We start from the raw sequence: 72,089 nt of genomic DNA on the forward strand, positions 1-72,089 counted from the left end.
CGCTCAGATATGCCAGAACCACGTGCCAATGACCCCGGAAGCTCGTGCCGAGCACGCCGGAACCACCTGCTCGACTCGCCAGAACCACCTGCCGGACACGCAAAAATCACCTGCCGGCTACGCCACAACCAGTTGGGGAACACTTCGGAATCACCTGCCGGGCTTGCTGGAACCACCTGCCGGTCATGCCAAAATCACCTGCCAACTACGCCAGTACCACTTGGCGGACACTGTGGAAACACCTGTCGGGCCGGCCGGAACCACATCTCAGACGTGCCAGAACCATGTGCATGAGATGGTGGAACCACAACGCGAACAGACGGAAAACACCTGCCAGACCCGTCTGAACAACCTGCCGAGCACGCCGGAGTCACCTGCTCGACTCGCCGGAACCACCTACCTGACATGCCAAAATCACCAGCCGGGTATGCCAGAACCACTTGGCGGACACTCCGGAATCATCTGCCGGACATGCCGGAACCAGCTCTCAGACACACCAGAACCACGTGCCGGAGACGCCGGAAGCACCTGCCGAGCATGCCGGAGCCACCTGCTCGACTCGCCAGAAACACCTGCCGGACACGCCAAAATCACCTGCCGGGTACGCCAGAACCACCTGGCGGACACTCCGAAATCACCTGTCGCGCATGCCGGAGCCACCACTCAGACGTGCCGGAAGCACGTGCCGGACACGCCGGAATCACCTACCGGACAGACCGGAACCACCTGCTGAGCACGCCGGAGCCACCTGTTCGACTCGCTGGAACCACCTGCCGGACAGGCCAATATCAACTGCTGGCTATGCCAGAACCACCTGGGGGACGGTCCGGAATCACCTGCCAGCCATGGCGGAACCACCTCTCAGACGTACCAGAACCACCTGCCAGAGACGCCGGAAACACGTCCTGGACAGTCTGGAACCACCCGCCGGCCAAACCTGAACCACCTGCCAAGCACAACGGAACAACCTGCCAGACACGCCAAAATCACCTGCGTGTTAGGCCAGAACCACTTGGAGGACTCTCTGGGATGACCTGCCGGGCATGCCGGAACCACCTCTCAGACGTGCCAGAACCATGTGGCGGACAGTCCGGAATCACCTGTTGGGCATGCGCAACCACCTCTGAGACGTACCAGAACCACATGCCGTGCAGGCTGGAACCACCTACCGGACAGACCGGAATCACCATTCGGGCATGCCGGAACCACCTGTCAGATGTGCCAGAAACACGTGCCGGAGACGCCGGAAGCACCTGCAAAGCACGTTGGAACCACCTGCTCAACTCGCCTGAACCACCTGCCGGACACGCCAAAATCACCTGCCCGCTACACCAGCAGCACTTCGGGGACAAGCCTGAATCACGTGAGGGGCATGCCGACACAGCCTCTCAGACTGAACCTCGTGCCGGACACCACAGAACCACCTGCCGGACAGACCGGAACCACCTGCCGGACACGCCGGAACCACCGGCTCGACCCACCGGAACGACCGCTGGACATGCAAAATCACCTGCCGGCTACGCCGGAAACACTTGGCGAACACTCCGGAATCACCTGCCGGGCATGCCGGAACCACCTCTCAGATATGCCAGAGCCACGTGCCACTGACCCCGGAAGCACCTGCCGAGCACGCCGGAACCACCTGCTCGACTCGCCAGAACCACCTGCCGATCACGCAAAAAACACCTGCCGGCTACGCCACAACCAGTTGGTGAACTCTTTGGAATCACCTGCCAGGCTTGCTGGAACCACCTGCCGGTCATGCCAAAATCACCTGCCAACTACACCAGAACCGCTTGGCGGACCCTGCGGAAACACCTGTCGGGCCGGCCGGAACCACATCTCAGACGTGCCAGAACCATGTGCATGAGATGCTGGAACCACACCCCGAACAGACGGAAAACACCTGCCAGACCCGTCTGAACAACCTGCCGAGCACGCCGGAGCCACCTGCTCGACTCGCCGGAACCACCTACCTGACATGCCAAAATCAGAAGCCGTGTATGCCAGAACCACTTGGCGGACACTCCGGAATCATCTGCCGGACATGCCGGAATCAGCTCTAAGACACACCAGAACCACGTGACGGAGACGCCGGAATCACCTGCCGAGCATGCCGGAGCCACCTGCTCGACTCGCCAGAAACACCTGCCGGACACGCCAAAATAACCTGCCAGGTACGCCAGAACCACCCGGCGGACACTCCGAAATCACCTGTCGCACATGCCGGAACCACCTCTCAGTCGTGCCGGAAGCACGTGCCGGACACCCCGGAATCACCTACCGGACAGACCGGAACCACCTGCCGAGGACGCCGGAGCCACCTGTTCAACTCGCTGGAACCACCTGCCGGACAGGCCAAAATTAACTGCTGGCTATGCCAGAACCACCTGGGGGACGGTCCAGAATCACCTGCCAGCCATGGCGGAACCACCTCTCAGACGTACCAGAACCACCTGCCGGAGAAGCTGGAAACACGTCCTGGACAGTCTGGAACCACCTGCCGGCCAAGCCTGAACCACCTGCCAAGCACAACGGAACAACCTGCCAGACACGCCAAAATCACCTGCGTGTTATGCCAGAACCACTTGGAGGACTCTCTGGGATGACCTGCCGGGCATGCCGGAACCACCTCTCAGACGTGCCAGAACCATGTGGCGGACAGTCCGGAATCACCTGTTGGGCATGCGCAACCACCTCTGAGACGTACCAGAACCACATGCCGTGCAGGCTGGAACCACCTACCGGACAGACCGGAATCACCTTTCGGGCATGCCGGAACCACCTGTCAGATGTGCCAGAAACACGTGCCGGAGACGCCGGAAGCACCTGCCAAGCACGTTGCAACCACCTGCTCAACTCGCCTGAACCACCTGCCGGACATGCCAAAATCACCTGCCGACTATGCCAGAACCACTTGGCGAACACTCCGGAATCACTTGCCGGGCATGCAGGAACCACCTCTCAGACATGCCAGAACCCCGTGCCAATGACCCCGGAAGCACCAGCCGAGCACGCCGGAACCACCTGCTCGACTCGCCAGAACCACCTGCCGATCACGCAAAAATCACCTGCCGCCTACGCCACAACCAGTTGGTGAACACTTTGGAATCACCTGCCAGGCTTGCTGGAACCACCTGCCGGTCATGCCAAAATCACCTGCCAACTACGCCAGAACCACTTGGCGGACCCTCGGAAACACCTGTCGGGCCGGCCGGAACCACATCTCAGACGTGCCAGAAACGTGTTCATGAGATGCTGGAACCACACCCCGAACAAACGGATACCACCTGCCAGAACCGCCTGAACCACCTGCTGAGCACGCCGGAACCTCCTGCTCGACTCACCGGTACCACCTCCCTGACACGCCAAAATCACCTGCTGGGTATGCCAGAACCACTTGGGGGACACTCCGGAATCATCTGCCGTGCATGCCGGAACCAGCTCTCAGACACACCAGAACCAAGTGCCGGAGACGCCGGAAGCACCTGCCGAGCATGCCGGAGCCACCTGCTCGACTCGCCAGAAACACCTGCCGGACACGCCAAAATCAGCTGCCGGGTATGCCAGAACCACCTGGCGGACACTACGGAATCACCTGCCGCGCATGCCGGAACCACCTCTCAGACGTGCCGGAAGCACGTGCCAGACACGCCAGAAACACCTACTGGACAGACCGGAACCACCTGCCAAGAACGCCGGAGCCACCTGTTCGACTCGCTGGAATCACCTGCCGAACAGGCCAATATCAACTGCTGGCTATGCCAGAACCACCTGGGGGACAGTCCGGGATCACCTGCCAGCCATGGCGGAACCACCTCTCAGACGTACCAGAACCACCTGCCAGAGAAGCTGGAAACACGTCCTGGACAGACTGGAACCACGTGACGGCCATGCCTGAACCACCTGCCGAGCACGGCAGAACCACCTGCCGGACACGCCAAAATCACCTGCGGGCTACGCCAGAACCACTTGGACGACTCTCCGAAATGACCTGCCGGGCAAGTTGGAACCACCTCTCAGACGTGCCAGAAGCACGTGGCGGACAGTCCGGAATCACCTGTTGGGCATGCGCAACCACCTCTGAGACGTACCAGAACCACGTGCCGTACACGCCGGAACCACCTACCGGAAAGACCGGAATCAACTTTTGGGCATGCCGGAACCACCAGTCAGATGTGCCAGAAACCCGTGCCGGAGACGCCGGAAGCACCTGCCGAGCACGTCGCAACCACCTGCTCAACTCCCCGGAACCACCTGCCGGACACGCCAAAATCACCTGCCCGCAACACCAGCACCAATTCGGGGACAAGCCGGAATCACGTGAGGGGCATGCCGGCACAGCCTCTCAGACTGAACCTCGTGCCGGACACCACAGAACCACCTGCCGGACAGACCGGAACCACCTGCCGGACACGCCGGAACCACCGGCTCGACCCGCCGGAACGACCGCTGGACATGCAAAATCACCTGCCGGCTACGCCGGAAACACTTGGCGAACACTCCGGAATCACCTGCCGGGCATGCCGGAACCACCGCTCAGATATGCCAGAACCACGTGCCAATGACCCCGGAAGCACGTGCCGAGCACGCCGGAACCACCTGCTCGACTCGCCAGAACCACCTGCCGGACACGCAAAAATCACCTGCCGGCTACGCCACAACCAGTTGGGGAACACTTCGGAATCACCTGCCGGGCTTGCTGGAACCACCTGCCGGTCATGCCAAAATCACCTGCCAACTACGCCAGTACCACTTGGCGGACACTCTGGAAACACCTGTCGGGCCGGCCGGAACCACATCTCAGACGTGCCAGAACCATGTGCATGAGATGGTGGAACCACAACGCGAACAGACGGAAAACACCTGCCAGACCCGTCTGAACAACCTGCCGAGCACGCCGGAGTCACCTGCTCGACTCGCCGGAACCACCTACCTGACATGCCAAAATCACCAGCCGGGTATGCCAGAACCACTTGGCGGACACTCCGGAATCATCTGCCGGACATGCCGGAACCAGCTCTCAGACACACCAGAACCACGTGCCGGAGACGCCGGAAGCACCTGCCGAGCATGCCGGAGCCACCTGCTCGACTCGCCAGAAACACCTGCCGGACACGCCAAAATCACCTGCCGGGTACGCCAGAACCACCTGGCGGACACTCCGAAATCACCTGTCGCGCATGCCGGAACCACATCTCAGACGTGCCGGAAGCACGTGCCGGACACGCCGGAATCACCTACCGGACAGACCGGAACCACCTGCTGAGCACGCCGGAGCCACCTGTTCGACTCGCTGGAACCACCTGCCGGACAGGCCAATATAAACTGCTGGCTATGCCAGAACCACCTGGGGGACGGTCCGGAATCACCTGCCAGCCATGGCGGAACCACCTCTCAGACGTACCAGAACCACCTGCCAGAGACGCCGGAAACACGTCCTGGACAGTCTGGAACCACCTGCCGGCCAAGCCTGAACCACCTGCCAAGCACAACGGAACAACCTGCCAGACACGCCAAAATCACCTGCGTGTTATGCCAGAACCACTTGGAGGACTCTCTGGGATGACCTGCCGGGCATGCCGGAACCACCTCTCAGACGTGCCAGAACCATGTGGCGGACAGTCCGGAATCACCTGTTGGGCATGCGCAACCACCTCTGAGACGTACCAGAACCACATGCCGTGCAGGCTGGAACCACCTACCGGACAGACCGGAATCACCTTTCGGGCATGCCGGAACCACCTGTCAGATGTGCCAGAAACACGTGCCGGAGACGCCGGAAGCACCTGCCAAGCACGTTGCAACCACCTGCTCAACTCGCCTGAACCACCTGCCGGACATGCCAAAATCACCTGCCGACTATGCCAGAACCACTTGGCGAACACTCCGGAATCACTTGCCGGGCATGCAGGAACCACCTCTCAGACATGCCAGAACCCCGTGCCAATGACCCCGGAAGCACCAGCCGAGCACGCCGGAACCACCTGCTCGACTCGCCAGAACCACCTGCCGATCACGCAAAAATCACCTGCCGGCTACGCCACAACCAGTTGGTGAACACTTTGGAATCACCTGCCAGGCTTGCTGGAACCACCTGCCGGTCATGCCAAAATCACCTGCCAACTACGCCAGAACCACTTGGCGGACCCTCGGAAACACCTGTCGGGCCGGCCGGAACCACATCTCAGACGTGCCAGAAACGTGTTCATGAGATGCTGGAACCACACCCCGAGCAAACGGATACCACCTGCCAGAACCGCCTGAACCACCTGCTGAGCACGCCGGAACCACCTGCTCGACTCACCGGTACCACCTCCCTGACACGCCAAAATCACCTGCTGGGTATGCCAGAACCACTTGGCGGACACTCCGGAATCATCTGCCGTGCATGCCGGAACCAGCTCTCAGACACACCAGAACCAAGTGCCGGAGACGCCGGAAGCACCTGCCGAGCATGCCGGAGCCACCTGCTCGACTCGCCAGAAACACCTGCCGGACACGCCAAAATCAGCTGCCGGGTATGCCAGAACCACCTGGCGGACACTACGGAATCACCTGCCGCGCATGCCGGAACCACCTCTCAGACGTGCCGGAAGCACGTGCCAGACACGCCAGAAACACCTACTGGACAGACCGGAACCACCTGCCAAGAACGCCGGAGCCACCTGTACGACTCGCTGGAATCACCTGCCGAACAGGCCAATATCAACTGCTGGCTATGCCAGAACCACCTGGGGGACAGTCCGGGATCACCTGCCAGCCATGGCGGAACCACCTCTCAGACGTACCAGAACCACCTGCCGGAGAAGCTGGAAACACGTCCTGGACAGACTGGAACCACGTGACGGCCATGCCTGAACCACCTGCCGAGCACGGAGGAACCACCTGCCGGACACGCCAAAATCACCTGCGGGCTACGCCAGAACCACTTGGACGACTCTCCGAAATGACCTGCCGGGCAAGTTGGAACCACCTCTCAGACGTGCCAGAAGCACGTGGCGGACAGTCCGGAATCACCTGTTGGGCATACGCAACCACCTCTGAGACGTACCAGAACCACGTGCCGTACACGCCGGAACCACCTACCGGAAAGACCGGAATCAACTTTTGGGCATGCCGGAACCACCAGTCAGATGTGCCAGAAACACGTGCCGGAGACGCCGGAAGCACCTGCCGAGCACGTCGCAACCACCTGCTCAACTCGCCGGAACCACCTGCCGGACAGGCCAAAATCACCTGCCCGCAACACCAGCACCAATTCGGGGACAAGCCGGAATCACGTGAGGGGCATGCCGGCACAGCCTCTCAGACTGAACCTCGTGCCGGACACCACAGAACCACCTGCCGGACAGACCGGAACCACCTGCCGGACACGCCGGAACCACCGGCTCGACCCGCCGGAACGACCGCTGGACATGCAAAATCACCTGCCGGCTACGCCGGAAACACTTGGCGAACACTCCGGAATCACCTGCCGGGCATGCCGGAACCACCTCTCAGACATGCCAGAACCACGTGCCAATGACCCCGGAAGCACCTGCCGAGCACGCCAGAACCACCTGCTTGACTCGCCAGAACCACCTGTCGGACACGCAAAAATCACCTGCCGGCTACGCCACAACCAGTTGGGGAACACTTCGGAATCACCTGCCGGGCTTGCTGGAACCACCTGCCGGTCATGCCAAAATCACCTGCCAACTACGCGAGTACCACTTGGCGGACACTCTGGAAACACCTGTCGGGCCGGCCGGAACCACATCTCAGACGTGCCAGAACCATGTGCATGAGATGCTGGAACCACACCCCGAACAGACGGAAAACACCTGCCAGACCCGTCTGAACAACCTGCCGAGCACGCCGGAGCCACCTGCTCGACTCGCCGGAACCACCTACCTGACATGCCAAAATCACCAGCCGGGTATGCCAGAACCACTTGGCGGACACTCCGGAATCATCTGCCGGACATGCCGGAACCAGCTCTCAGACACACCAGAACCACGTGCCGGAGACGCCGGAAGCACCTGCCGAGCATGCCGGAGCCACCTGCTCGACTCGCCAGAAACACCTGCCGGACACGCCAAAATCACCTGCTGGGTACGCCAGAACCCCTTGGCGGACACTCCGAAATCACCTGTCGCGCATGCCGGAACCACATCTCAGACGTGCCGGAAGCACGTGCCGGACACGCCGGAATCACCTACCGGACAGACCGGAACCACCTGCTGAGCACGCCGGAGCCACCTGTTCGACTCGCTGGAACCACCTGCCGGACAGGCCAATATAAACTGCTGGCTATGCCAGAACCACCTGGGGGACGGTCCGGAATCACCTGCCAGCCATGGCGGAACCACCTCTCAGACGTACCAGAACCACCTGCCAGAGACGCCGGAAACACGTCCTGGACAGTCTGGAACCACCTGCCGGCCAAACCTGAACCACCTGCCAAGCACAACGGAACAACCTGCCAGACACGCCAAAATCACCTGCGTGTTAGGCCAGAACCACTTGGAGGACTCTCTGGGATGACCTGCCGGGCATGCCGGAACCACCTCTCAGACGTGCCAGAACCATGTGGCGGACAGTCCGGAATCACCTGTTGGGCATGCGCAACCACCTCTGAGACGTACCAGAACCACATGCCGTGCAGGCTGGAACCACCTACCGGACAGACCGGAATCACCTTTCGGGCATGCCGGAACCACCTGTCAGATGTGCCAGAAACACGTGCCGGAGACGCCGGAAGCACCTGCAAAGCACGTTGGAACCACCAGCTCAACTCGCCTGAACCACCTGCCGGACACGCCAAAATCACCTGCCCGCTACACCAGCACCACTTCGGGGACAAGCCAGAATCACGTGAGGGGCATGCCGGCACAGCCTCTCAGACTGAACCTCGTGCCGGACACCACAGAACCACCTGCCGGACAGACCGGAACCACCTGCCGGACACGCCGGAACCACCGGCTCGACCCACCGGAACGACCGCTGGACATGCAAAATCACCTGCCGGCTACGCCAGAAACACTTGGCGAACACTCCGGAATCACCTGCCGGGCATGCCGGAACCACCTCTCAGATATGCCAGAGCCACGTGCCACTGACCCCGGAAGCACCTGCCGAGCACGCCGGAACCACCTGCTCGACTCGCCAGAACCACCTGCCGATCACGCAAAAAACACCTGCCGGCTACGCCACAACCAGTTGGTGAACACTTTGGAATCACCTGCCAGGCTTGCTGGAACCACCTGCCGGTCATGCCAAAATCACCTGCCAACTACACCAGAACCGCTTGGCGGACCCTGCGGAAACACCTGTCGGGCCGGCCGGAACCACATCTCAGACGTGCCAGAACCATGTGCATGAGATGCTGGAACCACACCACGAACAGACGGAAAACACCTGCCAGACCCGTCTGAACAACCTGCCGAGCACGCCGGAGCCACCTGCTCGACTCGCCGGAACCACCTACCTGACATGCCAAAATCACCAGCCGGGTATGCCAGAACCACTTGGCGGACACTCCGGAATCATCTGCCGGACATGCCGGAACCAGCTCTCAGACACACCAGAACCACGTGCCGGAGACGCCGGAAGCACCTGCCGAGCATGCCGGAGCCACCTGCTCGACTCGCCAGAAACACCTGCCGGACACGCCAAAATCACCTGCCGGGTACGCCAGAACCACCTGGCGGACACTCCGAAATCACCTGTCGCGCATGCCGGAACCACCTCTCAGACGTGCCGGAAGCACGTGCCGGACACGCCGGAATCACCTACCGGACAGACCGGAACCACCTGCCGAGCACGCCGGAGCCACCTGTTCGACTCGCTGGAACCACCTGCCGGACAGGCCAATATCAACTGCTGGCTATGCCAGAACCACCTGGGGGACGGCCCGGAATCACCTGCCAGCCATGGCGGAACCACCTCTCAGACGTACCAGAACCACCTGCCGGAGAAGCTGGAAACACGTCCTGGACAGACTGGAACCACGTGACGGCCATGCCTGAACCACCTTCCGAGCACTGCGGAACCACCTGCCGGACACGCCAAAATCACCTGCGGGCTACGCCAGAACCACTTGGACGACTCTCCGAAATGACCTGCAGGGCATGTTGGAACCACCTCTCAGACGTGCCAGAAGCACCTGCCGGACAAGCTGGAAACACGTCCTGGACAGTCTGGAACCACCTGCCGGCCAAGCCTGAACCACCTGCCAAGCACAACGGAACAACCTGCCAGACACGCCAAAATCACCTGCGTGTTATGCCAGAACCACTTGGAGGACTCTCTGGGATGACCTGCCGGGCATGCCGGAACCACCTCTCAGACGTGCCAGAACCATGTGGCGGACAGTCCGGAATCACCTGTTGGGCATGCGCAACCACCTCTGAGACGTACCAGAACCACATGCCGTGCAGGCTGGAACCACCTACCGGACAGACGGGAATCACCTTTCGGGCATGCCGGAACCACCTGTCAGATGTGCCAGAAACACGTGCCGGAGACGCCGGAAGCACCTGCCAAGCACGTTGGAACCACCTGCTCACTCGCCTGAACCACCTGCCGGACATGCCAAAATCACCTGCCGACTATGCCAGAACCACTTGGCGAACACTCCGGAATCACTTGCCGGGCATGCAGGAACCACCTCTCAGACATGCCAGAACCCCGTGCCAATGACCCCGGAAGCACCAGCCGAGCACGCCGGAACCACCTGCTCGACTCGCCAGAACCACCTGCCGATCACGCAAAAATCACCTGCCGGCTACGCCACAACCAGTTAGTGAACACTTTGGAATCACCTGCCAGGCTTGCTGGAACCACCTGCCGGTCATGCCAAAATCACCTGACAACTACGCCAGAACCGCTTGGCGGACACTGCGGAAACACCTGTCGGGCCGGCCGGAACCACATCTCAGACGTGCCAGAAACGTGTTCATGAGATGCTGGAACCACACCCCGAACAGACGGATACCACCTGCCAGAACCGCCTGAACCACCTGCTGAGCACGCCGGAACCACCTGCTCGACTCACCGGTACCAGCTCCCTGAAACGCCAAACTCACCTGCTGGGTATGCCAGAACCACTTGGCGGACACTGCGGAATCATCTGCCGGACATGCCGGAACCAGCTCTCAGACACACCAGAATCAAGTGCCGGAGACGCCGGAAGCACCTGCCGAGCATGCCGGAGCCACCTGCTCGACTCGCCAGAAACACCTGCCGGACACGCAAAAATCAGCTGCCGGGTATGCCAGAACCACCTGGCGGACACTACGGAATCACCTGCCGCGCATGCCGGAACCACCTCTCAGACGTGCCGGAAGCACGTGCCAGACACGCCAGAAACACCTACTGGACAGACCGGAACCACCTGCCAAGAACGCCGGAGCCACCTGTTCGACTCGCTGGAATCACCTGCCGAACAGGCCAATATCAACTGCTGGCTATGCCAGAACCACCTGGGGGACAGTCCGGGATCACCTGCCAGCCATGGCGGAACCACCTCTCAGACGTACCAGAACCACCTGCCGGAGAAGCTGGAAACACGTCCTGGACAGACTGGAACCACGTGACGGCCATGCCTGAACCACCTGCCGAGCACGGAGGAACCACCTGACGGACACACCAAAATCACCTGCGGGCTACGCCAGAACCACTTGGACGACTCTCCGAAATGACCTGCCGGGCAAGTTGGAACCACCTCTCAGACGTGCCAGAAGCACGTGGCGGACAGTCCGGAATCACCTGTTGGGCATACGCAACCACCTCTGAGACGTCCCAGAACCACGTGCCGTACACGCCGGAACCACCTACCGGAAAGACCGGAATCAACTTTTGGGCATGCCGGAACCACCAGTCAGATGTGCCAGAAACACGTGCCGGAGACGCCGGAAGCACCTGCCGAGCACGTCGCAACCACCTGCTCAACTCGCCGGAACCACCTGCCGGACACGCCAAAATCACCTGCCCGCAACACCAGCACCAATTCGGGGACAAGCCAGAATCACGTGAGGGGCATGCCGGCACAGCCTCTCAGACTGAACCTCGTGCCGGACACCACAGAACCACCTGCCGGACAGACCGGAACCACCTGCCGGACACGCCGGAACCACCGGCTCGACCCGCCGGAACGACCGCTGGACATGCAAAATCACCTGCCGGCTACGCCGGAAACACTTGGCGAACACTCCGGAATCACCTGCCGGGCATGCCGGAACCACCTCTCAGATATGCCAGAACCACGTGCCAATGACCCCGGAAGCACCTGCCGAGCACGCCGGAACCACCTGCTCGACTCGCCAGAACCACCTGCCGGACACGCAAAAATCACCTGCCGGCTACGCCACAACCAGTTGGGGAACACTTCGGAATCACCTGCCGGGCTTGCTGGAACCACCTGCCGGTCATGCCAAAATCACCTGCCAACTACGCCAGTACCACTTGGCGGACACTGTGGAAACACCTGTCGGGCCGGCCGGAACCACATCTCAGACGTGCCAGAACCATGTGCATGAGATGCTGGAACCACACCCCGAACAGACGGAAAACACCTGCCAGACCCGTCTGAACAACCTGCCGAGCACGCCGGAGCCACCTGCTCGACTCGCCGGAACCACCTACCTGACATGCCAAAATCACCAGCCGGGTATGCCAGAACCACTTGGCGGACACTCCGGAATCATCTGCCGGACATGCCGGAACCAGCTCTCAGACACACCAGAACCACGTGCCGGAGACGCCGGAAGCACCTGCCGAGCATGCCGGAGCCACCTGCTCGACTCGCCAGAAACACCTGCCGGACACGCCAAAATCACCTGCCGGGTACGCCAGAACCACCTGGCGGACACTCCGAAATCACCTGTCGCGCATGCCGGAACCACATCTCAGACGTGCCGGAAGCACGTGCCGGACACGCCGGAATCACCTACCGGACAGACCGGAACCACCTGCTGAGCACGCCAGAGCCACCTGTTCGACTCGCTGGAACCACCTGCCGGACAGGCCAATATAAACTGCTGGCTATGGAGAACCACCTGGGGGACGGTCCGGAATCACCTGCCAGCCATGGCGGAACCACCTCTCAGACGTACCAGAACCACCTGCCGGAGAAGCTGGAAACACGTCCTGGACAGACTGGAACCACGTGACGGCCATGCCTGAACCACCTTCCGAGCACTGCGGAACCACCTGCCGGACACGCCAAAATCACCTGCGGGCTACGCCAGAACCACTTGGACGACTCTCCGAAATGACCTGCAGGGCATGTTGGAACCACCTCTCAGACGTGCCAGAAGCACCTGCCGGACAAGCTGGAAACACGTCCTGGACAGTCTGGAACCACCTGCCGGCCAAGCCTGAACCACCTGCCAAGCACAACGGAACAACCTGCCAGACACGCCAAAATCACCTGCGTGTTATGCCAGAACCACTTGGAGGACTCTCTGGGATGACCTGCCGGGCATGCCGGAACCACCTCTCAGACGTGCCAGAACCATGTGGCGGACAGTCCGGAATCACCTGTTGGGCATGCGCAACCACCTCTGAGACGTACCAGAACCACATGCCGTGCAGGCTGGAACCACCTACCGGACAGACGGGAATCACCTTTCGGGCATGCCGGAACCACCTGTCAGATGTGCCAGAAACACGTGCCGGAGACGCCGGAAGCACCTGCCAAGCACGTTGGAACCACCTGCTCACTCGCCTGAACCACCTGCCGGACATGCCAAAATCACCTGCCGACTATGCCAGAACCACTTGGCGAACACTCCGGAATCACTTGCCGGGCATGCAGGAACCACCTCTCAGACATGCCAGAACCCCGTGCCAATGACCCCGGAAGCACCAGCCGAGCACGCCGGAACCACCTGCTCGACTCGCCAGAACCACCTGCCGATCACGCAAAAATCACCTGCCGGCTACGCCACAACCAGTTAGTGAACACTTTGGAATCACCTGCCAGGCTTGCTGGAACCACCTGCCGGTCATGCCAAAATCACCTGACAACTACGCCAGAACCGCTTGGCGGACACTGCGGAAACACCTGTCGGGCCGGCCGGAACCACATCTCAGACGTGCCAGAAACGTGTTCATGAGATGCTGGAACCACACCCCGAACAGACGGATACCACCTGCCAGAACCGCCTGAACCACCTGCTGAGCACGCCGGAACCACCTGCTCGACTCACCGGTACCAGCTCCCTGAAACGCCAAACTCACCTGCTGGGTATGCCAGAACCACTTGGCGGACACTGCGGAATCATCTGCCGGACATGCCGGAACCAGCTCTCAGACACACCAGAATCAAGTGCCGGAGACGCCGGAAGCACCTGCCGAGCATGCCGGAGCCACCTGCTCGACTCGCCAGAAACACCTGCCGGACACGCCAAAATCACCTGCCGGCTATGCCAGAACCACCTGGCGGACACTACGGAATCACCTGCCCCGCATGCCGGAACCACCTCTCAGACGTGCCGGAAGCACGTGCCAGACACGCCGGAAACACCTACCGGACAGACCGGAATCACCTGCCAAGAACGCCGGAAACACCTGTTCGACTCGCTGGAACCACCTGCCGGACAGGCCAATATCAACTGCTGGCTATGCCAGAACCACCTGGGGGACAGTCCGGGATCACCTGCCAGCCATGGCGGAACCACCTCTCAGACGTACCAGAACCACCTGCCGGAGAAGCTGGAAACACGTCCTGGACAGACTGGAACCACGTGACGGCCATGCCTGAACCACCTGCCGAGCACGGCGGAACCACCTGCCGGACACACCAAAATCACCTGCGGGCTACGCCAGAACCACTTGGACGACTCTCCGAAATGACCTGCAGGGCATGTTGGAACCACCTCTCAGACGTGCCAGAACCACGTGGCGGACACTCCGGAATCACTTGCCGGGCATGCAGGAACCACCTCTCAGACATGCCAGAACCCCGTGCCAATGACCCCGGAAGCACCAGCCGAGCACGCCGGAACCACCTGCTCGACTCGCCAGAACCACCTGCCGATCACGCAAAAATCACCTGCCGGCTACGCCACAACCAGTTGGTGAACACTTTGGAATCACCTGCCAGGCTTGCTGGAACCACCTGCCGGTCATGCCAAAATCACCTGCCAACTACGCCAGAACCACTTGGCGGACCCTCGGAAACACCTGTCGGGCCGGCCGGAACCACATCTCAGACGTGCCAGAAACGTGTTCATGAGATGCTGGAACCACACCCCGAACAAACGGATACCACCTGCCAGAACCGCCTGAACCACCTGCTGAGCACGCCGGAACCACCTGCTCGACTCACCGGTACCACCTCCCTGACACGCCAAAATCACCTGCTGGGTATGCCAGAACCACTTGGGGGACACTCCGGAATCATCTGCCGTGCATGCCGGAACCAGCTCTCAGACACACCAGAACCAAGTGCCGGAGACGCCGGAAGCACCTGCCGAGCATGCCGGAGCCACCTGCTCGACTCGCCAGAAACACCTGCCAAACACGCCAAAATCAGCTGCCGGGTATGCCAGAACCACCTGGCGGACACTACGGAATCACCTGCCGCGCATGACGGAACCACCTCTCAGACGTGCCGGAAGCACGTGCCAGACACGCCAGAAACACCTACTGGACAGACCGGAACCACCTGCCAAGAACGCCGGAGCCACCTGTTCGACTCGCTGGAATCACCTGCCGAACAGGCCAATATCAACTGCTGGCTATGCCAGAACCACCTGGGGGACAGTCCGGGATCACCTGCCAGCCATGGCGGAACCACCTCTCAGACGTACCAGAACCACCTGCCAAAGAAGCTGGAAACACGTCCTGGACAGACTGGAACCACGTGACGGCCATGCCTGAACCACCTGCCGAGCACGGCGGAACCACCTGCCGGACACGCCAAAATCACCTGCGGGCTACGCCAGAACCACTTGGACGACTCTCCGAATTGACCTGCCCCGCAAGTTGGAACCACCTCTCAGACGTGCCAGAAGCACGTGGCGGACATTCCGGAATCACCTGTTGGGCATACGCAACCACCTCTGAGACGTACCAGAACCACGTGCCGTACACGCCGGAACCACCTACCGGACAGACCGGAATCCACTTTTGGGCATGCCGGAACCACCAGTCAGATGTGCCAGAAACACGTGCCGGAGACGCCGGAAGCACCTGCCGAGCACGTCGAAACCACCTGCTCAACTCGCCGGAACCACCTGCCGGACACGCCAAAATCACCTGCCCGCAACACCAGCACCAATTCGGGGACAAGCCGGAATCACGTGAGGGGCATGCCGGCACAGCCTCTCAGACTGAACCTCGTGCCGGACACCACAGAACCACCTGCCGGACAGACCGGAACCACCTGCCGGACACGCCGGAACCACCGGCTCGACCCGCCGGAACGACCGCTGGACATGCAAAATCACCTGCCGGCTACGCCGGAAACACTTGGCGAACACTCCGGAATCACCTGCCGGGCATGCCGGAACCACCTCTCAGATATGCCAGAACCACGTGCCAATGACCCCGGAAGCACCTGCCGAGCACGCCGGAACCACCTGCTCGACTCGCCAGAACCACCTGCCGATCACGCAAAAATCACCTGCCGGCTACGCCACAACCAGTTAGTGAACACTTTGGAATCACCTGCCAGGCTTGCTGGAACCACCTGCCGGTCATGCCAAAATCACCTGACAACTACGCCAGAACCGCTTGGCGGACACTGCGGAAACACCTGTCGGGCCGGCCGGAACCACATCTCAGACGTGCCAGAAACGTGTTCATGAGATGCTGGAACCACACCCCGAACAGACGGATACCACCTGCCAGAACCGCCTGAACCACCTGCTGAGCACGCGGGAACCACCTGCTCGACTCACCGGTACCAGCTCCCTGACACGCCAAAATCACCTGCTGGGTATGCCAGAACCACTTGGCGGACACTGCGGAATCATCTGCCGGACATGCCGGAACCAGCTCTCAGACACACCAGAATCAAGTGCCGGAGACGCCGGAAGCACCTGCCGAGCATGCCGGAGCCACCTGCTCGACTCGCCAGAAACACCTGCCGGACACGCCAAAATCACCTGCCGGCTATGCCAGAACCACCTGGCGGACACTACGGAATCACCTGCCCCGCATGCCGGAACCACCTCTCAGACGTGCCGGAAGCACGTGCCAGACACGCCGGAAACACCTACCGGACAGACCGGAATCACCTGCCAAGAACGCCGGAAACACCTGTTCGACTCGCTGGAACCACCTGCCGGACAGGCCAATATCAACTGCTGGCTATGCCAGAACCACCTGGGGGACAGTCCGGGATCACCTGCCAGCCATGGCGGAACCACCTCTCAGACGTACCAGAACCACCTGCCGGAGAAGCTGGAAACACGTCCTGGACAGACTGGAACCACGTGACGGCCATGCCTGAACCACCTGCCGAGCACGGCGGAACCACCTGCCGGACACACCAAAATCACCTGCGGGCTACGCCAGAACCACTTGGACGACTCTCCGAAATGACCTGCAGGGCATGTTGGAACCACCTCTCAGACGTGCCAGAAGCACGTGGCGAACAGTCCGGAATCACCTGTTGGGCATACGCAACCACCTCTGAGACGTACCAGAACCACGTGCCGAGCACGCCGGAACCACCTGCTCGACTCGCCAGAACCACCTGCCGGACACGCAAAAATCACCTGCCGGCTACGCCACAACCAGTTGGGGACACTTCGGAATCACCTGCCGGGCTTGCTGGAACCACCTGCCGGTCATGCCAAAATCACCTGCCAACTACGCCAGTACCACTTGGCGGACACTCTGGAAACACCTGTCGGGCCGGCCGGAACCACATCTCAGACGTGCCAGAACCATGTGCATGAGATGCTGGAACCACACCCCGAACAGACGGAAAACACCTGCCAGACCCGTCTGAACAACCTGCCGAGCACGCCGGAGCCACCTGCTCGACTCGCCGGAACCACCTACCTGACATGCCAAAATCACCAGCCGGGTATGCCAGAACCACTTGGCGGACACTCCGGAATCATCTGCCGGACATGCCGGAACCAGCTCTCAGACACACCAGAACCACGTGCCGGAGACGCCGGAAGCACCTGCCGAGCATGCCGGAGCCACCTGCTCGACTCGCCAGAAACACCTGCCGGACACGCCAAAATCACCTGCCGGGTACGCCAGAACCACCTGGCGGACACTCCGAAATCACCTGTCGCGCATGCCGGAACCACATCTCAGACGTGCCGGAAGCACGTGCCGGACACGCCGGAATCACCTACCGGACAGACCGGAACCACCTGCTGAGCACGCCGGAGCCACCTGTTCGACTCGCTGGAACCACCTGCCGGACAGGCCAATATAAACTGCTGGCTATGCCAGAACCACCTGGGGGACGGTCTGGAATCACCTGCCAGCCATGGCGGAACCACCTCTCAGACGTACCAGAACCACCTGCCAGAGACGCCGGAAACACGTCCTGGACAGTCTGGAACCACCTGCCGGCCAAACCTGAACCACCTGCCAAGCACAACGGAACAACCTGCCAGACACGCCAAAATCACCTGCGTGTTAGGCCAGAACCACTTGGAGGACTCTCTGGGATGACCTGCCGGGCATGCCGGAACCACCTCTCAGACGTGCCAGAACCATGTGGCGGACAGTCCGGAATCACCTGTTGGGCATGCGCAACCACCTCTGAGACGTACCAGAACCACATGCCGTGCAGGCTGGAACCACCTACCGGACAGACCGGAATCACCTTTCGGGCATGCCGGAACCACCTGTCAGATGTGCCAGAAACACGTGCCGGAGACGCCGGAAGCACCTGCAAAGCACGTTGGAACCACCAGCTCAACTCGCCTGAACCACCTGCCGGACACGCCAAAATCACCTGCCCGCTACACCAGCACCACTTCGGGGACAAGCCGGAATCACGTGAGGGGCATGCCGGCACAGCCTCTCAGACTGAACCTCGTGCCGGACACCACAGAACCACCTGCCGGACAGACCGGAAGCACCTGCCGGACACGCCGGAACCACCGGCTCGACCCACCGGAACGACCGCTGGACATGCAAAATCACCTGCCGGCTACGCCGGAAACACTTGGCGAACACTCCGGAATCACCTGCCGGGCATGCCGGAACCACCTCTCAGATATGCCAGAGCCACGTGCCACTGACCCCGGAAGCACCTGCCGAGCACGCCGGAACCACCTGCTCGACTCGCCAGAACCACCTGCCGATCACGCAAAAAACACCTGCCGGCTACGCCACAACCAGTTGGTGAACACTTTGGAATCACCTGCCAGGCTTGCTGGAACCACCTGCCGGTCATGCCAAAATCACCTGCCAACTACACCAGAACCGCTTGGCGGACCCTGCGGAAACACCTGTCGGGCCGGCCGGAACCACCTCTCAGACGTGCCAGAAGCACCTGCCGGACAAGCTGGAAACACGTCCTGGACAGTCTGGAACCACCTGCCGGCCAAGCCTGAACCACCTGCCAAGCACAACGGAACAACCTGCCAGACACGCCAAAATCACCTGCGTGTTATGCCAGAACCACTTGGAGGACTCTCTGGGATGACCTGCCGGGCATGCCGGAACCACCTCTCAGACGTGCCAGAACCATGTGGCGGACAGTCCGGAATCACCTGTTGGGCATGCGCAACCACCTCTGAGACGTACCAGAACCACATGCCGTGCAGGCTGGAACCACCTACCGGACAGACGGGAATCACCTTTCGGGCATGCCGGAACCACCTGTCAGATGTGCCAGAAACACGTGCCGGAGACGCCGGAAGCACCTGCCAAGCACGCCGGAACCACCTGCTCGACTCGCCAGAACCACCTGCCGATCACGCAAAAATCACCTGCCGGCTACGCCACAACCAGTTAGTGAACACTTTGGAATCACCTGCCAGGCTTGCTGGAACCACCTGCCGGTCATGCCAAAATCACCTGACAACTACGCCAGAACCGCTTGGCGGACACTGCGGAAACACCTGTCGGGCCGGCCGGAACCACATCTCAGACGTGCCAGAAACGTGTTCATGAGATGCTGGAACCACACCCCGAACAGACGGATACCACCTGCCAGAACCGCCTGAACCACCTGCTGAGCACGCGGGAACCACCTGCTCGACTCACCGGTACCAGCTCCCTGACACGCCAAAATCACCTGCTGGGTATGCCAGAACCACTTGGCGGACACTGCGGAATCATCTGCCGGACATGCCGGAACCAGCTCTCAGACACACCAGAATCAAGTGCCGGAGACGCCGGAAGCACCTGCCGAGCATGCCGGAGCCACCTGCTCGACTCGCCAGAAACACCTGCCGGACACGCCAAAATCACCTGCCGGCTATGCCAGAACCACCTGGCGGACACTACGGAATCACCTGCCCCGCATGCCGGAACCACCTCTCAGACGTGCCGGAAGCACGTGCCAGACACGCCGGAAACACCTACCGGACAGACCGGAATCACCTGCCAAGAACGCCGGAAACACCTGTTCGACTCGCTGGAACCACCTGCCGGACAGGCCAATATCAACTGCTGGCTATGCCAGAACCACCTGGGGGACAGTCCGGGATCACCTGCCAGCCATGGCGGAACCACCTCTCAGACGTACCAGAACCACCTGCCGGAGAAGCTGGAAACACGTCCTGGACAGACTGGAACCACGTGACGGCCATGCCTGAACCACCTGCCGAGCACGGCGGAACCACCTGCCGGACACACCAAAATCACCTGCGGGCTACGCCAGAACCACTTGGACGACTCTCCGAAATGACCTGCAGGGCATGTTGGAACCACCTCTCAGACGTGCCAGAAGCACGTGGCGAACAGTCCGGAATCACCTGTTGGGCATACGCAACCACCTCTGAGACGTACCAGAACCACGTGCCGAGCACGCCGGAACCACCTGCTCGACTCGCCAGAACCACCTGCCGGACACGCAAAAATCACCTGCCGGCTACGCCACAACCAGTTGGGGAACACTTCGGAATCACCTGCCGGGCTTGCTGGAACCACCTGCCAGTCATGCCAAAATCACCTGCCAACTACGCCAGTACCACTTCGCGGACACTGTGGAAACACCTGTCGGGCCGGCCGGAACCACATCTCAGACGTGCCAGAACCATGTGCATGAGATGCTGGAACCACACCCCGAACAGACGGAAAACACCTGCCAGACCCGTCTGAACAACCTGCCGAGCACGCCGGAGCCACCTGCTCGACTCGCCGGAACCACCTACCTGACATGCCAAAATCACCAGCCGGGTATGCCAGAACCACTTGGCGGACACTCCGGAATCATCTGCCGGACATGCCGGAACCAGCTCTCAGACACACCAGAACCACGTGCCGGAGACGCCGGAAGCACCTGCCGAGCATGCCGGAGCCACCTGCTCGACTCGCCAGAAACACCTGCCGGACACGCCAAAATCACCTGCCGGGTACGCCAGAACCACCTGGCGGACACTCCGAAATCACCTGTCGCGCATGCCCGAACCAACTCTCAGACGTGCCGGAAGCACGTGCCGGACACGCCGGAATCACCTACCGGACAGACCGGAACCACCTGCCGAGCACGCCGGAGCCACCTGTTCGACTCGCTGGAACCACCTGCCGGACAGGCCAATATCAACTGCTGGCTATGCCAGAACCACCTGGGGGACGGTCTGGAATCAACTGCCAGCCATGGCGGAACCACCTCTCAGACGTAACAGAACCACCTGCCGGAGAAGCTGGAAACACGTCCTGGACAGTCTGGAACCACCTGCCGGCCAAGCCTGAACCACCTGCCAAGCACAACGGAACAACCTGCCAGACACGCCCAAATCACCTGCGTGTTAGGCCAGAACCACTTGGAGGACTCTCTGGGATGACCTGCCGGGCATGCCGGAACCACCTCTCAGACGTGCCAGAACCATGTGGCGGACAGTCCGGAATCACCTGTTGGGCATGCGCAACCACCTCTGAGACGTACCAGAACCACATGCCGTGCAGGCTGGAACCACCTACCGGACAGACGGGAATCACCTTTCGGGCATGCCGGAACCACCTGTCAGATGTGCCAGAAACACGTGCCGGAGATGCCGGAAGCACCTGCCAAGCACGTTGGAACCACCTGCTCAACTCGCCTGAACCACCTGCCGGACATGCCAAAATCACCTGCCGACTATGCCAGAACCACCTGGCGGACACTCCGAAATCACCTGTCGCGCATGCCGGAACCACCTCTCAGACGTGCCGGAAGCACGTGCCGGACACGCCGGAATCACCTACCGGACAGACCGGAACCAGCTGCCGAGCACGCCGGAGCCACCTGTTCTACTCGCTGGAACCACCTGCCGGACAGGCCAATATCAACTGCTGGCTATGCCAGAACCACCTGGGGGATGATCCGGAATCACCTGCCAGCCATGGCGGAACCACCTCTCAGACGTACCAGAACCACCTGCCGGAGAAGCTGGAAACACGTCCTGGACAGACTTGAACCACGTGACAGCCATGCCTGAACCCCCTGCCGAGCACGGCGGAACCACCTGCCGGACACGCCAAAATCACCTGCGGACTACGCCAGAACCACTTGGACGACTCTCCGAAATGACCTGCCGGGCATGTTGGAACCACCTCTCAGACGTGCCAGAAGCACGTGGCGGACAGTCCGGAATCACCTGTTGGGCATACGCAACCACCTCTGAGACGTACCAGAACCACGTGCCGTGCACGCTGGAACCACCTACCGGACAGACCGGAATCAACATTTGGGCATGCCGGAACCACCAGTCAGATGTGCCAGAAACACGTGCCGGAGACGCCGGAAGCACCTGCCGAGCACGTCGCAACCACCTGCTCAACTCGCCTGAACCACCTGCCGGACACGCCAAAATCACCTGCCCGCTACACCAGCACCACTTCGGGGACAAGCCGGAATCACGTGAGGGGCATGCCGGCACAGCCTCTCAGACTGAACCTCGTGCCACACACCACAGAACCACCTGCCGGACAGACCGGAACCACATGCCGGACACGCCGGAACCACAGGCTCGACCCGCCGGAACGACCGCTGGACATGCAAAATCACCTGCCGGCTATGCCGGAAACACTTGGCGAACACTCCGGAATCACCTGCCGGGCATGCCGGAACCACCTCTCAGATATGCCAGAACCACGAGTAAATGACCCTGGAAGCACCTGCCGAGCACGCCTGAACCACCTGCTCGACTCGCCAGAACCACCTGCCGGACACGCAAAAATCACCTGCCGGCTACGCCACAACCAGTTGGGGAACACTTCGGAATCACCTGCCGGGCTTGCTGGAACCACCTGCCGGTCATGCCAAAATCACCTGCCAACTACGCCAGTACCACTTGGCGGACACTGTGGAAACACCTGTCGGGCCGGCCGGAACCACATCTCAGACGTGCCAGAACCATGTGCATGAGATGCTGGAACCACACCCCGAACAGACGGAAAACACCTGCCAGACCCGTCTGAACAACCTGCCGAGCACGCCGGAGCCACCTGCTCGACTCGCCGGAACCACCTACCTGACATGCCAAAATCACCAGCCGGGTATGCCAGAACCACTTGGCGGACACTCCGGAATCATCTGCCGGACATGCCGGAACCAGCTCTCAGACACACCAGAACCACGTGCCGGAGACGCCGGAAGCACCTGCCGAGCATGCCGGAGCCACCTGCTCGACTCGCCAGAAACACCTGCCGGACACGCCAAAATCACCTGCCGGGTACGCCAGAACCACCTGGCGGACACTCCGAAATCACCTGTCGCGCATGCCGGAACCACCTCTCAGACGTGCCGGAAGCACGTGCCGGACACGCCGGAATCACCTACCGGACAGACCGGAACCACCTGCCGAGCACGCCGGAGCCACCTGTTCGACTCGCTGGAACCACCTGCCGGACAGGCCAATATCAACTGCTGGCTATGCCAGAACCACCTGGGGGACGGTCCGGAATCACCTGCCAGCCATGGCGGAACCACCTCTCAGACGTACCAGAACCACCTGCCGGAGAAGCTGGAAACACGTCCTGGACAGTCTGGAACCACCTGCCGGCCAAGCCTGAACCACCTGCCAAGCACAACGGAACAACCTGGCAGACACGCCAAAATCACCTCCGTGTTATGCCAGAACCACTTGGAGGACTCTCTGGGATGACCTGCCGGGCATGCCGGAACCACCTCTCAGACGTGCCAGAACCATGTGGCGGACAGTCCGGAATCACCTGTTGGGCATGCGCAACCACCTCTGAGACGTACCAGAACCACATGCCGTGCAGGCTGGAACCACCTACCGGACAGACCGGAATCTCCTTTCGGGCATGGTGGAACCACCTGTCAGATGTGCCAGAAACACGTGCCGGAGACGCCGGAAGCACCTGCCAAGCACGTTGTAACCACCTGCTCTAATCGCCTGAACCACCTGCCAGACATGCCAAAATCACCTGCCGACTATGCCAGAACCACTTGGCGAACACTCCGGAATCACTTGCCGGGCATGCAGGAACCACCTCTCAGACATGCCAGAACCCCGTGCCAATGACCCCGGAAGCACCAGCCGAGCACGCCGGAACCACCTGCTTGACTCGCCAGAACCACCTGCCGATCACGCAAAAATCACCTGCCGGCTACGCCACAACCAGTTGCTGAACACTTTGGAATCACCTGCCAGGCTTGCTGGAACCACCTGCCGGTCATGCCAAAATCACCTGCCAACTACGCCAGAACCGCTTGGCGGACACTGCGGAAACACCTGTCGGGCCGGCTGGAACCACATCTCAGACGTGCCAGAAACGTGTTCATGAGATCCTGGATCCACACCCCGAAAAGACGGATACCACCTGCCAGAACCGCCTGAACCACCTGCTGAGCACGCCGGAACCACCTGCTCGACTCACCGGTACCACCTCCCTGACACGCCAAAATCACCTTCTGGGTATGCCAGAACCACTTGGCGGACACTCCGGAATCATCTGCCGGACATGCCGGAACCAGCTCTCAGACACACCAGAACCAAGTGCCGGAGACGCCGGAAGCACCTGCCGAGCATGCCGGAGCCACCTGCTCGACTCGCCAGAAACACCTGCCGGACACGCCAAAATCACCTGCCGGGTATGCCAGAACCACCTGGCGGACACTACGGAATCACCTGCCGCGCATACCGGAACCACCTCTCAGACGTGCCGGAAGCACGTGCCAGACACGCCGGAAACATCTACCGGACAGACCGGAACCACCTGCCAAGAACGCCGGAGCCACCTGTTCGACTCGCTGGAACCACCTGCCGGACAGGCCAATATCAACTGCTGGCTATGCCAGAACCACCTGGGGGACAGCCCGGGATCACCTGCCAGCCATGGCGGAACCACCTCTCAGACGTACCAGAACCACCTGCCGGAGAAGCTGGAAACACGTCCTGGACAGACTGGAACCACGTGACGGCCATGCCTGAACCACCTGCCGAGCACGGCGGAACCACCTGCCGGACACACCAAAATCACCTGCGGGCTACGCCAGAACCACTTGGACGACTCTCCGAAATGACCGGCAGGGCATGTTGGAACCACCTCTCAGACGTGCCAGAAGCACGTGGCGAACAGTCCGGAATCACCTGTTGGGCATACGCAACCACCTCTGAGACGTACCAGAACCACGTGCCGAGCACGCCGGAACCACCTGCTCGACTCGCCAGAACCACCTGCCGGACACGCAAAAATCACCTGCCGGCTACGCCACAACCAGTTGGGGAACACTTCGGAATCACCTGCCGGGCTTGCTGGAACCACCTGCCAGTCATGCCAAAATCACCTGCCAACTACGCCAGTACCACTTCGCGGACACTGTGGAAACACCTGTCGGGCCGGCCGGAACCACATCTCAGACGTGCCAGAACCATGTGCATGAGATGCTGGAACCACACCCCGAACAGACGGAAAACACCTGCCAGACCCGTCTGAACAACCTGCCGAGCACGCCGGAGCCACCTGCTCGACTCGCCGGAACCACCTACCTGACATGCCAAAATCACCAGCCGGGTATGCCAGAACCACTTGGCGGACACTCCGGAATCATCTGCCGGACATGCCGGAACCAGCTCTCAGACACACCAGAACCACGTGCCGGAGACGCCGGAAGCACCTGCCGAGCATGCCGGAGCCACCTGCTCGACTCGCCAGAAACACCTGCCGGACACGCCAAAATCACCTGCCGGGTACGCCAGAACCACCTGGCGGACACTCCGAAATCACCTGTCGCGCATGCCCGAACCAACTCTCAGACGTGCCGGAAGCACGTGCCGGACACGCCGGAATCACCTACCGGACAGACCGGAACCACCTGCCGAGCACGCCGGAGCCACCTGTTCGACTCGCTGGAACCACCTGCCGGACAGGCCAATATCAACTGCTGGCTATGCCAGAACCACCTGGGGGACGGTCCGGAATCAACTGCCAGCCATGGCGGAACCACCTCTCAGACGTAACAGAACCACCTGCCGGAGAAGCTGGAAACACGTCCTGGACAGTCTGGAACCACCTGCCGGCCAAGCCTGAACCACCTGCCAAGCACAACGGAACAACCTGCCAGACACGCCCAAATCACCTGCGTGTTAGGCCAGAACCACTTGGAGGACTCTCTGGGATGACCTGCCGGGCATGCCGGAACCACCTCTCAGACGTGCCAGAACCATGTGGCGGACAGTCCGGAATCACCTGTTGGGCATGCGCAACCACCTCTGAGACGTACCACAACCACATGCCGTGCAGGCTGGAACCACCTACCGGACAGACGGGAATCACCTTTCGGGCATGCCGGAACCACCTGTCAGATGTGCCAGAAACACGTGCCGGAGATGCCGGAAGCACCTGCCAAGCACGTTGGAACCACCTGCTCAACTCGCCTGAACCACCTGCCGGACATGCCAAAATCACCTGCCGACTATGCCAGAACCACCTGGCGGACACTCCGAAATCACCTGTCGCGCATGCCGGAACCACCTCTCAGACGTGCCGGAAGCACGTGCCGGACACGCCGGAATCACCTACCGGACAGACCGGAACCAGCTGCCGAGCACGCCGGAGCCACCTGTTCTACTCGCTGGAACCACCTGCCGGACAGGCCAATATCAACTGCTGGCTATGCCAGAACCACCTGGGGGATGATCCGGAATCACCTGCCAGCCATGGCGGAACCACCTCTCAGACGTACCAGAACCACCTGCCGGAGAAGCTGGAAACACGTCCTGGACAGACTTGAACCACGTGACAGCCATGCCTGAACCCCCTGCCGAGCACGGCGGAACCACCTGCCGGACACGCCAAAATCACCTGCGGGCTACGCCAGAACCACTTGGACGACTCTCCGAAATGACCTGCCGGGCATGTTGGAACCACCTCTCAGACGTGCCAGAAGCACGTGGCGGACAGTCCGGAATCACCTGTTGGGCATACGCAACCACCTCTGAGACGTACCAGAACCACGTGCCGTGCACGCTGGAAACACCTACCGGACAGACCGGAATCAACATTTGGGCATGCCGGAACCACCAGTCAGATGTGCCAGAAACACGTGCCGGAGACGCCGGAAGCACCTGCCGAGCACGTCGCAACCACCTGCTCAACTCGCCTGAACCACCTGCCGGACACGCCAAAATCACCTGCCCGCTACACCAGCACCACTTCGGGGACAAGCCGGAATCACGTGAGGGGCATGCCGGCACAGCCTCTCAGACTGAACCTCGTGCCACACACCACAGAACCACCTGCCGGACAGACCGGAACCACATGCCGGACACGCCGGAACCACCGGCTCGACCCGCCGGAACGACCGCTGGACATGCAAAATCACCTGCCGGCTATGCCGGAAACACTTGGCGAACACTCCGGAATCACCTGCCGGGCATGCCGGAACCACCTCTCAGATATGCCAGAACCACGTGTCAATGACCCTGGAAGCACCTGCCGAGCACGCCTGAACCACCTGCTCGACTCGCCAGAACCACCTGCCGGACACGCAAAAATCACCTGCCGGCTACGCCACAACCAGTTGGGGAACACTTCGGAATCACCTGCCGGGCTTGCTGGAACCACCTGCCGGTCATGCCAAAATCACCTGCCAACTACGCCAGTACCACTTGGCGGACACTGTGGAAACACCTGTCGGGCCGGCCGGAACCACATCTCAGACGTGCCAGAACCATGTGCATGAGATGCTGGAACCACACCCCGAACAGACGGAAAACACCTGCCAGACCCGTCTGAACAACCTGCCGAGCACGCCGGAGCCACCTGCTCGACTCGCCGGAACCACCTACCTGACATGCCAAAATCACCAGCCGGGTATGCCAGAACCACTTGGCGGACACTCCGGAATCATCTGCCGGACATGCCGGAACCAGCTCTCAGACACACCAGAACCACGTGCCGGAGACGCCGGAAGCACCTGCCGAGCATGCCGGAGCCACCTGCTCGACTCGCCAGAAACACCTGCCGGACACGCCAAAATCACCTGCCGGGTACGCCAGAACCACCTGGCTGACACTCCGAAATCACCTGTCGCGCATGCCGGAACCACCTCTCAGACGTGCCGGAAGCACGTGCCGGACACGCCGGAATCACCTACCGGAAAGACCGGAACCACCTGCCGAGCACGCCGGAGCCACCTGTTCGACTCGCTGGAACCACCTGCCGGACAGGCCAATATCAACTGCTGGCTATGCCAGAACCACCTGGGGGACGGTCCGGAATCACCTGCCAGCCATGGCGGAACCACCTCTCAGACGTACCAGAACCACCTGCCGGAGAAGCTGGAAACACGTCCTGGACAGTCTGGAACCACCTGCCGGCCAAGCCTGAACCACCTGCCAAGCACAACGGAACAACCTGCCAGACACGCCAAAATCACCTGCGTGTTATGCCAGAACCACTTGGAGGACTCTCTGGGATGACCTGCCGGGCATGCCGGAACCACCTCTCAGACGTGCCAGAACCATGTGGCGGACAGTCCGGAATCACCTGTTGGGCATGCGCAACCACCTCTGAGACGTACCAGAACCACATGCCGTGCAGGCTGGAACCACCTACCGGACAGACCGGAATCTCCTTTCGGGCATGGTGGAACCACCTGTCAGATGTGCCAGAAACACGTGCCGGAGACGCCGGAAGCACCTGCCAAGCACGTTGTAACCACCTGCTCTAATCGCCTGAACCACCTGCCAGACATGCCAAAATCACCTGCCGACTATGCCAGAACCACTTGGCGAACACTCCGGAATCACTTGCCGGGCATGCAGGAACCACCTCTCAGACATGCCAGAACCCCGTGCCAATGACCCCGGAAGCACCAGCCGAGCACGCCGGAACCACCTGCTTGACTCGCCAGAACCACCTGCCGATCACGCAAAAATCACCTGCCGGCTACGCCACAACCAGTTGCTGAACACTTTGGAATCACCTGCCAGGCTTGCTGGAACCACCTGCCGGTCATGCCAAAATCACCTGCCAACTACGCCAGAACCGCTTGGCGGACACTGCGGAAACACCTGTCGGGCCGGCTGGAACCACATCTCAGACGTGCCAGAAACGTGTTCATGAGATCCTGGATCCACACCCCGAAAAGACGGATACCACCTGCCAGAACCGCCTGAACCACCTGCTGAGCACGCCGGAACCACCTGCTCGACTCACCGGTACCACCTCCCTGACACGCCAAAATCACCTTCTGGGTATGCCAGAACCACTTGGCGGACACTCCGGAATCATCTGCCGGACATGCCGGAACCAGCTCTCAGACACACCAGAACCAAGTGCCGGAGACGCCGGAAGCACCTGCCGAGCATGCCGGAGCCACCTGCTCGACTCGCCAGAAACACCTGCCGGACACGCCAAAATCACCTGCCGGGTATGCCAGAACCACCTGGCGGACACTACGGAATCACCTGCCGCGCATACCGGAACCACCTCTCAGACGTGCCGGAAGCACGTGCCAGACACGCCGGAAACATCTACCGGACAGACCGGAACCACCTGCCAAGAACGCCGGAGCCACCTGTTCGACTCGCTGGAACCACCTGCCGGACAGGCCAATATCAACTGCTGGCTATGCCAGAACCACCTGGGGGACAGCCCGGGATCACCTGCCAGCCATGGCGGAACCACCTCTCAGACGTACCAGAACCACCTGCCGGAGAAGCTGGAAACACGTCCTGGACAGACTGGAACCACGTGACGGCCATGCCTGAACCACCTGCCGAGCACGGCGGAACCACCTGCCGGACACACCAAAATCACCTGCGGGCTACGCCAGAACCACTTGGACGACTCTCCGAAATGACCTGCAGGGCATGTTGGAACCACCTCTCAGACGTGCCAGAAGCACGTGGCGAACAGTCCGGAATCACCTGTTGGGCATACGCAACCACCTCTGAGACGTACCAGAACCACGTGCCGAGCACGCCGGAACCACCTGCTCGACTCGCCAGAACCACCTGCCGGACACGCAAAAATCACCTGCCGGCTACGCCACAACCAGTTGGGGAACACTTCGGAATCACCTGCCGGGCTTGCTGGAACCACCTGCCAGTCATGCCAAAATCACCTGCCAACTACGCCAGTACCACTTCGCGGACACTGTGGAAACACCTGTCGGGCCGGCCGGAACCACATCTCAGACGTGCCAGAACCATGTGCATGAGATGCTGGAACCACACCCCGAACAGACGGAAAACACCTGCCAGACCCGTCTGAACAACCTGCCGAGCACGCCGGAGCCACCTGCTCGACTCGCCGGAACCACCTACCTGACATGCCAAAATCACCAGCCGGGTATGCCAGAACCACTTGGCGGACACTCCGGAATCATCTGCCGGACATGCCGGAACCAGCTCTCAGACACACCAGAACCACGTGCCGGAGACGCCGGAAGCACCTGCCGAGCATGCCGGAGCCACCTGCTCGACTCGCCAGAAACACCTGCCGGACACGCCAAAATCACCTGCCGGGTACGCCAGAACCACCTGGCGGACACTCCGAAATCACCTGTCGCGCATGCCCGAACCAACTCTCAGACGTGCCGGAAGCACGTGCCGGACACGCCGGAATCACCTACCGGACAGACCGGAACCACCTGCCGAGCACGCCGGAGCCACCTGTTCGACTCGCTGGAACCACCTGCCGGACAGGCCAATATCAACTGCTGGCTATGCCAGAACCACCTGGGGGACGGTCCGGAATCAACTGCCAGCCATGGCGGAACCACCTCTCAGACGTAACAGAACCACCTGCCGGAGAAGCTGGAAACACGTCCTGGACAGTCTGGAACCACCTGCCGGCCAAGCCTGAACCACCTGCCAAGCACAACGGAACAACCTGCCAGACACGCCCAAATCACCTGCGTGTTAGGCCAGAACCACTTGGAGGACTCTCTGGGATGACCTGCCGGGCATGCCGGAACCACCTCTCAGACGTGCCAGAACCATGTGGCGGACAGTCCGGAATCACCTGTTGGGCATGCGCAACCACCTCTGAGACGTACCACAACCACATGCCGTGCAGGCTGGAACCACCTACCGGACAGACGGGAATCACCTTTCGGGCATGCCGGAACCACCTGTCAGATGTGCCAGAAACACGTGCCGGAGATGCCGGAAGCACCTGCCAAGCACGTTGGAACCACCTGCTCAACTCGCCTGAACCTCCTGCCGGACACGCCAAAATCACCTGCCCGCTACACCAGCACCACTTCGGGGACAAGCCGGAATCACGTGAGGGGCATGCCGGCACAGCCTCTCAGACTGAACCTCGTGCCGCACACCACAGAACCACCTGCCGGACAGACCGGAACCACTTGCCGGACACGCCGGAACCACCGGCTCGACCCGCCGGAACGACCGCTGGACATGCAAATTCACCTGCCGGCTACGCCGGAAACACTTGGCGAACACTCCGGAATCACCTGCCGGGCATGCCGGAACCACCTCTCAGATATGCCAGAACCACGTGTCAATGACCCCGGAAGCACCTGCCGAGCACGCCGGAACCACCTGCTCGACTCGCCAGAACCACCTGCCGGACACGGAAAAATCACCTGCCGGCTACGCCACAACCAGTTGGGGAACACTTCGGAATCACCTGCCGGGCTTGCTGAAACCACCTGCGGGTCATGCCAAAATCACCTGCCAACTACGCCAGTACCACTTGGCGGACACTGTGGAAACACCTGTCGGGCCGGCCGGAACCACATCTCAGACGTGCCAGAACCATGTGCATGAGATGCAGGAACCACACCCCGAACAGACGGAAAACACCTGCCAGACCCGTCTGAACAACCTGCCGAGCACGCCGGAGCCACCTGCTCGACTCGCCGGAACCACCTACCTGACATGCCAAAATCACCAGCCGGGTATGCCAGAACCACTTGGCGGACACTCCGGAATCATCTGCCGGACATGCCGGAACCAGCTCTCAGACACACCAGAACCACGTGCCGGAGACGCCGGAAGCACCTGCCGAGCATGCCGGAGCCACTTGCTCGACTCGCCAGAAACACCTGCCGGACACGCCAAAATCACCTGCCGGGTACGCCAGAACCACCTGGCGGACACTCCGAAATCACCTGTCGCGCATGCCGGAACCACCTCTCAGACGTGCCGGAAGCACGTGCCGGACACGCCGGAATCACCTACCGGAAAGACCGGAACCACCTGCCGAGCACGCCGGAGCCACCTGTTCGACTCGCTGGAACCACTTGCCGGACAGGCCAATATCAACTGCTGGCTATGCCAGAACCACCTGGGGGACGGTCCGGAATCACCTGCCAGCCATGGCGGAACCACCTCTCAGACGTACCAGAACCACCTGCCGGACAAGCTGGAAACACGTCCTGGACAGTCTGGAACCACCTGCCGGCCAAGCCTGAACCACCTGCCAAGCACAACGGAACAACCTGCCAGACACGCCAAAATCACCTGCGTGTTATGCCAGAACCACTTGGAGGACTCTCTGGGATGACCTGCCGGGCATGCCGGAACCACCTCTCAGACGTGCCAGAACCATGTGGCGGACAGTCCGGAATCACCTGTTGGGCATGCGCAACCACCTCTGAGACGTACCAGAACCACATGCCGTGCAGGCTGGAACCACCTACCGGACAGACCGGAATCACCTTTCGGGCATGCTGGAACCACCTGTCAGATGTGCCAGAAACACGTGCCGGAGACGCCGGAAGCACCTGCCAAGCACGTTGTAACCACCTGCTCTAATCGCCTGAACCACATGCCAGACATGCCAAAATCACCTGCCGACTATGCCAGAACCACTTGGCGAACACTCCGGAATCACTTGCCGGGCATGCAGGAACCACCTCTCAGACATGCCAGAACCCCGTGCCAATGACCCCGGAAGCACCAGCCGAGCACGCCGGAACCACCTGCTTGACTCGCCAGAACCACCTGCCGATCACGCAAAAATCACCTGACGGCTACGCCACTACCAGTTTGTGAACACTTTGGAATCACCTGCCAGGCTTGCTGGAACCACCTGCCGGTCATGCCAAAATCACCTGCCAACTACGCCAGAACCGCTTGGCGGACACTGCGGAAACACCTGTCGGGCCGGCTGGAACCACATCTCAGACGTGCCAGAAACGTGTTCATGAGATCCTGGATCCACACCCCGAAAAGACGGATACCACCTGCCAGAACCGCCTGAACCACCTGCTGAGCACGCCGGAACCACCTGCTCGACTCACCGGTACCACCTCCCTGACACGCCAAAATCACCTTCTGGGTATGCCAGAACCACTTGGCGGACACTCCGGAATCATCTGCCGGACATGCCGGAACCAGCTCTCAGACACACCAGAACCAAGTGCCGGAGACGCCGGAAGCACCTGCCGAGCATGCCGGAGCCACCTGCTCGACTCGCCAGAAACACCTGCCGGACACGCCAAAATCACCTGCCGGGTATGCCAGAACCACCTGGCGGACACTACGGAATCACCTGCCGCGCATACCGGAACCACCTCTCAGACGTGCCGGAAGCACGTGCCAGACACGCCGGAAACATCTACCGGACAGACCGGAACCACCTGCCAAGAACGCCGGAGCCACCTGTTCGACTCGCTGGAACCACCTGCCGGACAGGCCAATATCAACTGCTGGCTATGCCAGAACCACCTGGGGGACAGTCCGGGATCACCTGCCAGCCATGGCGGAACCACCTCTCAGATGTACCAGAACCACCTGCCGGAGAAGCTGGAAACACGTCCTGGACAGACTGGAACCACGTGACGGCCATGCCTGAACCACCTGCCGAGCACGGCGGAACCACCTGCCGGACACGCCAAAATCACCTGCGGGCTACGCCAGAACCACTTGGACGACTCTCCGAAATGACCTGCCGGGCATGTTGGAACCACCTCTCAGACGTGCCAGAAGCACGTAGCGGACAGTCCAGAATCACCTGTTGGGCATACACAACCACCTCTGAGACGTACCAGAACCACGTGCCGTGCACGCCGGAACCACCTACCGGACAGACCGGAATCAACTTTTGGGCATGCCGGAACCACCAGTCAGATGTGCCAGAAACACGTGCCGGAGACGCCGGAAGCACCTGCCGAGCACGTCGCAACCACCTGCTCAACTCGCCTGAACCTCCTGCCGGACACGCCAAAATCACCTGCCCGCTACACCAGCACCACTTCGGGGACAAGCCGGAATCACGTGAGGGGCATGCCGGCACAGCCTCTCAGACTGAACCTCGTGCCGCACACCACAGAACCACCTGCCGGACAGACCGGAACCACCTGCCGGACACGCCGGAACCACCGGCTCGACCCGCCGGAACGACCACTGGACATGCAAATTCACCTGCCGGCTACGCCGGAAACACTTGGCGAACACTCCGGAATCACCTGCCGGGCATGCCGGAACCACCTCTCAGATATGCCAGAACCACGTGTCAATGACCCCGGAAGCACCTGCCGAGCACGCCGGAACCACCTGCTCGACTCGCCAGAACCACCTGCCGGACACGGAAAAATCACCTGCCGGCTACGCCACAACCAGTTGGGGAACACTTCGGAATCACCTGCCGGGCTTGCTGAAACCACCTGCGGGTCATGCAAAAATCACCTGCCAACTACGCCAGTACCACTTGGCGGACACTGTGGAAACACCTGTCGGGCCGGCCGGAACCACATCTCAGACGTGCCAGAACCATGTGCATGAGATGCTGGAACCACACCCCGAACAGACGGAAAACACCTGCCAGACCCGTCTGAACAACCTGCCGAGCACGCCGGAGCCACCTGCTCGACTCGCCGGAACCACCTACCTGACATGCCAAAATCACCAGCCGGGTATGCCAGAACCACTTGGCGGACACTCCGGAATCATCTGCCGGACATGCCGGAACCAGCTCTCAGACACACCAGAGCCACGTGCCGGAGACGCCGGAAGCACCTGCCGAGCATGCCGGAGCCACCTGCTCGACTCGCCAGAAACACCTGCCGGACACGCCAAAATCACCTGCTGGGTACGCCAGAACCACATGGCGGACACTCCGAAATCACCTGTCGCGCATGCCGGAACCACCTCTCAGACGTGCCGGAAGCACGTGCCGGACACGCCGGAATCACCTACCGGAAAGACCGGAACCACCTGCCGAGCACGCCGGAGCCACCTGTTCGACTCGCAGGAACCACTTGCCGGACAGGCCAATATCAACTGCTGGCTATGCCAGAACCACCTGAGGGACGGTCCGGAATCACCTGCCAGCCATGGTGGAACCACCTCTCAGACGTACCAGAACCACCTGCCGGACAAGCTGGAAACACGTCCTGGACAGTCTGGAACCACCTGCCGGCCAAGCCTGAACCACCTGCCAAGCACAACGGAACAACCTGCCAGACACGCCAAAATCACCTGCGTGTTATGCCAGAACCACTTGGAGGACTCTCTGGGATGACCTGCCGGGCATGCCGGAACCACCTCTCAGACGTGCCAGAACCATGTGGCGGACAGTCCGGAATCACCTGTTGGGCATGCGCAACCACCTCTGAGACGTACCAGAACCACATGCCGTGCAGGCTGGAACCACCTACCGGACAGACCGGAATCTCCTTTCGGGCATGCTGGAACCACCTGTCAGATGTGCCAGAAACACGTGCCGGAGACGCCGGAAGCACCTGCCAAGCACGTTGTAACCACCTGCTCTAATCGCCTGAACCACATGCCAGACATGCCAAAATCACCTGCCGACTATGCCAGAACCACTTGGCGAACACTCCGGAATCACTTGCCGGGCATGCAGGAACCACCTCTCAGACATGCCAGAACCCCGTGCCAATGACCCCGGAAGCACCAGCCGAGCACGCCGGAACCACCTGCTTGACTCGCCAGAACCACCTGCCGATCACGCAAAAATCACCTGACGGCTACGCCACAACCAGTTTGTGAACACTTTGGAATCACCTGCCAGGCTTGCTGGAACCACCTGCCGGTCATGCCAAAATCACCTGCCAACTACGCCAGAACCGCTTGGCGGACACTGCGGAAACACCTGTCGGGCCGGCTGGAACCACATCTCAGACGTGCCAGAAACGTGTTCATGAGATCCTGGATCCACACCCCGAAAAGACGGATACCACCTGCCAGAACCGCCTGAACCACCTGCTGAGCACGCCGGAACCACCTGCTCGACTCACCGGTACCACCTCCCTGACACGCCAAAATCACCTGCTGGGTATGCCGGAACCACTTGGCGGACACTCTGCAATCATCTGCCGGACATGCCGGAACCAGCTCTCAGACACACCAGAACCAAGTGCCGGAGACGCCGGAAGCACCTGCCGAGCATGCCGGAGCCACCTGCTCGACTCGCCAGAAACACCTGCCGGACACGCCAAAATCAACTGCCGGGTATGCCAGAACCACCTGGCGGACACTACGGAATCACCTGCCGCGCATACCGGAACCACCTCTCAGACGTGCCGGAAGCACGTGCCAGACACGCCGGAAACATCTACCGGACAGACCGGAACCACCTGCCAAGAACGCCGGAGCCACCTGTTCGACTCGCTGGAACCACCTGCCGGACAGGCCAATATCAACTGCTGGCTATGCCAGAACCACCTGGGGGACAGTCCGGGATCACCTGCCAGCCATGGCGGAACCACATCTCAGACGTACCAGAACCACCTGCCGGAGAAGCTGGAAACACGTCCTGGACAGACTGGGACCACGTGACGGCCATGCCTGAACCACCTGCCGAGAACGGCGGAACCACCTGCCGGACACGCCAAAATCACCTGCGGGCTACGCCAGAACCACTTGGACGACTCTCCGAAATGACCTGCCGGGCATGTTGGAACCACCTCTCAGACCTGCCAGAAGCACGTAGCGGACAGTCCAGAATCACCTGTTGGGCATACGCAACCACCTCTGAGACGTACCAGAACCACGTGCCGTGCACGCCGGAACCACCTACCGGACTGACCGGAATCAACTTTTGGGCATGCCGGAACCACCAGTCAGATGTGCCAGAAACACGTGCCGGAGACGCCGGAAGCACCTGCCGAGCACGTCGCAACCACCTGCTCAACTCGCCTGAACCACCTGCCGGACACGCCAAAATCACCTGCCCGCTACACCAGCACCACTTCGGGGACAAGCCGGAATCACGCGAGGGGCATGCCGGCACAGCCTCTCAGACTGAACCTCGTGCCGGACACCACAGAACCACCTGCCGGACAGACCGGAACCACCTGCCGGACACGCCGGAACCACCGGCTCGACCCGCCGGAACTACCGCTGGACATGCAAAATCACCTGCCGGCTACGCCGGAAACACTTGGCGAACACTCCGGAATCACCTGCCGGGCATGCCGGAACCACCTCTCAGATATGCCACAACCACGTGCCAATGACCCCGGAAGCACCTGCCGAGCACGCCGGAACCACCTGCTCGACTCGCCAGAACCACCTGCCGGACACGCAAAAATCACCTGCGGGCTACGCCAGAACCACTTGGACGACTCTCCGAAATGACCTGCAGGGCATGTTGGAACCACCTCTCAGACGTGCCAGAAGCACGTGGCGAACAGTCCGGAATCACCTGTTGGGCATACGCAACCACCTCTGAGACGTACCAGAACCACGTGCCGAGCACGCCGGAACCACCTGCTCGACTCGCCAGAACCACCTGCCGGACACGCAAAAATCACCTGCCGGCTACGCCACAACCAGTTGGGGAACACTTCGGAATCACCTGCCGGGCTTGCTGGAACCACCTGCCAGTCATGCCAAAATCACCTGCCAACTACGCCAGTACCACTTCGCGGACACTGTGGAAACACCTGTCGGGCCGGCCGGAACCACATCTCAGACGTGCCAGAACCATGTGCATGAGATGCTGGAACCACACCCCGAACAGACGGAAAACACCTGCCAGACCCGTCTGAACAACCTGCCGAGCACGCCGGAGCCACCTGCTCGACTCGCCGGAACCACCTACCTGACATGCCAAAATCACCAGCCGGGTATGCCAGAACCACTTGGCGGACACTCCGGAATCATCTGCCGGACATGCCGGAACCAGCTCTCAGACACACCAGAACCACGTGCCGGAGACGCCGGAAGCACCTGCCGAGCATGCCGGAGCCACCTGCTCGACTCGCCAGAAACACCTGCCGGACACGCCAAAATCACCTGCCGGGTACGCCAGAACCACCTGGCGGACACTCCGAAATCACCTGTCGCGCATGCCCGAACCAACTCTCAGACGTGCCGGAAGCACGTGCCGGACACGCCGGAATCACCTACCGGACAGACCGGAACCACCTGCCGAGCACGCCGGAGCCACCTGTTCGACTCGCTGGAACCACCTGCCGGACAGGCCAATATCAACTGCTGGCTATGCCAGAACCACCTGGGGGACGGTCCGGAATCAACTGCCAGCCATGGCGGAACCACCTCTCAGACGTAACAGAACCACCTGCCGGAGAAGCTGGAAACACGTCCTGGACAGTCTGGAACCACCTGCCGGCCAAGCCTGAACCACCTGCCAAGCACAACGGAACAACCTGCCAGACACGCCCAAATCACCTGCGTGTTAGGCCAGAACCACTTGGAGGACTCTCTGGGATGACCTGCCGGGCATGCCGGAACCACCTCTCAGACGTGCCAGAACCATGTGGCGGACAGTCCGGAATCACCTGTTGGGCATGCGCAACCACCTCTGAGACGTACCACAACCACATGCCGTGCAGGCTGGAACCACCTACCGGACAGACGGGAATCACCTTTCGGGCATGCCGGAACCACCTGTCAGATGTGCCAGAAACACGTGCCGGAGATGCCGGAAGCACCTGCCAAGCACGTTGGAACCACCTGCTCAACTCGCCTGAACCACCTGCCGGACATGCCAAAATCACCTGCCGACTATGCCAGAACCACCTGGCGTACACTCCGGAATCTCCTGTCGCGCATGCCGGAACCACCTCTCAGACGTGCCGGAAGCACGTGCCGGACACGCCGGAATCACCTACCGGACAGACCGGAACCAGCTGCCGAGCACGCCGGAGCCACCTGTTCTACTCGCTGGAACCACCTGCCGGACAGGCCAATATCAACTGCTGGCTATGCCAGAACCACCTGGGGGATGATCCGGAATCACCTGCCAGCCATGGCGGAACCACCTCTCAGACGTACCAGAACCACCTGCCGGAGAAGCTGGAAACACGTCCTGGACAGACTTGAACCACGTGACAGCCATGCCTGAACCCCCTGCCGAGCACGGCGGAACCACCTGCCGGACACGCCAAAATCACCTGCGGGCTACGCCAGAACCACTTGGACGACTCTCCGAAATGACCTGCCGGGCATGTTGGAACCACCTCTCAGACGTGCCAGAAGCACGTGGCGGACAGTCCGGAATCACCTGTTGGGCATACGCAACCACCTCTGAGACGTACCAGAACCACGTGCCGTGCACGCTGGAAACACCTACCGGACAGACCGGAATCAACATTTGGGCATGCCGGAACCACCAGTCAGATGTGCCAGAAACACGTGCCGGAGACGCCGGAAGCACCTGCCGAGCACGTCGCAACCACCTGCTCAACTCGCCTGAACCACCTGCCGGACACGCCAAAATCACCTGCCCGCTACACCAGCACCACTTCGGGGACAAGCCGGAATCACGTGAGGGGCATGCCGGCACAGCCTCTCAGACTGAACCTCGTGCCACACACCACAGAACCACCTGCCGGACAGACCGGAACCACATGCCGGACACGCCGGAACCACCGGCTCGACCCGCCGGAACGACCGCTGGACATGCAAAATCACCTGCCGGCTATGCCAGAAACACTTGGCGAACACTCCGGAATCACCTGCCGGGCATGCCGGAACCACCTCTCAGATATGCCAGAACCACGTGTCAATGACCCTGGAAGCACCTGCCGAGCACGCCTGAACCACCTGCTCGACTCGCCAGAACCACCTGCCGGACACGCAAAAATCACCTGCCGGCTACGCCACAACCAGTTGGGGAACACTTCGGAATCACCTGCCGGGCTTGCTGGAACCACCTGCCGGTCATGCCAAAATCACCTGCCAACTACGCCAGTACCACTTGGCGGACACTGTGGAAACACCTGTCGGGCCGGCCGGAACCACATCTCAGACGTGCCAGAACCATGTGCATGAGATGCTGGAACCACACCCCGAACAGACGGAAAACACCTGCCAGACCCGTCTGAACAACCTGCCGAGCACGCCGGAGCCACCTGCTCGACTCGCCGGAACCACCTACCTGACATGCCAAAATCACCAGCCGGGTATGCCAGAACCACTTGGCGGACACTCCGGAATCATCTGCCGGACATGCCGGAACCAGCTCTCAGACACACCAGAACCACGTGCCGGAGACGCCGGAAGCACCTGCCGAGCATGCCGGAGCCACCTGCTCGACTCGCCAGAAACACCTGCCGGACACGCCAAAATCACCTGCCGGGTACGCCAGAACCACCTGGCTGACACTCCGAAATCACCTGTCGCGCATGCCGGAACCACCTCTCAGACGTGCCGGAAGCACGTGCCGGACACGCCGGAATCACCTACCGGAAAGACCGGAACCACCTGCCGAGCACGCCGGAGCCACCTGTTCGACTCGCTGGAACCACCTGCCGGACAGGCCAATATCAACTGCTGGCTATGCCAGAACCACCTGGGGGACGGTCCGGAATCACCTGCCAGCCATGGCGGAACCACCTCTCAGACGTACCAGAACCACCTGCCGGAGAAGCTGGAAACACGTCCTGGACAGTCTGGAACCACCTGCCGGCCAAGCCTGAACCACCTGCCAAGCACAACGGAACAACCTGCCAGACACGCCAAAATCACCTGCGTGTTATGCCAGAACCACTTGGAGGACTCTCTGGGATGACCTGCCGGGCATGCCGGAACCACCTCTCAGACGTGCCAGAACCATGTGGCGGACAGTCCGGAATCACCTGTTGGGCATGCGCAACCACCTCTGAGACGTACCAGAACCACATGCCGTGCAGGCTGGAACCACCTACCGGACAGACCGGAATCTCCTTTCGGGCATGGTGGAACCACCTGTCAGATGTGCCAGAAACACGTGCCGGAGACGCCGGAAGCACCTGCCAAGCACGTTGTAACCACCTGCTCTAATCGCCTGAACCACCTGCCAGACATGCCAAAATCACCTGCCGACTATGCCAGAACCACTTGGCGAACACTCCGGAATCACTTGCCGGGCATGCAGGAACCACCTCTCAGACATGCCAGAACCCCGTGCCAATGACCCCGGAAGCACCAGCCGAGCACGCCGGAACCACCTGCTTGACTCGCCAGAACCACCTGCCGATCACGCAAAAATCACCTGCCGGCTACGCCACAACCAGTTGCTGAACACTTTGGAATCACCTGCCAGGCTTGCTGGAACCACCTGCCGGTCATGCCAAAATCACCTGCCAACTACGCCAGAACCGCTTGGCGGACACTGCGGAAACACCTGTCGGGCCGGCTGGAACCACATCTCAGACGTGCCAGAAACGTGTTCATGAGATCCTGGATCCACACCCCGAAAAGACGGATACCACCTGCCAGAACCGCCTGAACCACCTGCTGAGCACGCCGGAACCACCTGCTCGACTCACCGGTACCACCTCCCTGACACGCCAAAATCACCTTCTGGGTATGCCAGAACCACTTGGCGGACACTCCGGAATCATCTGCCGGACATGCCGGAACCAGCTCTCAGACACACCAGAACCAAGTGCCGGAGACGCCGGAAGCACCTGCCGAGCATGCCGGAGCCACCTGCTCGACTCGCCAGAAACACCTGCCGGACACGCCAAAATCACCTGCCGGGTATGCCAGAACCACCTGGCGGACACTACGGAATCACCTGCCGCGCATACCGGAACCACCTCTCAGACGTGCCGGAAGCACGTGCCAGACACGCCGGAAACATCTACCGGACAGACCGGAACCACCTGCCAAGAACGCCGGAGCCACCTGTTCGACTCGCTGGAACCACCTGCCGGACAGGCCAATATCAACTGCTGGCTATGCCAGAACCACCTGGGGGACAGTCCGGGATCACCTGCCAGCCATGGCGGAACCACCTCTCAGATGTACCAGAACCACCTGCCGGAGAAGCTGGAAACACGTCCTGGACAGACTGGAACCACGTGACGGCCATGCCTGAACCACCTGCCGAGCACGGCGGAACCACCTGCCGGACACGCCAAAATCACCTGCGGGCTACGCCAGAACCACTTGGACGACTCTCCGAAATGACCTGCCGGGCATGTTGGAACCACCTCTCAGACGTGCCAGAAGCACGTAGCGGACAGTCCAGAATCACCTGTTGGGCATACGCAACCACCTCTGAGATGTACCAGAACCACGTGCCGTGCACGCCGGAACCACCTACCGGACAGACCGGAATCAACTTTTGGGCATGCCGGAACCACCAGTCAGATGTGCCAGAAACACGTGCCGGAGACGCCGGAAGCACCTGCCGAGCACGTCGCAACCACCTGCTCAACTCGCCTGAACCACCTGCCGGACACGCCAAAATCACCTGCCCGCTACACCAGCACCACTTCGGGGACAAGCCGGAATCACGTGAGGGGCATGCCGGCACAGCCTCTCAGACTGAACCTCGTGCCGCACACCACAGAACCACCTGCCGGACAGACCGGAACCACTTGCCGGACACGCCGGAACCACCGGCTCGACCCACCGGAACGACCGCTGGACATGCAAATTCACCTGTCGGCTACGCCGGAAACACTTGGCGAACACTCCGGAATCACCTGCCGGGCATGCCGGAACCACCTCTCAGATATGCCAGAACCACGTGTCAATGACCCCGGAAGCACCTGCCGAGCACGCCGGAACCACCTGCTCGACTCGCCAGAACCACCTGCCGGACACGGAAAAATCACCTGCCGGCTACGCCACAACCAGTTGGGGAACACTTCGGAATCACCTGCCGGGCTTGCTGAAACCACCTGCGGGTCATGCCAAAATCACCTGCCAACTACGCCAGTACCACTTGGCGGACACTGTGGAAACACCTGTCGGGCCGGCCGGAACCACATCTCAGACGTGCCAGAACCATGTGCATGAGATGCTGGAACCACACCCCGAACAGACGGAAAACACCTGCCAGACCCGTCTGAACAACCTGCCGAGCACGCCGGAGCCACCTGCTCAACTCGCCGGAACCACCTACCTGACATGCCAAAATCACCAGCCGGGTATGCCAGAACCACTTGGCGGACACTCCGGAATCATCTGCCGGACATGCCGGAACCAGCTCTCAGACACACCAGAACCACGTGCCGGAGACGCCGGAAGCACCTGCCGAGCATGCCGGAGCCACCTGCTCGACTCGCCAGAAACACCTGCCGGACACGCCAAAATCACCTGCCGGGTACGCCAGAACCACCTGGCGGACACTCCGAAATCACCTGTCGCGCATGCCGGAACCACCTCTCAGACGTGCCGGAAGCACGTGCCGGACACGCCGGAATCACCTACCGGAAAGACCGGAACCACCTGCCGAGCACGCCGGAGCCACCTGTTCGACTCGCTGGAACCACTTGCCGGACAGGCCAATATCAACTGCTGGCTATGCCAGAACCACCTGGGGGACGGTCCGGAATCACCTGCCAGCCATGGCGGAACCACCTCTCAGACGTACCAGAACCACCTGCCGGAGAAGCTGGAAACACGTCCTGGACAGTCTGGAACCACCTGCCGGCCAAGCCTGAACCACCTGCCAAGCACAACGGAACAACCTGCCAGACACGCCAAAATCACCTGCGTGTTATGCCAGAACCACTTGGAGGACTCTCTGGGATGACCTGCCGGGCATGCCGGAACCACCTCTCAGACGTGCCAGAACCATGTGGCGGACAGTCCGGAATCACCTGTTGGGCATGCGCAACCACCTCTGAGACGTACCAGAACCACATGCCGTGCAGGCTGGAACCACCTACCGGACAGACCGGAATCACCTTTCGGGCATGCTGGAACCACCTGTCAGATGTGCCAGAAACACGTGCCGGAGACGCCGGAAGCACCTGCCAAGCACGTTGTAACCACCTGCTCTAATCGCCTGAACCACATGCCAGACATGCCAAAATCACCTGCCGACTATGCCAGAACCACTTGGCGAACACTCCGGAATCACTTGCCGGGCATGCAGGAACCACCTCTCAGACATGCCAGAACCCCGTGCCAATGACCCCGGAAGCACCAGCCGAGCACGCCGGAACCACCTGCTTGACTCGCCAGAACCACCTGCCGATCACGCAAAAATCACCTGACGGCTACGCCACAACCAGTTTGTGAACACTTTGGAATCACCTGCCAGGCTTGCTGGAACCACCTGCCGGTCATGCCAAAATCACCTGCCAACTACGCCAGAACCGCTTGGCGGACACTGCGGAAACACCTGTCGGGCCGGCTGGAACCACATCTCAGACGTGCCAGAAACGTGTTCATGAGATCCTGGATCCACACCCCGAAAAGACGGATACCACCTGCCAGAACCGCCTGAACCACCTGCTGAGCACGCCGGAACCACCTGCTCGACTCACCGGTACCACCTCCCTGACACGCCAAAATCACCTTCTGGGTATGCCAGAACCACTTGGCGGACACTCCGGAATCATCTGCCGGACATGCCGGAACCAGCTCTCAGACACACCAGAACCAAGTGCCGGAGACGCCGGAAGCACCTGCCGAGCATGCCGGAGCCACCTGCTCGACTCGCCAGAAACACCTGCCGGACACGCCAAAATCACCTGCCGGGTATGCCAGAACCACCTGGCGGACACTACGGAATCACCTGCCGCGCATACCGGAACCACCTCTCAGACGTGCCGGAAGCACGTGCCAGACACGCCGGAAACATCTACCGGACAGACCGGAACCACCTGCCAAGAACGCCGGAGCCACCTGTTCGACTCGCTGGAACCACCTGCCGGACAGGCCAATATCAACTGCTGGCTATGCCAGAACCACCTGGGGGACAGTCCGGGATCACCTGCCAGCCATGGCGGAACCACCTCTCAGATGTACCAGAACCACCTGCCGGAGAAGCTGGAAACACGTCCTGGACAGACTGGAACCACGTGACGGCCATGCCTGAACCACCTGCCGAGCACGGCGGAACCACCTGCCGGACACGCCAAAATCACCTGCGGGCTACGCCAGAACCACTTGGACGACTCTCCGAAATGACCTGCCGGGCATGTTGGAACCACCTCTCAGACGTGCCAGAAGCACGTAGCGGACAGTCCGGAATCACCTGTTAGGCATACACAACCACCTCTGAGACGTACCAGAACCACGTGCCGTGCACGCCGGAACCACCTACCGGACAGACCGGAATCAACTTTTGGGCATGCCGGAACCACCAGTCAGATGTGCCAGAAACACGTGCCGGAGACGCCGGAAGCACCTGCCGAGCACGTCGCAACCACCTGCTCAACTCGCCTGAACCTCCTGCCGGACACGCCAAAATCACCTGCCCGCTACACCAGCACCACTTCGGGGACAAGCCGGAATCACGTGAGGGGCATGCCGGCACAGCCTCTCAGACTGAACCTCGTGCCGCACACCACAGAACCACCTGGCGGACAGACCGGAACCACCTGCCGGACACGCCGGAACCACCGGCTCGACCCGCCGGAACGACCACTGGACATGCAAATTCACCTGCCGGCTACGCCGGAAACACTTGGCGAACACTCCGGAATCACCTGCCGGGCATGCCGGAACCACCTCTCAGATATGCCAGAACCACGTGTCAATGACCCCGGAAGCACCTGCCGAGCACGCCGGAACCACCTGCTCGACTCGCCAGAACCACCTGCCGGACACGGAAAAATCACCTGCCGGCTACGCCACAACCAGTTGGGGAACACTTCGGAATCACCTGCCGGGCTTGCTGAAACCACCTGCGGGTCATGCCAAAATCACCTGCCAACTACGCCAGTACCACTTGGCGGACACTGTGGAAACACCTGTCGGGCCGGCCGGAAACACATCTCAGACGTGCCAGAACCATGTGCATGAGATGCTGGAACCACACCCCGAACAGACGGAAAACACCTGCCAGACCCGTCTGAACAACCTGCCGAGCACGCCGGAGCCACCTGCTCGACTCGCCGGAACCACCTACCTGACATGCCAAAATCACCAGCCGGGTATGCCAGAACCACTTGGCGGACACTCCGGAATCATCTGCCGGACATGCCGGAACCAGCTCTCAGACACACCAGAGCCACGTGCCGGAGACGCCGGAAGCACCTGCCGAGCATGCCGGAGCCACCTGCTCGACTCGCCAGAAACACCTGCCGGACACGCCAAAATCACCTGCTGGGTACGCCAGAACCACCTGGCGGACACTCCGAAATCACCTGTCGCGCATGCCGGAACCACCTCTCAGACGTGCCGGAAGCACGTGCCGGACACGCCGGAATCACCTACCGGAAAGACCGGAACCACCTGCCGAGCACGCCGGAGCCACCTGTTCGACTCGCTGGAACCACTTGCCGGACAGGCCAATATCAACTGCTGGCTATGCCAGAACCACCTGAGGGACGGTCCGGAATCACCTGCCAGCCATGGTGGAACCACCTCTCAGACGTACCAGAACCACCTGCCGGACAAGCTGGAAACACGTCCTGGACAGTCTGGAACCACCTGCCGGCCAAGCCTGAACCACCTGCCAAGCACAACGGAACAACCTGCCAGACACGCCAAAATCACCTGCGTGTTATGCCAGAACCACTTGGAGGACTCTCTGGGATGACCTGCCGGGCATGCCGGAACCACCTCTCAGACGTGCCAGAACCATGTGGCGGACAGTCCGGAATCACCTGTTGGGCATGCGCAACCACCTCTGAGACGTACCAGAACCACATGCCGTGCAGGCTGGAACCACCTACCGGACAGACCGGAATCACCTTTCGGGCATGCTGGAACCACCTGTCAGATGTGCCAGAAACACGTGCCGGAGACGCTGGAAGCACCTGCCAAGCACGTTGTAACCACCTGCTCTAATCGCCTGAACCACATGCCAGACATGCCAAAATCACCTGCCGACTATGCCAGAACCACTTGGCGAACACTCCGGAATCACTTGCCGGGCATGCAGGAACCACCTCTCAGACATGCCAGAACCCCGTGCCAATGACCCCGGAAGCACCAGCCGAGCACGCCGGAACCACCTGCTTGACTCGCCAGAACCACCTGCCGATCACGCAAAAATCACCTGACGGCTACGCCACAACCAGTTTGTGAACACTTTGGAATCACCTGCCAGGCTTGCTGGAACCACCTGCCGGTCATGCCAAAATCACCTGCCAACTACGCCAGAACCGCTTGGCGGACACTGCGGAAACACCTGTCGGGCCGGCTGGAACCACATCTCAGACGTGCCAGAAACGTGTTCATGAGATCCTGGATCCACACCCCGAAAAGACGGATACCACCTGCCAGAACCGCCTGAACCACCTGCTGAGCACGCCGGAACCACCTGCTCGACTCACCGGTACCACCTCCCTGACACGCCAAAATCACCTGCTGGGTATGCCGGAACCACTTGGCGGACACTCTGCAATCATCTGCCGGACATGCCGGAACCAGCTCTCAGACACACCAGAACCAAGTGCCGGAGACGCCGGAAGCACCTGCCGAGCATGCCGGAGCCACCTGCTCGACTCGCCAGAAACACCTGCCGGACACGCCAAAATCAACTGCCGGGTATGCCAGAACCACCTGGCGGACACTACGGAATCACCTGCCGCGCATACCGGAACCACCTCTCAGACGTGCCGGAAGCACGTGCCAGACACGCCGGAAACATCTACCGGACAGACCGGAACCACCTGCCAAGAACGCCGGAGCCACCTGTTCGACTCGCTGGAACCACCTGCCGGACAGGCCAATATCAACTGCTGGCTATGCCAGAACCACCTGGGGGACAGTCCGGGATCACCTGCCAGCCATGGCGGAACCACATCTCAGACATACCAGAACCACCTGCCGGAGAAGCTGGAAACACGTCCTGGACAGACTGGGACCACGTGACGGCCATGCCTGAACCACCTGCCGAGAACGGCGGAACCACCTGCCGGACACGCCAAAATCACCTGCGGGCTACGCCAGAACCACTTGGACGACTCTCCGAAATGACCTGCCGGGCATGTTGGAACCACCTCTCAGACCTGCCAGAAGCACGTAGCGGACAGTCCAGAATCACCTGTTGGGCATACGCAACCACCTCTCAGACGTACCAGAACCACGTGCCGTGCACGCCGGAACCACCTACCGGACTGACCGGAATCAACTTTTGGGCATGCCGGAACCACCAGTCAGATGTGCCAGAAACACGTGCCGGAGACGCCGGAAGCACCTGCCGAGCACGTCGCAACCACCTGCTCAACTCGCCTGAACCTCCTGCCGGACACGCCAAAATCACCTGCCCGCTACACCAGCACCACTTCGGGGACAAGCCGGAATCACGTGAGGGGCATGCCGGCACAGCCTCTCAGACTGAACCTCGTGCCGCACACCACAGAACCACCTGCCGGACAGACCGGAACCACCTGCCGGACACGCCGGAACCACCGGCTCGACCCGCCGGAACGACCACTGGACATGCAAATTCACCTGCCGGCTACGCCGGAAACACTTGGCGAACACTCCGGAATCACCTGCCGGGCATGCCGGAACCACCTCTCAGATATGCCAGAACCACGTGTCAATGACCCCGGAAGCACCTGCCGAGCACGCCGGAACCACCTGCTCGACTCGCCAGAACCACCTGCCGGACACGGAAAAATCACCTGCCGGCTACGCCACAACCAGTTGGGGAACACTTCGGAATCACCTGCCGGGCTTGCTGAAACCACCTGCGGGTCATGCCAAAATCACCTGCCAACTACGCCAGTACCACTTGGCGGACACTGTGGAAACACCTGTCGGGCCGGCCGGAACCACATCTCAGACGTGCCAGAACCATGTGCATGAGATGCTGGAACCACACCCCGAACAGACGGAAAACACCTGCCAGACCCGTCTGAACAACCTGCCAAGCACGCCGGAGCCACCTGCTCGACTCGCCGGAACCACCTACCTGACATGCCAAAATCACCAGCCGGGTATGCCAGAACCACTTGGCGGACACTCCGGAATCATCTGCCGGACATGCCGGAACCAGCTCTCAGACACACCAGAGCCACGTGCCGGAGACGCCGGAAGCACCTGCCGAGCATGCCGGAGCCACCTGCTCGACTCGCCAGAAACACCTGCCGGACACGCCAAAATCACCTGCTGGGTACGCCAGAACCACCTGGCGGACACTCCGAAATCACCTGTCGCGCATGCCGGAACCACCTCTCAGACGTGCCGGAAGCACGTGCCGGACACGCCGGAATCACCTACCGGAAAGACCGGAACCACCTGCCGAGCACGCCGGAGCCACCTGTTCGACTCGCTGGAACCACTTGCCGGACAGGCCAATATCAACTGCTGGCTATGCCAGAACCACCTGAGGGACGGTCCGGAATCACCTGCCAGCCATGGTGGAACCACCTCTCAGACGTACCAGAACCACCTGCCGGACAAGCTGGAAACACGTCCTGGACAGTCTGGAACCACCTGCCGGCCAAGCCTGAACCACCTGCCAAGCACAACGGAACAACCTGCCAGACACGCCAAAATCACCTGCGTGTTATGCCAGAACCACTTGGAGGACTCTCTGGGATGACCTGCCGGGCATGCCGGAACCACCTCTCAGACGTGCCAGAACCATGTGGCGGACAGTCCGGAATCACCTGTTGGGCATGCGCAACCACCTCTGAGACGTACCAGAACCACATGCCGTGCAGGCTGGAACCACCTACCGGACAGACCGGAATCACCTTTCGGGCATGCTGGAACCACCTGTCAGATGTGCCAGAAACACGTGCCGGAGACGCTGGAAGCACCTGCCAAGCACGTTGTAACCACCTGCTCTAATCGCCTGAACCACATGCCAGACATGCCAAAATCACCTGCCGACTATGCCAGAACCACTTGGCGAACACTCCGGAATCACTTGCCGGGCATGCAGGAACCACCTCTCAGACATGCCAGAACCCCGTGCCAATGACCCCGGAAGCACCAGCCGAGCACGCCGGAACCACCTGCTTGACTCGCCAGAACCACCTGCCGATCACGCAAAAATCACCTGACGGCTACGCCACAACCAGTTTGTGAACACTTTGGAATCACCTGCCAGGCTTGCTGGAACCACCTGCCGGTCATGCCAAAATCACCTGCCAACTACGCCAGAACCGCTTGGCGGACACTGCGGAAACACCTGTCGGGCCGGCTGGAACCACATCTCAGACGTGCCAGAAACGTGTTCATGAGATCCTGGATCCACACCCCGAAAAGACGGATACCACCTGCCAGAACCGCCTGAACCACCTGCTGAGCACGCCGGAACCACCTGCTCGACTCACCGGTACCACCTCCCTGACACGCCAAAATCACCTGCTGGGTATGCCGGAACCACTTGGCGGACACTCTGCAATCATCTGCCGGACATGCCGGAACCAGCTCTCAGACACACCAGAACCAAGTGCCGGAGACGCCGGAAGCACCTGCCGAGCATGCCGGAGCCACCTGCTCGACTCGCCAGAAACACCTGCCGGACACGCCAAAATCAACTGCCGGGTATGCCAGAACCACCTGGCGGACACTACGGAATCACCTGCCGCGCATACCGGAACCACCTCTCAGACGTGCCGGAAGCATGTGCCAGACACGCCGGAAACATCTACCGGACAGACCGGAACCACCTGCCAAGAACGCCGGAGCCACCTGTTCGACTCGCTGGAACCACCTGCCGGACAGGCCAATATCAACTGCTGGCTATGCCAGAACCACCTGGGGGACAGTCCGGGATCACCTGCCAGCCATGGCGGAACCACATCTCAGACGTACCAGAACCACCTGCCGGAGAAGCTGGAAACACGTCCTGGACAGACTGGGACCACGTGACGGCCATGCCTGAACCACCTGCCGAGAACGGCGGAACCACCTGCCGGACACGCCAAAATCACCTGCGGGCTACGCCAGAACCACTTGGACGACTCTCCGAAATGACCTGCCGGGCATGTTGGAACCACCTCTCAGACCTGCCAGAAGCACGTAGCGGACAGTCCAGAATCACCTGTTGGGCATACGCAACCACCTCTGAGACGTACCAGAACCACGTGCCGTGCACGCCGGAACCACCTACCGGACTGACCGGAATCAACTTTTGGGCATGCCGGAACCACCAGTCAGATGTGCCAGAAACACGTGCCGGAGACGCCGGAAGCACCTGCCGAGCACGTCGCAACCACCTGCTCAACTCGCCTGAACCACCTGCCGGACACGCCAAAATCACCTGCCCGCTACACCAGCACCACTTCGGGGACAAGCCGGAATCACGCGAGGGGCATGCCGGCACAGCCTCTCAGACTGAACCTCGTGCCGGACACCACAGAACCACCTGCCGGACAGACCGGAACCACCTGCCGGACACGCCGGAACCACCGGCTCGACCCGCCGGAACTACCGCTGGACATGCAAAATCACCTGCCGGCTACGCCGGAAACACTTGGCGAACACTCCGGAATCACCTGCCGGGCATGCCGGAACCACCTCTCAGATATGCCACAACCACGTGCCAATGACCCCGGAAGCACCTGCCGAGCACGCCGGAACCACCTGCTCGACTCGCCAGAACCACCTGCCGGACACGCAAAAATCACCTGCCGGCTACGCCACAACCAGTTGGGGAACACTTCGGAATCACCTGCCGGGCTTGCTGGAACCACCTGCCGGTCATGCCAAAATCACCTGCCAACTACGCCAGTACCTCTTGGCGGACACTGTGGAAACACCTGTCGGGCCGGCCGGAACCACATCTCAGACGTGCCAGAACCATGTGCATGAGATGCTGGAACCACACCCCGAACAGACGGAAAACACCTGCCAGACCCGTCTGAACAACCTGCCGAGCACGCCGGAGCCACCTGCTCGACTCGCCGGAACCACCTACCTGACATGCCAAAATCACCAGCCGGGTATGCCAGAACCACTTGGCGGACACTCCGGAATCATCTGCCGGACATGCCGGAACCAGCTCTCAGACACACCAGAACCACGTGCCGGAGACGCCGGAAGCACCTGCCGAGCATGCCGGAGCCACCTGCTCGACTCGCCAGAAACACCTGCCGGACACGCCAAAATCACCTGCCGGGTACGCCAGAACCACCTGGCGGACACTCCGAAATCACCTGTCGCGCATGCCGGAACCACCTCTCAGACGTGCCGGAAGCACGTGCCGGACACGCCGGAATCACCTACCGGAAAGACCGGAACCACCTGCCGAGCACGCCGGAGCCACCTGTTCGACTCGCTGGAACCACTTGCCGGACAGGCCAATATCAACTGCTGGCTATGCCAGAACCACCTGGGGGACGGTCCGGAATCACCTGCCAGCCATGGCGGAACCACCTCTCAGACGTACCAGAACCACCTGCCGGACAAGCTGGAAACACGTCCTGGACAGTCTGGAACCACCTGCCGGCCAAGCCTGAACCACCTGCCAAGCACAACGGAACAACCTGCCAGACACGCCAAAATCACCTGCGTGTTATGCCAGAACCACTTGGAGGACTCTCTGGGATGACCTGCCTGGCATGCCGGAACCACCTCTCAGACGTGCCAGAACCATGTGGCGGACAGTCCGGAATCACCTGTTGGGCATGCGCAACCACCTCTGAGACGTACCAGAACCACATGCCGTGCAGGCTGGAACCACCTACCGGACAGACCGGAATCACCTTTCGGGCATGCTGGAACCACCTGTCAGATGTGCCAGAAACACGTGCCGGAGACGCCGGAAGCACCTGCCAAGCACGTTGGAACCACCTGCTCAACTCGCCTGAACCACCTGCCGGACATGCCAAAATCACCAGCCGACTATGCCAGAACCACTTGGCGAACACTCCGGAATCTCTTGCCGGGCATGCAGGAACCACCTCTCAGACATGCCAGAACCCCGTGCCAATGACCCCGGAAGCACCAGCCGAGCACGCCGGAACCACCTGCTCGACTCGCCAGAACCACCTGCCGATCATGCAAAAATCACCTGCCGGCTACGCCACAACCAGTTGGTGAACACTTTGGAATCACCTGCCAGGCTTGCTGGAACCACCTGCCGGTCATGCCAAAATCACCTGCCAACTACGCCAGAACCGCTTGGCGGACACTGCGGAAACACCTGTCGGGCCGGCTGGAACCACATCTCAGACGTGCCGGAAACGTGTTCATGAGATCCTGGATCCACACCCCGAACAGACGGATACCACCTGCCAGAACCGCCTGAACCACCTGCTGAGCACACCGGAACCACCTGCTCGACTCACCGGTACCACCTCCCTGACACGCCAAAATCACCTGCTGGGTATGCCAGAACCACTTGGCGGACACTCCAGAATCATCTGCCGGACATTCCGGAACCAGCTCTCAGACACACCAGAACCAAGTGCCGGAGACGCTGGAAGCACCTGCCGAGCATGCCGGAGCTACCTGCTCGACTCGCCAGAAACACCTGCCGGACACGCCAAAATCACCTGCCGGGTATGCCAGAACCACCTGGCGGACACTACGGAATCACCTGCCGCGCATACCGGAACCACCTCTCAGACGTGCCGGAAGCACGTGCCAGACACGCCGGAAACATCTACCGGACAGACCGGAACCAACTGCCAAGAACGCCGGAGCCACCTGTTCGACTCGCTGGAACCACCTGCCGGACAGGCCAATATCAACTGCTGGCTATGCCAGAACCACCTGGGGGACAGTCCGGGATCAACTGCCAGCCATGGCGGAACCACATCTCAGACGTACCAGAACCACCTGCCGGAGAAGCTGGAAACACGTCCTGGACAGACTGGAACCACGTGACGGCCATGCCTGAACCACCTGCCGAGCACGGCGGAACCACCTGCCGGACACGCCAAAATCACCTGCGGGCTACGCCAGAACCACTTGGACGACTCTCCGAAATGACCTGCCGGGCATGTTGGAACCACCTCTCAGACGTGCCAGAAGCACGTGGCGGACAGTCCAGAATCACCTGTTGGGCATACGCAACCACCACTGAGACGTACCAGAACCACGTGCCGTGCACGCCGGAACCACCTACCGGACAGACCGGAATCAACTGTTGGGCATGCCGGAACCACCAGTCAGATGTGCCAGAAACACGTGCCGGAGACGCCGGAAGCACCTGCCGAGCACGTCGCAACCACCTGCTCAACTCGCCTGAACCACCTGCCGGACACGCCAAAATCACCTGCCCGCTACACCAGCACCACTTCGGGGACAAGCCGGAATCACGTGAGGGGCATGCCGGCACAGCCTCTCAGACTGAATCTCGTGCCGCACACCACAGAACCACCTGCCGGACAGACCGGAACCACCTGCCGGACACGCCGGAACCACCGGCTCATATCCGCCGGAACGACCGCTGGACATGCAAATTCACCTGCCGGCTACGCCGGAAACACTTGGCGAACACTCCGGAATCACCTGCCGGGCATGCCGGAACCACCTCTCAGATATGCCAGAACCACGTGCCAATGACCCCGGAAGCACCTGCCGAGCACGCCGGAACCACCTGCTCGACTCGCCAGAACCACCTGCCGGACACGCAAAAATCACCTGCCGGCTACGCCACAACCAGTTGGGGAACACTTCGGAATCACCTGCCGGGCTTGCTGGAACCACCTGCGGGTCATGCCAAAATCACCTGCCAACTACGCCAGTACCACTTGGCGGACACTGTGGAAACACCTGTCGGGCCGGCCGGAACCACATCTCAGACGTGCCAGAACCATGTGCATGAGATGCTGGAACCACACCCCGAACAGACGGAAAACACCTGCCAGACCCGTCTGAACAACCTGCCGAGCACGCCGGAGCCACCTGCTCGACTCGCCGGAACCACCTACCTGACATGCCAAAATCACCAGCCGGGTATGCCAGAACCACTTGGCGGACACTCCGGAATCATCTGCCGGACATGCCGGAACCAGCTCTCAGACACACCAGAACCACGTGCCGGAGACGCTGGAAGCACCTGCCGAGCATGCCGGAGCCACCTGCTCGACTCGCCAGAAACACCTGCCGGACACGCCAAAATCACCTGCCGGGTACGCCAGAACCACCTGGCGGACACTCCGAAATCACCTGTCGCGCATGCCGGAACCACCTCTCAGACGTGCCGGAAGCACGTGCCGGACACGCCGGAATCACCTACCGGACAGACCGGAACCACCTGCCGAGCACGCCGGAGCCACCTGTTCGACTCGCTGGAACCACCTGCCGGACAGGCCAATATCAACTGCTGGCTATGCCAGAACCACCTGGGGGACGGTCCGGAATCACCTGCCAGCCATGGCGGAACCACCTCTCAGACGTACCAGAACCACCTGCCGGAGAAGCTGGAAACACGTCCTGGACAGTCTGGAACCACCTGCCGGCCAAGCCTGAACCACCTGCCAAGCACAACGGAACAACCTGCCAGACACGCCCAAATCACCTGCGTGTTATGCCAGAACCACTTGGAGGACTCTCTGGGATGACCTGCCTGGCATGCCGGAACCACCTCTCAGACCTGCCAGAACCATGTGGCGGACAGTCCGGAATCACCTGTTGGGCATACGCAACCACCTCTGAGACGTACCAGAACCACGTGTCGTGCACGCCGGAACCACCTACCGGACAGACCGGAATCAACTTTTGGGCATGCCGGAACCACCAGTCAGATGTGCCAGAAACACGTGCCGGAGACGCCGGAAGCACCTGCCAAGCACGTTGGAACCACCTGCTCAACTCGCCTGAACCACCTGCCGGACATGCGAAAATCACCTGCCGACTATGCCAGAACCACTTGGCGAACACTCCGGAATCACTTGCCGGGCATGCAGGAACCACCTCTCAGACATGCCAGAACCCCGTGCCAATTACCCCGGAAGCACCAGCCGAGCACGCCGGAACCACCTGCTCGACTCGCCGGAACCACCTGCTGATCACGCAAAAATCACCTGCCGGCTACGCCACAACCAGTTGGTGAACACTTTGGCATCACCTGCCAGGCTTGCTGGAACCACCTGCCAGTCATGCCAAAATCACCTGCCAACTATGCCAGAACCGCTTGGCGGACTCTGCGGAAACACCTGTCGGGCCGGCTGGAACCACATCTCAGACGTGCCAGAAACGTGTTCATGAGATGCTGGAACCACACCCCGAACAGACGGATACCACCTGCCAGAACCGCCTGAACCACCTGCTGAGCACGCCGGAACCACCTGATCGACTCACCGGTTCCACCTCCCTGACACGCCAAAATCACCTGCTGGGTATGCCAGAACCACTTGGCTGACACTCCGGAATCATCTGCCGGACATGCCGGAACCAGCTCTCAGACACACAAGAACCAAGTGCCAGAGACGCCGGAAGCACCTGCCGAGCATGCCGGAGCCACCTGCTCGACTCGCCAGAAACACCTGCCGGACACGCCAAAATCACCTGCCGGGTATGCCAGAACCACCTGGCAGACACTAAGGAATCACCTGCCGCGCAGGCCGGAACCACCTCTCACACGTGCCAGGTGCACGTGCCAGACACGCCGGAAACACCTACCGGACAGACCGGAACCACCTGCCAAGAACGCCAGAGCCACCTGTTCGACTCGCTGGAACCACCTGCCGGACAGGCCAATATCAACTGCTGGCTATGCCAGAACCACCTGGGGGACAGTCCGGGATCACCTGCCAGCCATGGCGGAACCACCTCTCAGACGTACCAGAACCACCTGCTGGAGAAGCTGGAAACACGTCCTGGACAGACTGGAACCACGTGACGGCCATGCCTGAACCACCTGCCGAGCACGGCGGAACCACCTGCCGGACACGCCAAAATCACCTGCGGGCTACGCCAGAACCACTTGGACGACTCTCCGAAATGACCTGCCGGGCATGTTGGAACCACCTCTCAGACGTGCCAGAAGCACGTGGCGGACAGTCCGGAATCACCTGTTGGGCATACGCAACCACCTCTGAGACGTACCAGAAACACGTGCCGTGCACGCCGGAACCACCTACCCGACAGACCGGAATCAACTTTTGGGCATGCCGGAACCACCAGTCAGATGTGCCAGAAACACGTGCCGGAGACGCCGGAAGCACCTGCCGAGCACGTCGCAACCACCTGCTCAACTCGCCTGAACCACCTGCCGGACACGCCAAAATCACCTGCCCGCTACACCAGCACCACTTCGTGGACAAGCCGGAATCACGTGAGGGGCATGCCGGCACAGCCTCTCAGACTGAACCTCGTGCCGCACACCACAGAACCACCTGCCGGACACACCGGAACCACCTGCCGGACACGCCGGAACCACCAGCTCGACCCGCCGGAACGACCGCTGGACATGCAAAATCACCTGCCGGCTATGCCGGAAACACTTGGCGAACACTCCGGAATCACCTGCCGGGCATGCCGGAACCACCTCTCAGATATGCCAGAACCACGTGTCAATGACCCCGGAAGCACCTGCCGAGCACGCCGGAACCACCTGCTCGACTCGCCAGAACCACCTGCCGATCACGCAAAAATCAACTGCCGGCTACGCCACAACCAGTTGGGGAACACTTCGGAATCAACTGCCGGGCTTGCTGGAACCACCTGCCGGTCATGCCAAAGTCACCTGCCAACTACGCCAGAACCGCTTGGCGGAAACTGCAGAAACACCTGTCGGGCCGGCCACAACCATATCTCAGACGTGCCAGAAACGTGTTCATGAGATGCTGGAACCACACCCCGAACAGACGGATACCACCTGCCAGAACCGCCTGAACCACCTGCTGAGCACGCCGGAACCACCTGCTCGACTCACCGGTACCACCTCCCTGACACGCCAAAATCACCTGCTGGGTATGCCAGAACCACTTGGCGGACACTCCGGAATCATATGCCGGACATTCCGGAACCAGCTCTCAGACACACCAGAACCAAGTGCCGGAGACGCCGGAAGCACCTGCCGAGCATGCCGGAGCCACCTGCTCGACTCGCCAGAAACACCTGCCGGACACGCCAAAATCACCTGCCGGGTATGCCACAACCACCTGGCGGACACTACGGAATCACCTGCCGCGCATGCCGGAACCACCACTCAGACGTGCCGGAAGCACGTGCCAGACACGCCGGAAACACCTACCGGACAGACCGGAACCACCTGCCAAGAACGCCGGAGCCACCTGTTCGACTCGCTGGAACCACCTGCCGGACAGGCCAATATCAACTGCTGGCTATGCCAGAACCACCTGGGGGACAGTCCGGGATCACCTGCCAGCCATGGCGGAACCACCTCTCAGACGCACCAGAACCACCTGCCGGAGAAGCTGGAAACACGTCCTGGACAGACTGGAACCACGTGACGGCCATGCCTGAACCACCTGCCGAGCACGGCGGGACCACCTGCCCGACACGCCAAAATCACCTGCGGGCTACGCCAGAACCACTTGGACGACTCTCCGAAATGACCTGCCGGGCATGTTGGAACCACCTCTCAGACGTGCCAGAAGCACGTGGCGGACAGTCCGGAATCACCTGTTAGGCATACGCAACCACCTCTGAGACGTACCAGAACCACGTGCCGTGCACGCCGGAACCACCTACCCGACAGACCGGAATCAACTTTTGGGCATGCCGGAACCACCAGTCAGATGTGCCAGAAACACGTGCCGGAGACGCCGGAAGCACCTGCCGAGCACGTCGCAACCACCTGCTCAACTCGCCTGAACCACCTGCCGGACACGCCAAAATCACCTGCCCGCTACACCAGCACCACTTCGGGGACAAGCCGGAATCACGTGAGGGGCATGCCGGCACAGCCTCTCAGACTGAACCTCGTGCCGGACACCACAGAACCACCTGCCGGACAGACCGGAACCACCTGCCGGACACGCCGGAACCACCGGCTCGACCCGCCGGAACGACCGCTGGACATGCAAATTCACCTGCCGGCTACGCCGGAAACACTTGGCGAACACTCCGGAATCACCTGCCGGGCATGCCGGAACCACCTCTCAGATATGCCAGAACCACGTGCCAATGACCCCGGAAGCACCTGCCGAGCACGCCGGAACCACCTGCTCGACTCGCCAGAACCACCTGCCGGACACGCAAAAATCACCTGCCGGCTACGCCACAACCAGTTGGGGAACACTTCGGAATCACCTGCCGGGCTTGCTGGAACCACCTGCCGGTCATGCCAAAATCACCTGCCAACTACGCCAGTACCACTTGGCGGACACTGTGGAAACACCTGTCGGGCCGGCCGGAACCACATCTCAGACGTGCCAGAACCATGTGCATGAGATGCTGGAACCACACCCCGAACAGACGGAAAACACCTGCCAGACCCGTCTGAACAACCTGCCGAGCACGCCGGAGCCACCTGCTCGACTCGCCGGAACCACCTACCTGACATGCCAAAATCACCAGCCGGGTATGCCAGAACCACTTGGCGGACACTCCGGAATCATCTGCCGGACATGCCGGAACCAGCTCTCAGACACACCAGAACCACGTGCCGGAGACGCTGGAAGCACCTGCCGAGCATGCCGGAGCCACCTGCTCGACTCGCCAGAAACACCTGCCGGACACGCCAAAATCACCTGCCGGGTACGCCAGAACCACCTGGCGGACACTCCGAAATCACCTGTCGCGCATGCCGGAACCACCTCTCAGACGTGCCGGAAGCACGTGCCGGACACGCCGGAATCACCTACCGGACAGACCGGAACCACCTGCCGAGCACGCCGGAGCCACCTGTTCGACTCGCTGGAACCACCTGCCGGACAGGCCAATATCAACTGCTGGCTATGCCAGAACCACCTGGGGGACGGTCCGGAATCACCTGCCAGCCATGGCGGAACCACCTCTCAGACGTACCAGAACCACCTGCCGGAGAAGCTGGAAACACGTCCTGGACAGTCTGGAACCACCTGCCGGCCAAGCCTGAACCACCTGCCAAGCACAACGGAACAACCTGCCAGACACGCCCAAATCACCTGCGTGTTATGCCAGAACCACTTGGAGGACTCTCTGGGATGACCTGCCTGGCATGCCGGAACCACCTCTCAGACCTGCCAGAACCATGTGGCGGACAGTCCGGAATCACCTGTTGGGCATACGCAACCACCTCTGAGACGTACCAGAACCACGTGTCGTGCACGCCGGAACCACCTACCGGACAGACCGGAATCAACTTTTGGGCATGCCGGAACCACCAGTCAGATGTGCCAGAAACACGTGCCGGAGACGCCGGAAGCACCTGCCAAGCACGTTGGAACCACCTGCTCAACTCGCCTGAACCACCTGCCGGACATGCGAAAATCACCTGCCGACTATGCCAGAACCACTTGGCGAACACTCCGGAATCACTTGCCGGGCATGCAGGAACCACCTCTCAGACATGCCAGAACCCCGTGCCAATTACCCCGGAAGCACCAGCCGAGCACGCCGGAACCACCTGCTCGACTCGCCGGAACCACCTGCTGATCACGCAAAAATCACCTGCCGGCTACGCCACAACCAGTTGGTGAACACTTTGGCATCACCTGCCAGGCTTGCTGGAACCACCTGCCAGTCATGCCAAAATCACCTGCCAACTATGCCAGAACCGCTTGGCGGACTCTGCGGAAACACCTGTCGGGCCGGCTGGAACCACATCTCAGACGTGCCAGAAACGTGTTCATGAGATGCTGGAACCACACCCCGAACAGACGGATACCACCTGCCAGAACCGCCTGAACCACCTGCTGAGCACGCCGGAACCACCTGATCGACTCACCGGTTCCACCTCCCTGACACGCCAAAATCACCTGCTGGGTATGCCAGAACCACTTGGCTGACACTCCGGAATCATCTGCCGGACATGCCGGAACCAGCTCTCAGACACACAAGAACCAAGTGCCAGAGACGCCGGAAGCACCTGCCGAGCATGCCGGAGCCACCTGCTCGACTCGCCAGAAACACCTGCCGGACACGCCAAAATCACCTGCCGGGTATGCCAGAACCACCTGGCAGACACTAAGGAATCACCTGCCGCGCAGGCCGGAACCACCTCTCACACGTGCCAGGTGCACGTGCCAGACACGCCGGAAACACCTACCGGACAGACCGGAACCACCTGCCAAGAACGCCGGAGCCACCTGTTCGACTCGCTGGAACCACCTGCCGGACAGGCCAATATCAACTGCTGGCTATGCCAGAACCACCTGGGGGACAGTCCGGGATCACCTGCCAGCCATGGCGGAACCACCTCTCAGACGTACCAGAACCACCTGCTGGAGAAGCTGGAAACACGTCCTGGACAGACTGGAACCACGTGACGGCCATGCCTGAACCACCTGCCGAGCACGGCGGAACCACCTGCCGGACACGCCAAAATCACCTGCGGGCTACGCCAGAACCACTTGGACGACTCTCCGAAATGACCTGCCGGGCATGTTGGAACCACCTCTCAGACGTGCCAGAAGCACGTGGCGGACAGTCCGGAATCACCTGTTGGGCATACGCAACCACCTCTGAGACGTACCAGAAACACGTGCCGTGCACGCCGGAACCACCTACCCGACAGACCGGAATCAACTTTTGGGCATGCCGGAACCACCAGTCAGATGTGCCAGAAACACGTGCCGGAGACGCCGGAAGCACCTGCCGAGCACGTCGCAACCACCTGCTCAACTCGCCTGAACCACCTGCCGGACACGCCAAAATCACCTGCCCGCTACACCAGCACCACTTCGGGGACAAGCCGGAATCACGTGAGGGGCATGCCGGCACAGCCTCTCAGACTGAACCTCGTGCCGCACACCACAGAACCACCTGCCGGACACACCGGAACCACCTGCCGGACACGCCGGAACCACCAGCTCGACCCGCCGTAACGACCGCTGGACATGCAAAATCACCTGCCGGCTATGCCGGAAACACTTGGCGAACACTCCGGAATCACCTGCCGGGCATGCCGGAACCACCTCTCAGATATGCCAGAACCACGTGTCAATGACCCCGGAAGCACCTGCCGAGCACGCCGGAACCACCTGCTCGACTCGCCAGAACCACCTGCCGATCACGCAAAAATCAACTGCCGGCTACGCCACAACCAGTTGGGGAACACTTCGGAATCAACTGCCGGGCTTGCTGGAACCACCTGCCGGTCATGCCAAAGTCACCTGCCAACTACGCCAGAACCGCTTGGCGGAAACTGCAGAAACACCTGTCGGGCCGGCCACAACCATATCTCAGACGTGCCAGAAACGTGTTCATGAGATGCTGGAACCACACCCCGAACAGACGGATACCACCTGCCAGAACCGCCTGAACCACCTGCTGAGCACGCCGGAACCACCTGCTCGACTCACCGGTACCACCTCCCTGACACGCCAAAATCACCTGCTGGGTATGCCAGAACCACTTGGCGGACACTCCGGAATCATATGCCGGACATTCCGGAACCAGCTCTCAGACACACCAGAACCAAGTGCCGGAGACGCCGGAAGCACCTGCCGAGCATGCCGGAGCCACCTGCTCGACTCGCCAGAAACACCTGCCGGACACGCCAAAATCACCTGCCGGGTATGCCACAACCACCTGGCGGACACTACGGAATCACCTGCCGCGCATGCCGGAACCACCACTCAGACGTGCCGGAAGCACGTGCCAGACACGCCGGAAACACCTACCGGACAGACCGGAACCACCTGCCAAGAACGCCGGAGCCACCTGTTCGACTCGCTGGAACCACCTGCCGGACAGGCCAATATCAACTGCTGGCTATGCCAGAACCACCTGGGGGACAGTCCGGGATCACCTGCCAGCCATGGCGGAACCACCTCTCAGACGCACCAGAACCACCTGCCGGAGAAGCTGGAAACACGTCCTGGACAGACTGGAACCACGTGACGGCCATGCCTGAACCACCTGCCGAGCACGGCGGGACCACCTGCCCGACACGCCAAAATCACCTGCGGGCTACGCCAGAACCACTTGGACGACTCTCCGAAATGACCTGCCGGGCATGTTGGAACCACCTCTCAGACGTGCCAGAAGCACGTGGCGGACAGTCCGGAATCACCTGTTAGGCATACGCAACCACCTCTGAGACGTACCAGAACCACGTGCCGTGCACGCCGGAACCACCTACCCGACAGACCGGAATCAACTTTTGGGCATGCCGGAACCACCAGTCAGATGTGCCAGAAACACGTGCCGGAGACGCCGGAAGCACCTGCCGAGCACGTCGCAACCACCTGCTCAACTCGCCTGAACCACCTGCCGGACACGCCAAAATCACCTGCCCGCTACACCAGCACCACTTCGGGGACAAGCCGGAATCACGTGAGGGGCATGCCGGCACAGCCTCTCAGACTGAACCTCGTGCCGGACACCACAGAACCACCTGCCGGACAGACCGGAACCACCTGCCGGACACGCCGGAACCACCGGCTCGACCCGCCGGAACGACCGCTGGACATGCAAATTCACCTGCCGGCTACGCCGGAAACACTTGGCGAACACTCCGGAATCACCTGCCGGGCATGCCGGAACCACCTCTCAGATATGCCAGAACCACGTGCCAATGACCCCGGAAGCACCTGCCAAGCACGCCGGAACCACCTGCTCGACTCGCCAGAACCACCTGCCGGACACGCAAAAATCACCTGCCGGCTACGCCACAACCAGTTGGGGAACACTTCGGAATCACCTGCCGGGCTTGCTGGAACCACCTGCCGGTCATGCCAAAATCACCTGCCAACTACGCCAGTACCACTTGGCGGACACTGTGGAAACACCTGTCGGGCCGGCCGGAACCACATCTCAGACGTGCCAGAACCATGTGCATGAGATGCTGGAACCACACCCCGAACAGACGGAAAACACCTGCCAGACCCGTCTGAACAACCTGCCGAGCACGCCGGAGCCACCTGCTCGACTCGCCGGAACCACCTACCTGACATGCCAAAATCACCAGCCGGGTATGCCAGAACCACTTGGCGGACACTCCGGAATCATCTGCCGGACATGCCGGAACCAGCTCTCAGACACACCAGAACCACGTGCCGGAGACGCCGGAAGCACCTGCCGAGCATGCCGGAGCCACCTGCTCGACTCGCCAGAAACACCTGCCGGACACGCCAAAATCACCTGCCGGGTACGCCAGAACCACCTGGCGGACACTCCGAAATCACCTGTCGCGCATGCCGGAACCACCTCTCAGACGTGCCGGAAGCACGTGCCGGACACGCCAGAATCACCTACCGGACAGACCGGAACCACCTGCCGAGCACGCCCGAGCCACCTGTTCGACTCGCTGGAACCACCTGCCGGACAGGACAATATCAACTGCTGGCTATGCCAGAACCACCTGGGGGACGGTCCGGAATCACCTGCCAGCCATGGCGGAACCACCTCTCAGACGCACCAGAACCACCTGCCGGACAAGCTGGAAACACGTCCTGGACAGTCTGGAACCACCTGCCGGCCAAGCCTGAACCACCTGCCAAGCACAACGGAACAACCTGCCAGACACGCCCAAATCACCTGCGTGTTAGGCCAGAACCACTTGGAGGACTCTCTGGGATGACCTGCCGGGCATGCCGGAACCACCTCTCAGACGTGCCAGAACCATGTGGCGGACAGTCCGGAATCACCTGTTGGGCATGCGCAACCACCTCTGAGACGTACCAGAACCACATGCCGTGCAGGCTGGAACCACCTACCGGACAGACCGGAATCACCTTTCGGGCATGGTGGAACCACCTGTCAGATGTGCCAGAAACACGTGCCGGAGACGCCGGAAGCACCTGCCAAGCACGTTGTAACCACCTGCTCAACTCGCCTGAACCACCTGCCGGACATGCCAAAATCACCTGCCGACTATGCCAGAACCACTTGGCGAACACTCCGGAATCTCTTGCCGGGCATGCAGGAACCACCTCTCAGACATGCCAGAACCCCGTGCCAATGACCCCGGAAGCACCAGCCGAGCACGCCGGAACCACCTGCTCGACTCGCCAGAACCACCTGCCGATCACGCAAAAATCACCTGCCGGCTACGCCACAACCAGTTGGTGAACACTTTGGAATCACCTGCCAGGCTTGCTGGAACCACCTGCCGGTCATGCCAAAATCACCTGCCAACTACGCCAGAACCGCTTGGCGGACACTGCGGAAACACCTGTCGGGCCGGCTGGAACCACATCTCAGACGTGCCAGAAACGTGTTCATGAGATCCTGGAACCACACCCCGAACAGACGGATACCACCTGCCAGAACCGCCTGAACCACCTGCTGAGCACGCCGGAACCACCTGCTCGACTCACCGGTACCACCTCCCTGACACGCCAAAATCACCTGCTGGGTATGCCAGAACCACTTGGCGGACACTCCAGAATCATCTGCCGGACATGCCGTAACCAGCTCTCAGACACACCAGAACCAAGTGCCGGAGACGCCGGAAGCACCTGCCGAGCATGCCGGAGCCACCTGCTCGACTCGCCAGAAACACCTGCCGGACACGCCAAAATCACCTGCCGGGTATGCCAGAACCACCTGGCGGACACTACGGAATCACCTGCCGCGCATACCGGAACGACCTCTCAGACGTGCCGGAAGCACGTGCCAGACACGCCGGAAACATCTACCGGACAGACCGGAACCACCTGCCAAGAACGCCGGAGCCACCTGTTCGACTCGCTGGAACCACCTGCCGGACAGGCCAATATCAACTGCTGGCTATGCCAGAACCACCTGGGGGACAGTCCGGGATCACCTGCCAGCCATGGCGGAACCACATCTCAGACGTACCAGAACCACCTGCCAGAGAAGCTGGAAACACGTCCTGGACAGACTGGAACCACGTGACGGCCATGCCTGAACCACCTGCCGACCACGGCGGAACCACCTGCCCGACACGCCAAAATCACCTGCGGGCTACGCCAGAACCACTTGGACGACTCTCCGAAATGACCTGCCGGGCATGTTGGAACCACCTCTCAGACGTGCCAGAAGCACGTGGCGGAGAGTCCGGAATCACCTGTTGGGCATACGCAACCACCTCTGAGACGTACCAGAACCACGTGCCGTGCACGCCGGAACCACCTACCGGACAGACCGGAATCCACTTTTGGGCATGCCGGAACCACCAGTCAGATGTGCCAGAAACACGTGCCGGAGACGCCGGAAGCACCTGCCGAGCACGTCGCAACCACCTGCTCAACTCGCCTGAACCACCTGCCGGACACGCCAAAATCACCTGCCCGCTACACCAGCACCACTTCGGGGACAAGCCGGAATCACGTGAGGGGCATGCCGGCACAGCCTCTCAGACTGAACCTCGTGCCGGACACCACAGAACCACCTGCCGGACAGACCGGAACCACCTGCCGGACACGCCGGAACCACCGGCTCGACCCGCCGGAACGACCGCTGGACATGCAAATTCACCTGCCGGCTACGCCGGAAACACTTGGCGAACACTCCGGAATCACCTGCCGGGCATGCCGGAACCACCTCTCAGATATGCCAGAACCACGTGCCAATGACCCCGGAAGCACCTGCCGAGCACGCCGGAACCACCTGCTCGACTCGCCAGAACCACCTGCCGGACACGCAAAAATCACCTGCCGGCTACGCCACAACCAGTTGGGGAACACTTCGGAATCACCTGCCGGGCTTGCTGGAACCACCTGCCGGTCATGCCAAAATCACCTGCCAACTACGCCAGTACCACTTGGCGGACACTGTGGAAACACCTGTCGGGCCGGCCGGAACCACATCTCAGACGTGCCAGAACCATGTGCATGAGATGCTGGAACCACACCCCGAACAGACGGAAAACACCTGCCAGACCCGTCTGAACAACCTGCCGAGCACGCCGGAGCCACCTGCTCGACTCGCCGGAACCACCTACCTGACATGCCAAAATCACCAGCCGGGTATGCCAGAACCACTTGGCGGACACTCCGGAATCATCTGCCGGACATGCCGGAACCAGCTCTCAGACACACCAGAACCACGTGCCGGAGACGCCGGAAGCACCTGCCGAGCATGCCGGAGCCACCTGCTCGACTCGCCAGAAACACCTGCCGGACACGCCAAAATCACCTGCCGGGTACGCCAGAACCACCTGGCGGACACTCCGAAATCACCTGTCGCGCATGCCGGAACCACCTCTCAGACGTGCCGGAAGCACGTGCCGGACACGCCAGAATCACCTACCGGACAGACCGGAACCACCTGCCGAGCACGCCGGAGCCACCTGTTCGACTCGCTGGAACCACCTGCCGGACAGGCCAATATCAACTGCTGGCTATGCCAGAACCACCTGGGGGACGGTCCGGAATCACCTGCCAGCCATGGCGGAACCACCTCTCAGACGTACCAGAACCACCTGCCGGACAAGCTGGAAACACGTCCTGGACAGTCTGGAACCACCTGCCGGCCAAGCCTGAACCACCTGCCAAGCACAACGGAACAACCTGCCAGACACGCCCAAATCACCTGCGTGTTAGGCCAGAACCACTTGGAGGACTCTCTGGGATGACCTGCCGGGCATGCCGGAACCACCTCTCAGACGTGCCAGAACCATGTGGCGGACAGTCCGGAATCACCTGTTGGGCATGCGCAACCACCTCTGAGACGTACCAGAACCACATGCCGTGCAGGCTGGAACCACCTACCGGACACACCGGAATCACCTTTCGGGCATGCTGGAACCACCTGTCAGATGTGCCAGAAACACGTGCCGGAGACGCCGGAAGCACCTGCCAAGCACGTTGTAACCACCTGCTCAACTCGCCTGAACCACCTGCCAGACATGCCAAAATCACATGCCGACTATGCCAGAACCACTTGGCGAACACTCCGGAATCACTTGCCGGGCATGCAGGAACCACCTCTCAGACATGCCAGAACCCCGTGCCAATGACCCCGGAAGCACCAGCCGAGCACGCCGGAACCACCTGCTCGACTCGCCAGAACCACCTGCCGATCACGCAAAAATCACCTGCCGGCTACGCCACAACCAGTTTGTGAACACTTTGGAATCACCTGCCAGGCTTGCTGGAACCACCTGCCGGTCATGCCAAAATCACCTGCCAACTACGACAGAACCGCTTGGCGGACACTGCGGAAACACCTGTCGGGCCGGCTGGAACCACATCTCAGACGTGCCAGAAACGTGTTCATGAGATCCTGGAACCACACCCCGAACAGACGGATACCACCTGCCAGAACCGCCTGAACCACCTGCTGAGCACGCCGGAACCACCTGCTCGACTCACCGGTACCACCTCCCTGACACGCCAAAATCACCTGCTGGGTATGCCAGAACCACTTGGCGGACACTCCAGAATCATCTGCCGGACATGCCGGAACCAGCTCTCAGACACACCAGAACCAAGTGCCGGAGACGCCGGAAGCACCTGCCGAGCATGCCGGAGCCACCTGCTCGACTCGCCAGAAACACCTGCCGGACACGCCAAAATCACCTGCCGGGTATGCCAGAACCACCTGGCGGACACTACGGAATCACCTGCCGCGCATACCGGAACCACCTCTCAGACGTGCCGGAAGCACGTGCCAGACACGCCGGAAACATCTACCGGACAGACCGGAACCACCTGCCAAGAACGCCGGAGCCACCTGTTCGACTCGCTGGAACCACCTGCCGGACAGGCCAATATCAACTGCTGGCTATGCCAGAACCACCTGGGGGACAGTCCGGGATCACCTGCCAGCCATGGCGGAACCACATCTCAGACGTACCAGAACCACCTGCCAGAGAAGCTGGAAACACGTCCTGGACAGACTGGAACCACGTGACGGCCATGCCTGAACCACCTGCCGAGCACGGCGGAACCACCTGCCGGACACGCCAAAATCACCTGCGGGCTACGCCAGAACCACTTGGACGACTCTCCGAAATGACCTGCCGGGCATGTTGGAACCACCTCTCAGACGTGCCAGAAGCACGTGGCGGAGAGTCCGGAATCACCTGTTGGGCATACGCAACCACCTCTGAGACGTACCAGAACCACGTGCCGTGCACGCCGGAACCACCTACCGGACAGACCGGAATCCACTTTTGGGCATGCCGGAACCACCAGTCAGATGTGCCAGAAACACGTGCCGGAGACGCCGGAAGCACCTGCCGAGCACGTCGCAACCACCTGCTCAACTCGCCTGAACCACCTGCCGGACACGCCAAAATCACCTGCCCGCTACACCAGCACCACTTCGGGGACAAGCCGGAATCACGTGAGGGGCATGCCGGCACAGCCTCTCAGACTGAACCTCGTGCCGGACACCACAGAACCACCTGCCGGACAGACCGGAACCACCTGCCGGACACGCCGGAACCACCGGCTCGACCCGCCGGAACGACCGCTGGACATGCAAATTCACCTGCCGGCTACGCCGGAAACACTTGGCGAACACTCCGGAATCACCTGCCGGGCATGCCGGAACCACCTCTCAGATATGCCAGAACCACGTGCCAATGACCCCGGAAGCACCTGCCGAGCACGCCGGAACCACCTGCTCGACTCGCCAGAACCACCTGCCGGACACGCAAAAATCACCTGCCGGCTACGCCACAACCAGTTGGGGAACACTTCGGAATCACCTGCCGGGCTTGCTGGAACCACCTGCCGGTCATGCCAAAATCACCTGCCAACTACGCCAGTACCACTTGGCGGACACTGTGGAAACACCTGTCGGGCCGGCCGGAACCACATCTCAGACGTGCCAGAACCATGTGCATGAGATGCTGGAACCACACCCCGAACAGACGGAAAACACCTGCCAGACCCGTCTGAACAACCTGCCGAGCACGCCGGAGCCACCTGCTCGACTCGCCGGAACCACCTACCTGACATGCCAAAATCACCAGCCGGGTATGCCAGAACCACTTGGCGGACACTCCGGAATCATCTGCCGGACATGCCGGAACCAGCTCTCAGACACACCAGAACCACGTGCCGGAGACGCCGGAAGCACCTGCCGAGCATGCCGGAGCCACCTGCTCGACTCGCCAGAAACACCTGCCGGACGCGCCAAAATCACCTGCCGGGTACGCCAGAACCACCTGGCGGACACTCCGAAATCACCTGTCGCGCATGCCGGAACCACCTCTCAGACGTGCCGGAAGCACGTGCCGGACACGCCAGAATCACCTACCGGACAGACCGGAACCACCTGCCGAGCACGCCGGAGCCACCTGTTCGACTCGCTGGAACCACCTGCCGGACAGGCCAATATCAACTGCTGGCTATGCCAGAACCACCTGGGGGACGGTCCGGAATCACCTGCCAGCCGTGGCGGAACCACCTCTCAGACGTACCAGAACCACCTGCCGGACAAGCTGGAAACACGTCCTGGACAGTCTGGAACCACCTGCCGGCCAAGCCTGAACCACCTGCCAAGCACAACGGAACAACCTGCCAGACACGCCCAAATCACCTGCGTGTTAGGCCAGAACCACTTGGAGGACTCTCTGGGATGACCTGCCGGGCATGCCGGAACCACCTCTCAGACGTGCCAGAACCATGTGGCGGACAGTCCGGAATCACCTGTTGGGCATGCGCAACCACCTCTGAGACGTACCAGAACCACATGCCGTGCAGGCTGGAACCACCTACCGGACAGACCGGAATCACCTTTCGGGCATGCTGGAACCACCTGTCAGATGTGCCAGAAACACGTGCCGGAGACGCCGGAAGCACCAGCCAAGCACGTTGTAACCACCTGCTCAACTCGCCTGAACCACCTGCCAGACATGCCAAAATCACATGCCGACTATGCCAGAACCACTTGGCGAACACTCCGGAATCACTTGCCGGGCATGCAGGAACCACCTCTCAGACATGCCAGAACCCCGTGCCAATGACCCCGGAAGCACCAGCCGAGCACGCCGGAACCACCTGCTCGACTCGCCAGAACCACCTGCCGATCACGCAAAAATCACCTGCCGGCTACGCCACAACCAGTTGCTGAACACTTTGGAATCACCTGCCAGGCTTGCTGGAACCACCTGCCGGTCATGCCAAAATCACCTGCCAACTACGCCAGAACCGCTTGGCGGACACTGCGGAAACACCTGTCGGGCCGGCTGGAACCACATCTGAGACGTGCCAGAAACGTGTTCATGAGATCCTGGAACCACACCCCGAACAGACGGATACCACCTGCCAGAACCGCCTGAACCACCTGCTGAGCACGCCGGAACCACCTGCTCGACTCACCGGTACCACCTCCCTGACACGCCAAAATCAC

Source organism: Equus caballus, chromosome 8 (genome assembly GCF_041296265.1).
Source record: "Equus caballus isolate H_3958 breed thoroughbred chromosome 8, TB-T2T, whole genome shotgun sequence".
Classification (NCBI taxonomy): Eukaryota; Metazoa; Chordata; class Mammalia; order Perissodactyla; family Equidae; genus Equus; species Equus caballus.